General features: G+C 42.4%; 6 protein-coding genes, 1 long non-coding RNA gene and 1 pseudogene across 18 annotated transcripts in view; 4 read left to right on the plus strand and 4 right to left on the minus strand.

Moving 5' to 3' along the window:
* Positions 1-1,410: 1,410 nt before the first annotated feature.
* On the minus strand, positions 1,411-3,283 carry hddc3 (HD domain containing 3). Its single transcript, XM_090239090.1, has 4 exons — positions 3,028-3,283; positions 2,847-2,902; positions 2,155-2,395; positions 1,411-1,928 (listed from the first exon to the last, which is right to left on the minus strand). Exons 1-4 carry the CDS (start codon positions 3,137-3,139, stop codon positions 1,798-1,800), a joined length of 540 nt encoding a protein of 179 aa, XP_090095216.1. The 5' UTR covers positions 3,140-3,283; the 3' UTR covers positions 1,411-1,797.
* An 8,147-nt stretch (positions 3,284-11,430) lies between these two features.
* LOC118965047 (snaclec stejaggregin-B subunit beta-1-like) lies at positions 11,431-11,754 on the plus strand. The gene has a single exon (XM_036981788.2). It carries the CDS (start codon positions 11,431-11,433, stop codon positions 11,752-11,754), a length of 324 nt encoding a protein of 107 aa, XP_036837683.2.
* Positions 11,755-24,079: 12,325 nt separating this feature from the next.
* Positions 24,080-25,594, minus strand: LOC149983127 (macrophage mannose receptor 1-like). Its single transcript, XM_090239091.1, has one exon. The coding sequence runs from the start codon at positions 25,592-25,594 to the stop codon at positions 24,842-24,844; it is 753 nt and encodes a 250-aa protein (XP_090095217.1). The 3' UTR covers positions 24,080-24,841.
* A 1,330-nt stretch (positions 25,595-26,924) lies between these two features.
* Positions 26,925-30,900, minus strand: LOC110526673 (guanosine-3',5'-bis(diphosphate) 3'-pyrophosphohydrolase MESH1). Its single transcript, XM_021607813.3, has 4 exons — positions 30,688-30,900; positions 29,962-30,017; positions 29,507-29,747; positions 26,925-27,878 (listed from the first exon to the last, which is right to left on the minus strand). Exons 1-4 carry the CDS (start codon positions 30,797-30,799, stop codon positions 27,748-27,750), a joined length of 540 nt encoding a protein of 179 aa, XP_021463488.2. The 5' UTR covers positions 30,800-30,900; the 3' UTR covers positions 26,925-27,747.
* Positions 30,901-39,198: 8,298 nt separating this feature from the next.
* On the plus strand, positions 39,199-39,906 carry LOC149983128 (uncharacterized; annotated as a pseudogene).
* Positions 39,907-40,638: 732 nt separating this feature from the next.
* Positions 40,639-42,019, minus strand: LOC118944434 (uncharacterized). Its single transcript, XR_005039697.2, has 2 exons — positions 41,882-42,019; positions 40,639-41,608 (listed from the first exon to the last, which is right to left on the minus strand). It is a non-coding gene; the product is annotated as an uncharacterized LOC118944434 (long non-coding RNA).
* Positions 42,020-42,056: 37 nt separating this feature from the next.
* LOC110526664 (vacuolar protein sorting-associated protein 33B) lies at positions 42,057-52,713 on the plus strand. Of its 8 annotated transcripts, none has more exons than XM_090239093.1 (24): positions 42,057-42,150; positions 43,123-43,267; positions 43,586-43,666; positions 43,796-43,857; positions 44,529-44,578; positions 45,203-45,270; positions 45,366-45,411; positions 45,498-45,592; positions 45,817-45,921; positions 46,262-46,352; positions 46,548-46,625; positions 46,843-46,916; positions 47,019-47,105; positions 47,354-47,444; positions 48,023-48,097; positions 48,210-48,274; positions 48,683-48,737; positions 48,843-48,889; positions 49,287-49,419; positions 50,323-50,396; positions 51,419-51,520; positions 51,623-51,698; positions 51,826-51,948; positions 52,336-52,713. In XM_090239093.1, exons 2-24 carry the CDS (start codon positions 43,172-43,174, stop codon positions 52,413-52,415), a joined length of 1,854 nt encoding a protein of 617 aa, XP_090095219.1. In that variant the 5' UTR covers positions 42,057-42,150; positions 43,123-43,171; the 3' UTR covers positions 52,416-52,713. The 8 variants fall into 8 exon arrangements, with proteins under 8 accessions (XP_090095219.1, XP_090095221.1, XP_090095223.1 ...); XM_090239095.1 differs by having other exon boundaries at positions 42,097-42,150; positions 51,829-51,948; XM_090239094.1 differs by having other exon boundaries at positions 42,120-42,238.
* An 849-nt stretch (positions 52,714-53,562) lies between these two features.
* Positions 53,563-61,868, plus strand: part of LOC110526676 (protein regulator of cytokinesis 1) — an 11,092-nt gene continuing 2,786 nt past the window's right edge. For 3 of the 5 annotated variants that reach the window (XM_036981156.2, XM_036981157.2, XM_036981160.2), the window contains exons 1-11: positions 53,563-53,730; positions 54,046-54,168; positions 54,715-54,948; positions 55,430-55,600; positions 55,955-56,104; positions 56,555-56,702; positions 56,949-57,085; positions 59,570-59,665; positions 59,850-59,996; positions 60,260-60,370; positions 60,623-60,736. In XM_036981156.2, coding sequence (XP_036837051.2) covers positions 53,578-53,730; positions 54,046-54,168; positions 54,715-54,948; positions 55,430-55,600; positions 55,955-56,104; positions 56,555-56,702; positions 56,949-57,085; positions 59,570-59,665; positions 59,850-59,996; positions 60,260-60,370; positions 60,623-60,736 — 1,584 coding nt within the window. In that variant the 5' untranslated portion in view covers positions 53,563-53,577. The remainder of the gene's footprint in view (positions 53,731-54,045; positions 54,169-54,714; positions 54,949-55,429; positions 55,601-55,954; positions 56,105-56,554; positions 56,703-56,948; positions 57,086-59,569; positions 59,666-59,849; positions 59,997-60,259; positions 60,371-60,622; positions 60,737-61,868) is intronic. The other 2 variants (XM_036981159.2, XM_036981161.2) reach the window with 1 other exon arrangement.

A 61,868-nucleotide genomic window follows, 5' to 3' on the forward strand; every position in this document is an offset into this window, starting at 1 on the left:
CAATGCCCTTGCTGATGGAAGGAGGTTTTCACTCAAAATCTCACAATACATGGCCCCATTCATTCTTTCCTTTACACGGATCAGTCGTCCTGGTCCCTTTGCAGAAAAACAGCCCCAAAGCATGTTTCCACCCCCATGCTTCACAGTAGGTATGGTGTTCTTTGGATGCAACTCATCATTCTTTGTCCTCCAAACACGACGAGTTGAGTTTTTACCAAAAGGTTATATTTCGGTTTCATCTGACCATATGACATTCTCCCAATCTTCTTCTGGATCATCCAAATGCTCTCTAGCAAACTTCAGACGGGCCTGGACATGTACTGGCTTAAGCAGGGGGACACGTCTGGCACTGCAGGATTTGAGTCCCTGGCGGCGTAGTGTTACTGATGGTAGGCTTTGTTACTTTGGTCCCAGCTCTCTGCAGGTCATTCGCTAGGTCCCCCCGTGTGGTTCTGGGATTTTTGCTCACCGTTCTTGTGATCATTTTGACCCCACGGGGTGAGATCTTGCATGGAGCCCCAGATCGAGTGACATTATCAGTGGTCTTGTATGTCTTCCATTTCCTAATAATTGCTCCCACAGTTGATTTCTTCAAACCAAGCTGCTAACCTATTGCAGATTCAGTCTTCCCAGCCTGGTGCAGGTCTACAATTTTGTTTCTGGTGTCCTTTGACAGCTCTTTGGTCTTGGCCATAGTGGAGTTTGGAGTGTGACTGTTTGAGGTTGTGGACAGGTGTCTTTTATACTGATAACAAGTTCAAACAGGTGCCATTAATACAGGTAACGAGTGGAGGACAGAGGAGCCTCTTAAAGAAGAAGTTACAGGTCTGTGAGAGCCAGAAATCTTGCTCGTTTGTAGGTGACCAAATACTTATTTTCCACCATAATTTGCAAATAAATTCATTAAAAATCCTACAATGTGATTTTCTGGATTTTTTACATTTTGTCTGTCATAGTTGAAGTGTACCTATGATGAAAATTACAGGCCTCTCTCATCTTTTTAAGTGGGAGAACTTGCACAATTGGTGGCTGACTAAATACTTTTTTGTCCCACTGTATAAGTAGATGATAGCACATCTCACAGTGTGACAAAAAAAAAGACCTTCACATGCAAGAGGCATTTCTCACTCGATACAAAACGCGTATTTTACTCTTTCTGAGTATATTCTGGTTTTTGGAGAAGCACCTGCAACTGAACACAGACATTAAGGTACACATGTCTTCCCGAATCGAGAACAAAGAAAGTAGAAGCATGAACAGGTTAGTGGAAAAATAGCTTCCAACCCATTCTACTAGCAAAATGTATAATGGCTACTATGGAATAATTTACATATCACCATTTTAATGTATAGCTAATTGTATCCCTACATTTATATACTTACAAAAATAAATCACACACACACAAAAAAAAAAAATCTATACAAAAATATATTTGAGTTCAGTGTGACATGACAGAGTAGTTACAGGTTCTGCATCACCATATAATTGAACAATGTTCACCATTACGAGTGCATAGCATTCCTTCAGTCAATACAGCTAGAACTCAAGGTGACATTGTTGGTTTTCCTATAGGAACACACAATGTATACAAATCACTGTACTTCAAATGAAGAATCAAATCATCCATAAAAATAAATCCAAAGTAAGTGGGCTTTTTCCTTGTGAGAGCTAAGAGTATATAAAAGTATATTCCATGGAGAAGCTAACAAAGACAATTCGCTTAAAGTCTTACTCTTTACAAAAGTGTGCATCAAGAGTTGCTCTGTTGTGCCACCCTGTATCAGAAGTAGAGAGGTGTCAAAGCTCAACCCCCCTCTGCTTGAAGAGCTCCTCTAGTTGTCTCTCCAGTGCTGGGTTGGTCCCCCTCAGTCCTCTCACTACCTGGGCTGCCCACACAAAGTACTCCTGAACACGCTCTGTCGACCAACCTGGCAACCACAATACAGAATAAATATAAGATATGGGTAAAGAGAGGGACAGTCAGACAACCAGAGGGAAGCAAGTGAAGACAAGCAACGAAACAGAGAGAGAGAGAGAGAACGAGAAGTATCCTGATAGGGTATCAGTTTATTGTGTCTAGCCTACGACATTTGCCTAGTCAGTTGGTTGCATCAAGAGGCTGAAAACAGACAGACAGACAGAGCGCACAATCACCTGTTGGCGTGCTGCGGTTGATGTCCCTCAGGTTGTATAGTTTGTCAGCCAGTTTGACCAGTTTGGCCTGGTGGCTGGCATGAGGTGCATACTCCACCTGCTTACGCTTTGTCTCCTCCTTGGACAGTGCTTTGTCGTCTGTCACTTCCTGGACCAGCCGCGCCACCGTTTGCCCAAAGACGATCTGTAGCTCTCCTATGCTGGTGTCAGTGTCCTCCACTGTGTCATGGAGCAAAGCTGCCTGAGGACAGTTGGAAAAGACAAAAATATCAGTGAAATACCAGTCATTCCTGTTAACAAACTCTGGCTAACACAAACTCAATAAATGTTGAACGTTTTAATGAGCTTAACATTGCCCATTGACTGATGTATCATTACAAAGTAATAAACCCCACCTGAATATAAAATGTATCTTCAAACCTTAACCAAACAGCTAACACTTACCTGAAACATTTATTTTTCATTTTTATATATTGTAATGAAACAGCAGGGGGCAGGTCTCGAACCCTTGACCTTCGAGCCCGAGGTCCGGCGGCGCTATTGAGTGTGCGGCAAAAGCATGCTCGTGCGGCAGGGTCGATTTCCGCGCTTATAAACCAAGGGTCGTTACAATATGGACAATTTTGACTTCGTGGATGTGCGATTTTGTGGAAAGCAGCATTTTAAGTCTGTCTGAAACACAAAACACTTACTTGCAAAACTTCAATGTCTGTGATCCCACCTTCATGGCTTAGGATCCTTGCCACTCCTGCAAAATGATAAACACAGCAAATGTAAATGCAGATATTCACACAATGAAGTCCGAGTAGAGAGATAGGTCCTTAGCAATAACTATCTAGCTGGATAGCCGTTAGATTGTTGTCATAACTGTACCTATTGGGTGGGTGATATATGGTGTTTGTTCAGCATCTTTACGTCGTTGATTGCGGTGCTTTTCAGCAGCGAAGTTAACCGTCTCCAACAAAATGACAGAATCTGAACTCATGCTGTAAAAGTAGTTATTGACACACAATACAGACAGTATATTAACGTTTGATCACCATTTATCAAATTGGCACATCTCAGTGATGTCAGCGTCTCTGCCTTCTCTTTAAGGGCGCGTTCCTCCAGGGAGAGGCTATACGGACACGCCTGTTGCCCAAAATGATGACGTATATCGCCAGCCTGGTCTCATACACTAGACGTAACATAGTAATAGTAAATCTGGTACGCCATACTAGTATGATATGTTATGATTTGTATGACTACATAAGATAGACGGTTAATGTTAGCTAGCAGGTCAACAGAAGCCAAGGCTAGGGCCCTACTAAATCTGCAATATGGAGAATTTAATATTTTACTTTCAGTTTTGTACACCAGCTTCAAACAGCTGAAAATACAACATTTGTGGTTATGGAAAATATAGCGGTTTAGATGGCACAATGACTCTCTACAATCTACTTGCTTGTTTTGTAAACTGAAATTAGGTGAACTATTAGAATGTTAGCAACCATGAAATGGAGGAGCATTTCTGCATAGTGCATCTTTAAGTATCAAAAGTAAAAGTATAAATAATTTCATATTCCTTATATTAAGCAAACCAGAAGGCACAATTTTCGTGTTTTTTTTATTTATAGAAAGCTAGGGGCACTCTCCAAGACTCATCATTTACAAACGAAGCATTTGCTTTAGTGAGTCCGCCAGATCAGAAGCAGTAGGGATGACCAAGGATGTTCTCTTGATAAGTGCATGAATTGGACAATATCCTGCTAAGCATTTGATATTTAGACCTTTTGGGTGTCAGGGAAACTTTAGGGAGTAAAAAGTACTTTCTATGTAATGGAGTAAAAGTAAAAGTTGTCAAAAATATAAATAGTAAAGTACAAATAACCCCAAAAACTACTTAAGTAGTACTCCAAAGTATTTTTACTCAAGTAATTTACATCACTGATCACATGTGCCCTACAGAAAATACTGCTAAACAACAGCCTCTTGATAGCTGCACACTAGAAAAATAAAAGGTAACTACACCCCCCAAAAGATTCTCAAACATTTCCCCTACTTTACATTTTTTTAACATTATTATTATTTTTTTATTTCACCTTTATTTAACCAGGTAGGCCAGTTGAGAAAAAGTTCTAATTTACAACAGCGATAAAGCAAAGCAGTGCGACACAAAAAACAACACAGAGTTACACATGGAACAAACAAGCGTACATTCAATAACACAATAGAAAAAAATAAAGTCTATATACAGTGTGTGCAAATGGTGTGAGAAGGTAAGGCAATACATAGGCCATAGTAGGAAAGTATTTACATTTTAGCAAATTAACACTGGAGTGATAGATGAGCAGATGATGATGTGCAAGTAGAAAGAAATACTGGTGTGCAAAAGAGCAGAAAAGTAAATAAAAACAATATGGGGATGAGGTAGGTAGATTGGGTGGGCTATTTACAGATGGGCTATGTACAGCTGCAGCGATGGGTTAGCTGCTCAGATAGCTAATGTTTAAAGTTAGTGAGGGAAATATAAGTCTCCAGCTTCAGCGATTTTTGCAATTCGTTCCAGTCATTGGCAGCAGAGAACTGGAAGGAAAGGCCAAATGAGGTGTTGGCTTTGGGGATGACTAGTGAGATATACCTGCTGGAGCGCGTGCTACGGGTGGGCGCTGTTATCGTGACCAGTGAGCTGAGATAAGGCGGAGCTTTACCTAGCATAGACTTATAGATGACCTGGAGCCAGTGGGTCTGGCGACGAATATGTAGGGAGGGCCAGCTGACTAGAGTATACAGGTCGCAGTGGTGGGTGGTATAAGGGGCTTTGGTGACAAAACAGATGGCACTGTGATAGACTGCATCCAGTTTGCAGAGTAGAGTATTGGAAGCTGTTTTGTAAATGACATCGCCAAGTCGAGGATCGGTAGGATAGTCAGTTTTACGAGGGTATTTTTGGCAGCGTGAGTGAAGGAGGCTTTGTTGCGAAATAGGAAGCCGATTCTAGATTTCATTTTGGATTGGAGATGTTTAATATGAGTCTGAAAGGAGAGTTTACAGTCTAGCCAGACACCTAGGTATTTGTAGTTGTCCACATAATCTAAGTCAGAACCGTCCAGAGTGGTGATGCTAGTCGGTCGGGCGGGTGCAGGCTGCGAACGTTTGAAAGCATTTGGTTTTCCTAGCATTTAAGAGCAGTTGGTTGCCACGGAATGAGTGTTGTATGGCATTGAAGCTCGTTTGGAGGTTAGTTAACACAGTGTCCAAAGAGGGGCCAGATGTATACAGAATGGTGTCGTCTGCGTAGAGGTGGATCAGAGAATCACCCGCAGCAAAGCAACATCGTTGATACAGTGGGGAGAACAAGTATTTGATACACTGCCGATCTTGCAGGTTTTCCTACTTATAAAGCATGTAGAGGTCTGTCATTTTTATCATAGGTACACTTCAACTGTGAGAGACAGAATCTAAAACAAAAATCCAGAAAGTCACATTGTATGATTTATAATTAATTAATTTGCATTTTATTGCATGACATAAGTATTTGATCACCTACCAACCAGTAAGAATTCCAGCTCTCACAGACCTGTTAGTTTTTCTTTAAGAAGCCCTCCTGTTCTCCACTCATTACCTGTATTAACTGCACCTGTGTGAACTCGTTACCTGTATAAAGACACCTGTCCACACACTCAATCAAACAGACTCCAACCTCTGCACAATGGCCAAGACCAGAGAGCTGTGTAAGGACATCAGGGAAAAAAATTGTAGACCTGCACAAGGCTGGGATGGGCTACAGGACAATAGGCAAGCAGCTTGGTGAGAAGGCAACAACGATACGAAAGAGAGGTTGAACAGACTGGTAACAGGGGTTGCAACAATGGCGGCAGATCATTTTAGAAAGAGAGAGTCCAGATTGTCTAGCCCAGCTGATTTTTACATCTGCTATCTGGATTTGGGTGAAGGAGAAGCTGGGGAGGCTTGGGCAAGTAGCTGCGGGGAGTGCGGAGCTGTTGGCCGGGGTTGGGGTAGCCAGGAGGAAAGTATGGCCAGCCGTAGAGAAATGCTTATTGAAATTCTTGATTATCGTGGATTTTTCGGTGTTGACAGTGCCTCAGTGCCTAGCCTCAGTGAAGTGGGCAGCTGGGAGGAGGTGCTCTTATTCTCCATGGACTTTACAGTGTCCCAAAACGTTTTGGAGTTAGAGCTACAGGATGACAAATTTCTGTTTGTAAAAGCTAGTCTTTGATTTTTTGACTGACTGCGTGTATTGGTTCCTGACTTCCCTGAAAAGTTGCATATCGCGTGGACTATTTGATGCTAGTGCAGTCCGCCACAGGATGTTTTTGTGCTGGTCGAGGGCATTCAGGTCTGGAGTGAACCAAGGGCTATTTCTGTTCTTAGTTCTACATTTTTTTAAAGGGGCATGCTTATTTAAAATGGTGAGGAAATTGCTTTTAAAGAACGGCCAGGCATCCTTGACTGACGGGATGAGGTCAAAATCCTTCCAGTATACCCGGGCCAGGTCGATTCAAAAGGCCTGCTCGAAGAAATGTTTTAGGGAGCATTTGACAGTGATGAGGGGTGGTCGTTTGACCGCGGACCCATAGCGGATGCAAGCAATGAGGCAGTGATTGCTGAGATCCTGATTGAAAACCGCAGAGGTGTATTTGGAGGGCAAGTTGGTCAGGATAATATCTATGAGGGTGCCCATGTTTACGGACTAAGGGTTGTACCTGGTGTGTTCCTTGATAATTGATTTGTGTGAGATTGAGGGCATCGATCTTAGATTGTAGGACTGCCAGGGTGTTAAGCATGTCCCAGTTTAGGTCACCTAACAACACAAACTTTGATGATAGATGGGGGCAATCAATTCACATATGCTGTCCAGGGCACAGCTGGTAACTGAGGGTGGTCTATAACAGGCAGCAACAGTGAGAGACTTATTTCTGGAGAGATACATTTTTAAAATTAGAAGCTCGAACTGTTTGGGCATAGACCTGGAAAGTATGACAGAACTTTGCAGGCTATCTCTGGAGTAGATTGCAACTCCTCCGCCTTTGGCAGTTCTATCTTGACGGAAAATGTTGTAGTTGGGTATGGAAATCTCAGAATTTTTGATGTTCTTCCTAAGCCAGGATTCAGACACGGCAAGCACATCAGAGTTGGCGGAGTGTGCTAAAGCAGTAAGTAAAACAAACTTAGGGAGGAGACTTCTGATGTAAACACGCGTGAAACCAAGGCTTTTTCGGTTACAGAAGTCAACAAATGAGAGTGCCTGGGGACACGCAGGGCCTGGGTTAACCTCCACATCACCCGAGGAACAGAGGAGGAGTAGGATGAGGGTACGGCTAAAGGCTATCAAAACTGGTTGTCTAGTGCGTTGGGAACAGAGAATAAAAGGAGCAGATTTCTGGGCATTGTAGAATAGATTCAGTCATCTCTTGATGTGGTTTAGGCATTGTTGTGGACTTAACATCAAACTTAGTTGTTTTCTATTTTTAAAATGTGTGATTTGTAGAGTGAAAATCAGAAAAAAAAAAAACAGGGAACACGGAAACCTGGAAAAACAAAACAAAGAAAACATCATTTTGGAAAATTACTCAACGGAATCTGGCTAAAAATGTAAACAGATTTTATAGGGCCCAACATGGCCCAGTAACTCACTGGCCCGGGCCGTGGAGTTGGAAGCGCAAAACTATTTTACCACACCAGGCAAATACTGGGAAAAATCCCAAATGGAAATTCGACATTGGTCTGGACCCAAATCAGGGTATGTCCGCCAAGGCCATGGCCCAGTTAGTCTTTTGGGCCAGGTCTTGGAGATGGAAACACAAAAGGTAGCATTGGTCGGCTAAACACTGGAGTCAAATGTGACAATGGAAATGTGCCAATATGAGCCCCTAAACACAACTTTGCAATTCTTAATCACTTTTGTTAGCCCATTTGTGTGGTAGTTGGGGCATAAGAACTGAGCAGTGTCAGGGTTAAATACCAGAACAGATATAAGTACTGGTTCAGGAAAGCACAGGTGATAGCTGGGAACTGTTTACCTGAATCACATTTCCTTATGTTTGTTCTGGTATTTAACCCTGAAGCTGCTCCCTCCTAATGTCCCATCTGCTAAACAGAGAATTTCTGGGACAATGCAAGGATAACTTTAGAAAAGGGTCAAGTCTAGAAAAAGAAATGCGCTCTGTTTGTATTGAGATCAGATGATTCATTTCGGAGAAATGTAGCAGAATGTCCGCAAAATTTAATCTTGTTCCATCTTCTCCCTCTGCGTTGCCACTGCACTTCCTCTCATCATCACATTTGGTAGAATGGAAGCCCTTAATGGACTTCTCAGGTTTTTATCCAATATAGGTTTCCCCTTCACCTGTTGCCAGGCTGAGGGGAAGTGGGACTCTTCAGGCTTCAATGGCTTACATGGCACCTTCCACTTAACACTTCACAAAGCAACTGTTCTGATTATGTAGAGGTTGTTGACACTTCTCTTTCTAAGTCCTAAGAATCACCCTGGGTGATGCAAACACAATTACCAAAAATATAACTAGTGCTTAAAATAAAAACTGGAGTGCAGTGCTGCTTTGGAAAAACCCTAGGCCTAACAAAGTGAATTTCAAAGACACGTGAAGTGACATTGCAGAAAAAACACATACCGTGTCTGAAATGCATTGTCACGATGATGGAGGAGTCATTAGAATTCACATGATAATGCATGGTAAAGTGATGATAATGGCAGGATATACTACACTATGATTTGTATCAGGAGTAGGCTGCCAGCACAGAAGACATAAAGTATACACCCATGACCTGAAAGACTGCATTCTTGGCAGTTGAAACAAATCAGCCTATAAATATTTGCTCTCAAGTTTCGGAAAAGGGGTTGTGAAGGAGTGGCCTTCACTAGAGAGACATTCATTTTAAAGCATTTATTCCAAGCATTTATAGAGCAAGTTGTGTTTGTGTAGGTCATTATTTAATCCAGTCATTTGCCAAACTCCCCACCCACTGGGCACACCAGGCAATTTCAACGTGGACAATTGGGTAATATTTGTTTGAGACATTGATCAATGAGATTAAAACTATATTCACCCAGTCAAAAAGACAGACAAAAGTTAGTTTAATATTCAATGTTTTATCACTATACGTTCAAACATCTAAAAGCACAACCAAATTCCACTAGAATTTATTTGGGGGGTTTAGTTTTCACCCGAATTGTCTATCACTGCACTTTCAACCATTCAAAAGCACAGTGACGTTCAAATGGGGAATACAATGCCAGGTATTTTGTTTATTTATACAACAGATGAATGTGTTATCACTGTGACTTATCTAATAGCAGAAACTCATTTATTTGAGTTATTTAACCAGGCAAGTCAGTTTAGAAAAAGTTCTTATTTACAATGACGACCTACCCCGGACAAACCCTAACCCGGACGATGCTAGGCCAATTGTGCGCCGCCCTATGGGACTCCCAATCACGGCCGGTTGTGATACAGCCTGGAATTAAACCAAGGTCTGTAGTGACGCCTTTAGCACTGAGATGCAGTGCCTTAGACGGCTGCGCCACCTGGATTGCAGTTGAGATTATATTAAAAGTACATGGTGCAAGTGATCAATGCCGTTCGAGATTCTGCACAGATTATTGCAGCGATCTCCACAGACCTGCAATGATCTATGCATGCTATCTTCAACATGAACACTTTATATGATTATATAAGAAGAAATAGTTACATTAACCTCAACATTTGTCCATGGATGTGATACTCATTTTAAGGTTGAATGTTACATCAGTTTGTAAAATAGCCTTAATGATGGTGTTGGAGTTGTGCACTGCCACTAAGTCGTGGGTAAACAGGGAGTACAGGAGGGGACTGAGAACGCACCCCTAAGAGGCCCCTGTGTTGAGGGTTAGCATGGCAGATGTGTTGTTGTCTCATAGCTCAATAACTCAGCATCAATAACCCAACAACCCAACTAAGTGACCCAAATGGCTGGGTCAGAATAACTGAACTTGTATTCTGTCCAATACTTATCCAAGTTGGATTGTTTAACCCAACATTTTTAGAGTGTAGCCAGGCAAGAATAGGCCTACCAGTCCCAGAGACCCTGTAATGCTGATTGTAACCCTAAACCCCTACATTCGTATACAAAAAAATAGATGACACATACACACAATAAATCAAATGTATTTTTCACTCAGTGTGTCATTATAGAGTAGTTACCGGTTCCGCATCACCATTAAATGCATATAGTAACCATTTTCATCTTTACAAATGCATGGCATTGCTTTATTCAATACAGTGAGATAACTCAATGTGACATATTCATGGTTTGCCAGTTCTACAAACAAAATGTATACAAAGTACTGTAGAATAAAGTAATAAGCGAATCACCTATTAAAATACATCTTATTAAGTGGGCCTTTTCCTTGTGAGAGTTAAGAGTATAGAAAGTTTATTCCACAGAGAAGCCATCTAACATAAATACATCTAAATCTTCAAATTAACTCTTTACAAAAGTGTGCGTCAACAGTTGCTCTGTTGTGTCACCCTGTGTTAAAAGAAGAGAAGTATCAAACCTCTGATGGAAGAGCTCATCCAGGTCTCCCTCTAGTGCTGGGTTGGTCCCCCTCGGTCCTCTCATCACCTGCACTGCCCACACAAAGTACTCCTGAACATGCTCTGCCATCCAAACTGGCAACCACAATACAGAATAAATATAAGATATGGGGGGGTAGATAAAGATATGGACAGTCAGACAACCAGAGAGGGAAGCAAGCAAGTGAAGAGAAGCAAAGAGCCAGATAGAGAGAGAGATAAAGTAAGAGATGTCAGTTTATTGTGTAGTATGACATTCTATGCCATTTGACTGCAGTTCAGTTGGTTGGATCAAGATGGCTGAATAAAGACAGAGACAGACACATAAAGATAGACAAACAGATGAAGAGCACGCGAGGGAGAGGGAGAGAAACAAGAGAGAGAGAGAGAAAGAGAGAAACAATCAGGGTGTCTCCCCACGTGGCCAATGGCCCACCTCTTGGCCGCAGCCATCCTATTTCCCAAGTAAAAATACCCTTTGAATGACCAAAACATCACCCATAATATTTTTACACTATTAAAATGCTCAGAATTGGTCAGGAAAGGAGAACTCTGCATTTAGGATTTGTGCAGCAGATCAGCCAAATGATGGCCTCAATGAGAACTGTGTCATTGTATGGCAAGACAAATGGTATGATAAGGCGTGGAGTGATAAAAACATATATTCTGCTACAAGGAGAAGCTGATCCTGGTTCAGGAGATGAAGACGTGGGAGGAGGCTCTGGAGTACTGCAGGGATCACTACACCGACCTCCCCAGTCTGCTCTCTGAAACTGAACATCTCCAGGCCCAGAGCAAGATAGAGGGTGCCCAGACCGACCATGTGTGGACGGGTCTGATCTTCCTGGCCAGAGAATGGCTGTGGGTGAACGGGGACCACCTGGAGTACCAGGCCTGGTCTGGCGGGGAGCTGCCCCACTGCCCCGCTCAATACCTCCACTGTGGGACCCTGACCAGAGATGGAGAGCAGTGGGGAACCAGGAACTGTGAGGAGAGGAGGAACTTCCTCTGCTACAGAGCGTGAGCCCCAGAGGAGAGAGATATTACTGTAGTAGATATGATTATCTATGGATGTTCTCTACTTATTACTAGTTAACACTGTGATTGATTATTCACTCTATTTACTTGTTGGAGAATATTAACCTATTGGGTGTGTGTTTTCTACAATAGTCTATTATTACTGTATCTATAGATGCTGTGGTTATAATAGTGTGTGACTTGTGAGTTTTGATTTACATTTAATTGAGTTGGGAATTAAAATAGTTTTTTTAAACATGTCATTCGATTTAGGTGGAGTAACAAAATAAACAAGAAATCACAAAATTCCTTCAGGTTGATGACTTTTTGCAAATCCAATCAGTTTTCCACTTAATCATGTTCTGAATGAAAAACATAGATTATTATTATAGTTTTTTTATTACATGGAAACAAAATTGAATCAACCAGTTTGTGTACAGTGGGAAGTCACCTAGCTCACATGATGTTTCATAATTATATAACATGATAAAAGAGTAAGAATGCTAAGATGCTGCTGTATGCTAGTTACTAGCATCTTGTTGGTACATGTAAACTCCACGTTAAAGCCTTCTTCAGCCTGTAGGCCTAAGTCTGTGTATCATTACTATTAGTTTAGACAGTAATAGTAGATCTGAACGTACATATCATGTATTGTATATCATGTCATGAAACTGACTGTTTGTATGAAATAAACAATTGACATAGACAATATTCCTTCTCATTTGTATTGGTGCACCTACAGTGCCTTCTGGAAGTATTCATACCCCTTGACTTTTTCCAAATGTTGTTGTGTTGCAGCCTGAAATTAAAATGGATGAAGATAAGATTTTTTGTCACCGGCCTACACACAATACAATACCCGATAATGTCAAAGTGGAATAATGTTTTTTACATTTTTACTAATTCATAAAAACTAAAAGCTGAAATGTCTTGAGTCAATAAGTATACAAGCCCCTTGTTATAGCAAGCCTAAATAAGTTCAGGAGTATGTACACTACCGTTCAAAAGTTTAGGATTACTTAGAAATGTCCTTGTTTTTGAAAGAAATGCACATTTTTTTGTCCATTAAAATAACATCAAATTGATCAGACATACAGTGTAGACATTGTTAATGTTGTAAATGACTATTGTAGCTGGAAACGGCTGATTTTTAATGGAATATCTACATGGGCGTACAGAGGCCCATTATCAGCAACCATCACTCCTGTGTTCCAATGGCACGTTGTGTTAGCTAATCCAAGTTTATCATTTAAAAAGGCTAATTGATCATTAGAAAACCTTTTTGCAATTATTTTAGCACAGCTGAAAACTGTTGTTCTGATTAAAGGAGCAATAAAACTGGCCTTCTTTAGACTAGTTGAGTATCTGGAGCATCAGCATTTGTGGGTTCGATTACAGGCTCAAAATGGCCAGAAACAAAGACCTTTCTTCTGAAACTCGTCAGTCGATTCTTGTTCTGAGAAATTAAGGCTATTCCATGCGAGAAATTGCCAAGAAACTGAAGATCTCATTCAACGCTGTTTACTACTCCCTTCACAGAACAGCGAAAACTGGCTCTAACCAGAATAGAAAGAAGAGTGGGGGGGGGGCCCGGTGCACAACTGAGCAAGAGGAAAAGTACATTAGAGTGTCTAGTTTGAGAAACAGACGCCTCACAGGTCCTCAACTGGCAGATTTATTAAATAGTACCCTCAAAACACCAGTCTCAACATCAACAGCGAAGAGGCGACTCCGGGATGCTGGCCTTCTGTGCTTAACAAGTAACATAATAAGTTGCATGGACTCACTATGTGTACAATAATAGTGTTTAACATGGTTTTTGACTATCTCAACTCTGTACCTCACACATACAATTATCTGTAAGGTCCCATCATGTTATGGGAATGCTTGTAATTGTTAAGGACTGGGGAGTTTCTCCAGGATAAAAAAAAATAAACAGAATGCAGCTAACCACAGGCAAAATTCTAGAGGAAAACCTGGTTCAGTCTGCTTTCCACATGACACTGGGAGATGAATTCACCTTTCAACAGGACAATAACCTACAACACAAAGCCAAATCTACACTGGAGTTGCTTACCAAGAAGACAGTGAATATTCCTCAGTGGCCGATCTACAGTTTTTACTTAAATCTACTTGAAAATCTACGGCAAGTCCTGAAAATGTTTGTCTAGCAATGATCAACAACCAATTTGAAAGAGCTTAAAGAATTTTTAAAAGAATAATGGGAAAATGTTGCACAATCCAGGTGTGGAAAGCTCTTAGAGATTTACCCAGAAAGACTCACAACTGTAATCGCTTCCAAAGGGGATTCTGACATGTACTGACTCATGTAAATTAGATATTTCTGTATTTCATTTTTAATACATTTAAAAAAAATTATTCTAAAAACATAATTTCACTTTGTCATTATGGGGTATTGTGTGTAGATGGGTGAGGAAAAAAATGATTTAAAACATTTAGAATTTAGGCTGTAATACGTGAAAATGTGGAACAAGTCTAGGGGGATGAATACTTTCTGAAGGCATCGTTGGGCTTTACCAGCTCCCTACTGTGAATCACAACGTTGGACAAAATACATCACATAATACATGAAAATTGGTGTATAGTAATGACCAACAACCAGAGCGTGAAACATTTAAAAAATAATAATGGGCAAATGTTGCACAATCCAGGTGTGGAAAGCTATCAGAGACTTACCCATGCAGAAAGACTCACAGCTGTATTCACTGCCAAAAGTGCTTCTACAAAGTATTGACTCAGGGGTGTGAATACTAAACTGGCAAACGTTTTCAATTTGTCATTATAGGGTATTATGTGTAGATGGGTGAGACAAACTATTGAATCCCTTTTGAGTTCAGGCTGTAGCATAACAAAATGTGGAATAAGTCAAGGGGTATGAATACTTTCTGGCACAGTAGCAACAGATATGTCAAGGAAATAAATGGCAGAACATTTCGTTGAGAGAGCACACATTCTCGCTGATAACCTGTCATGTGCCATGAAATACGATATGCCTGAAATAATTAAAATAGTTACTACATATTTACACGGTTTATGGTTACAAAAAGATGTCATCCAAAATCCACCTGAAGGAAACATAGAACTGACAATAACTGAACATCTTTTACAATTAGTAGTGAACCTGTGATGATATTATTAGACCACTGTTGAATTGATAGGACATTAACATATACAACAATATTTTACATCATTCTGATGATTCCAATTGAATTGAACTAATTTCTAACCTAGAATACTCATATATCAATTTTTTTTTGTAATGAAGTGTTAACATCTGTGTCTGTGATTCTTGGCATATTTTTCTTTATTGGATGTACTGATATAGAGAGGAATGAAAGTTTAAAGGTGCAGGGTGAGTTTTGAAACCCCGCCAAGTTGGGCAATGTGTGGTCCGACATCGGCAGCACTACCACATGAGCAGACTCTGGCACAAATATCAATGCTTTTACTGTGCCCCTATCCAGGGAATAGCAGTCGTGGAAAAAGTACCCAATTGTCATGCTTGAGTAAATGTAAAGATACCATAATAGAAAATGACCCAGTAGTCACCCAGTAAAATAATACTTGAGAAAAAGTCTAAAAGTATTTGGTTTTAAATATACTTAAGTATCAAAAGTAAATGCAATTGCAAAAATGTACTTCAGTATCAAAAGTATAAATAATTTCAAATTCCTTATATTAAGCAAACCAGATGGCACAGTTGTTCATGTTCTTAAAACGTTGTATGTGTATGGGGAAATGTATGGAGTAAAACGTATATTACTTCCTTAAGGAATCTAGTAAAGTAAAAGTAGTCAAAAATATAAATTGTAAAGTACAGATGCCCCAAAAACGACTTTAGTAGGGGTCTTTTTGCCCTCAGAACAGCCTCAATTTGTCAGGGCATGGACTCTACAAGGTGTCAAAAGCGTTCCACATGGATGCTGGCCCATGTTGGCTCCAATACTTACCACAGTTGTGTCAAGTTGGCTGGATGTCCTTTGGGTGGTGGACAATGTTCCCTCTACAGGGGCGCAGATGCATATCTCTTCCAGGACTGTCGTGCAGAAGAAATGCCAGGCTGTGCAGAGACACAAGATTGAAAGTTCTCCCCATTAGTTTGCACTATAAACAGTGTCGATTTTAGCATATAAATCTTGGTGGGGCAACCGCAAAAAAAAAAGATGTTTGATGCATGCCAGCAAAGCCACAACACTAAACAATACATTAATTGCACTATAACGGCGACAAGAGGTGCCCAAAAACATTCAGAGCCTACATAAAGCTGTCCCAACAGCAGAGTCATTGGCCACAGAAATGACGTCAAATCATGTTATATGTACAGCAGCTTTGATTGGACTGATCATATCAACATCTTACTTCATGAATCAAGTCTACTGGAAAATCATTTTTAGTCCTTGTCATAGGAAGAGATATAATGAAGAGAAAATATAGATAAAACTTATCAGTGCTCATCGGCCATTGGACATAAACATTACACAAGCTGGAAATCGCAAAATCAACAATGAGTTGTTTGGAAGGAATTGGTGACAGTGGCTAACTGCAAGCATTGCAACTGGGAAGTCAGCACAATGGAGTGAATCCTTACCACCGCTACACTTGGCTATCAGCGGAGCCTTGTCTGGCAGCAAAACAATTCATTCAGCCTCATTTACTGCCTTTTTAAAAACATACCTGATATGGCTGACCATATCTCCCTGGCATATTACATCATTTATGCAGCAGCATATAAGACATTTTTGGACTCACCTTGTTGTGCGCGGCGGTCCTTCTTTGGCAAATGTTGTCATCAAAGAAAAAGATTTACAATTCCAAGTTGGATGACCGTTCAAAACGTATGTTCCCAGTCTGACTTCCCAGTTGGATGACCGTTCAAAACGTATTTTCCCAGTCGGACTTCCCAGTTGGATGACCGTTCAAAACGTATGTTCCCAGTCTGACTTCCCAGTTGGATGACCGTTCAAAACGTATTTTCCCAGTCGGACTTCCCAGTTGGATGACCGTTCAAAACGTATTTTCCCAGTCGGACTTCCCAGTTGGATGACCGTTCAAAACGTATGTTCCCAGTCTGACTTCCCAGTTGGATGACCGTTCAAAACGTATGTTCCCAGTCGGACTTCCCAGTTGGATGACCGTTCAAAACGTATGTTCCCAGTCTGACTTCCCAGTTGGATGACCGTTCAAAACGTATTTTCCCAGTCGGACTTCCCAGTTGGATGACCGTTCAAATCGTATTTTCCCAGTCGGACTTCCCAGTTGGATGACCGTTCAAAACGTATTTTCCCAGTCTGACTTCCCAGTTGGATGACCGTTCAAAACGTATTTTCCCAGTCGGACTCCCCAGTTGGATGACCGTTCAAAACGTATTTTCCCAGTCGGACTCCCCAGTTGGATGACCGTTCAAAACGTATGTTCCCAGTCGGACTTCCCAGTTGCAATGCTTGCGGTTATCCACTGTCACGGATTCCTTCCAAACAACTCATTGTTGAATTTGAATTTCCAACTTGTTGTGTAATGTTTATGTCCAATGGCCGATGAGCACCGATACGTTTTATCTATATTTTTTCTTCATTATTTTGCGATCGGAGGCCGAGCAGTTGCCATACCAGGCAGTGATGCAACCAGTCACGATGCTCTCGATTGAGCAGCTATGGAACCTTTTGAGGATCTGAAGACCCATGTCAAATCTTTTCAGTCTCCTGAGGGGGAATAGGTTTTGTCGTGCCCTCTTCACGACTGTCTTGGAGTGCTTGGACCATGTTAGTTTGTTGGTAATGTGGACATCAAGGTACTTGAAAATCTCAACCTGCTCCACCGCAGCCCCGTCGATGGGAATGGGGGAGTGCTCGGTCCTCTTTATCCTGTAGTCCACACAATCATCTCCTTTGTCTTCATCACTTTGAGGGAGACGTTGTTGTCCTGGCACCACATGGCCAGGTCTCTGACCTCCTCCCTATAGGCTGTCTCGTCGCTGTCTGTGATCAGGCCTACCGCTGTTGTGCCACCGGCAAAATTAATGATGGTGTTGGAGTCATGCCTGGCAGTACAGTTATGAGTGAACAGGAACTACAGGAGAGGACTGAGCACGCACCCCTGAGGGGCCCCAGTATTGAGGCGCAGCGTTGCAGATTTGTTGTTACCTACCCTTACCACCTGGGGGCGGACCATCAGGAAGTCCAGAATCCAGTTGCAAAGGGAGGTGTTTAGTCTCAGGGTCCTTAGCTTATTGATGAGCTTTGAGGACACTATGGTGTTGAACCTAGTGAATGAATAGCATTCTCACATAGGTGTTCCTTTTGTCCAGGTGGGAAAGGGCAGTGTGGAGTGCAATAGAGATTGCATCATCTGTGGATCTGTTGGGGTGTTATGCAAATCGGAGTGGGTCGAAGTGTCTGGGATAATGGTGTTGATGTGAGCCATGAACACCCTTTCAAAGCACTTCATGGCTACAGACGTGAGTGCTACAGGTCACTAGTCATTTAGGCAGGTTACCTTATTGTTCTTGGGCACAGGCACTATGGTGGTCTGCTTAAAACATGTTGGTATTACAGACTCGGACAGAGAGAGGTTGAAAATGTCAGTGAGGACACTTGCCATTTGGTCAGCGCATGCTCGCAGTACACGTCTTGGTAATCCGTCTGGCCCCGCGGCCTTGTGAATGTTCAAAGATCTTACTCACATCGGCTGTGGAGAGCGTGATCACACAGTCTTCCTGAACAGCTGGTGCTCTCATACATGTTTGAGTGTTATTTGCCTTGAAGCGAGCATCGAAGTAGGTTAGCTCGTCTGGTAGGCTCGTGTTACTGGGCAGCTCTCGGCTGTGCTTCCCTTTGTAGTCTGTAATGGTTTGCAAGCCCTGCCACATTCGACGAGCTTCAGAGCCGGTGTAGTACGATTCAATCTTTGTTCTGTATTGATGCTTTGCCGGTTTGATGGTTCATCGGAGGGCATAGAGGGATTTCTTATAAGCTTCCGGGTTAGAGTCCTGCTCCTTGAAAGCGGCAACTCTAGCCTTTAGCTCAGTGCGGATGTTGCCTGTAATCCATGGCTTCGGATTGGGGTATGTACGTACTGTCACTGTGGGGAAGACGTCATCAATGCACTCATTGATGAAGCCAATGAATGATGTGGTGTACTCCTCAATGCCATCGGAGGAATCTCAGAACATATTCTAGTCTGTGATAGCAAAACAGTCATGTAGCTTAGCATCTGCTTCATCTGACCACTTTTTTTAATGATCTAGTTACTGGTGCTTCCTGCTTTCACTTGAGCTTGTAAGCAGGAATCAGGAGGATAGAATTATGGTCAGATTTGCCAAATGGAGGGCGAGGGAGAGCTTTGTATGTGTCTCTGTGTGTGGAGTAATGGTGGTCCAGAGTGTTTTCCCCTCTGGTAGCACATTTAACATGCTGATTGAAATTTGGTAAAACAGACTTAAGTTTCCCTGCATTAAAGTTCCCGGCTACTAGGAGCGCCTCCTCTGGGTGAACGTTTTCTTGTTTGCTTATGGCGGAATACAGCTCATTCAATGCTGTCTTAGTGCCAGCAGCATCATACAACATAATACAATGCAATTTACAGTCACCGACTTGGCCCATGGTGTTACAGACCAAGTAAAAAAGTTTGAATTCATGTTAAGCCCTTCATAATGTAAAAACGTTTTTAGAAGTCTCATGCAATGTAGGCCTGTATTGAACACCACATACAGACAGACTACTGTAGGCAATATCATAGAAATCAAATGCCATTTCCATGTGAAAATGTGATGGGATTTGCTCCATTGGTTTTGTTGGTAGGCCTACATTATACTGAAATACAGTGTATTTAGAACGTATTCAAACCCTCATCTACACACAATACCCCATAATGGCAAAGCAAAAACAGGTTTTTAAACATTTGAGCAAATGTATAATTCTTTACAAATTTAAATATCAAATTTACATAAGAATTTAGACCCTTTACTCAGTACTTTGTTGAAGCTCCATTACCAGCGATTACAGGCTCGAGACTTCTTGGGTATGACGCTATAAGCTTGGCAGACCTGTGTTTGGGGAGTTTCTCCAATTTTTCTCTGCAGATCCTCTCAAGCTCTGTCAGGTTGGATGGGGAGCGTCACTGCACAGCTATTTTCAGGTCTCTCCAGAGATGTTCAATCTTGTTCAAGTCCGGGCTCTCGCTGGGCCACTCAAGGACCTTCAGAGACTTGTCCCAAAGCCACTCCTGCGTTGTCTTGGCTGTGTGCTTAGGGTCATTGTCCTGTTGGAAGGTGAACCTTCATCCCACTCTGAGGTCCTGAATGATCTGGAGCAGGTTTTCATCAAGGGTCTCTTTCTGTACTTTGCTCCATTCACCTTTCCCTCGATGCTGACTAATCTCCCAGTCCCTGCCACTGACAAACATCCCCACAGCATGATGCTGCCACCACCATGCTTCAACGTAGGGATGGTGCCAGGTTTCCTACAGACGTGACGCTTGGCATTCAGTCCAAAGAGTTCAATCTTAGTTTCATCAGACCAGAGAATCTTGCTTCTCATGGTCAGAGAGTCTTTTAGGTGCTTTTGGTAACCAAGCAGGCTGTCATGTGCCTTTTACTGAGGAGTGGCTTCCGTCTAGCCACTCTACCATAATTACCTGATTGGTGGAGTGCTGCAGAGATGGTTGTCCTGCTGGAAGGTTCTCTCATCTCCACAGAGTAACTCTGGAGCTCTGTCAGAGTGACCATCGAGTTCTTGGTCACCTCCTTGACCAAGGGCCTTCTCCCACGATTGCTCAGTTTGGCCGGGCAGCTAGCTCTAGGAATAGTCTTGGTGGTTCCAAACTTCTTCCATTTAAGAATGATGGAGGCCACTGTGTTCTTGGGGACCTTCAATGCTGCAGGAATGTTTTGGTACCCTTCCCCAGATCTGTGCCTTGACCCAATCCTGTCTCGGAGCTCAACGGACAATTCTTTCGATCTCATGTCTTGGTTTTTACTCTGACATGCACTGTCAACTGTGGGACCTTATATGGACAGGTGTGTGTCTTTCCAAATCATGTCCAATCAATTGAATTTACCACAGGTGGACTCCAATCAAGTTGGAGAAATATCTCAAGGATGACCTATGGAATACTTATGTAAATCAATTAGTTCTGTTTTTACATTTGTTATAAATTAGAAAAACCTGTTTTCGCATTGTCATTATGGGGTATTGCGTGTAGATTGTTTAGGGGGAAAAACATTTTTAAAATCGGTTTTAAATTAAGGCTGTAACATAACAAAATGTGGAAAAAGTCAAGGGGTCTGAATACTTTCCTCTCACAGGTTCAGAAGTCCAGCACTGCACTTATTTTCTGCTTCTTTAACTACATTTGTTTTAGTCTTCATCCTGAAATTCAAGAGCACTGTTTGATTGACATGGGTGTTTGTGGTGGAGGGGAAAAATATACTGTTTGTAAATGTAGAATTACAACCTATGGAATTTAGTAGATGAATGCCCGGTTTAGGGGACAATGTACACCATTGGTTTCGTGTTAAGAATATAATCTTTGGTCCAGCCCGTTATTTTACACAGATTACATTCCACGGTGCTTGTGGTTGTTACAATGACTATTACTGGACACAACTGTCAGATGAAACCGATTCATTTACTATTATTATTATTATTACGTTTATTTGATGGCCCCGAGGCTGGAATCAGATATATTGTATCAGATATAGTTAGCTAAGTTCATTTGGAGTATGTCAGTAACCAAACTACAACAACAACAAAGCGATACACAAGGACACTTCCCAGACAACAGGTTTCCCAGATCACCGTCTGTCTCGCCGTCCCCATCCTTCCGTACCTTCCTCCCCCCTCTGTCTCTCTCCCTCCTTCCGTACCTTCCTCCCCCCTCTGTCTCTCTCCCTCCTTCCGTACCTTTCTCCCCCCTCTGTCTCTCTCCCTCCTTCCGTACCTTCCTCCCCCCTCTGTCTCTCTCCCTCCTTCCGTACCTTCCTCCCCCCTCTGTCTCTCACCCTCCTTCCGTACCTTCCTCCCACCTCTGTCTCTCTCCCTCCTTCCGTACCTTCCTCCCCCCTCTGTCTCTCTCCCTCCTTCCGTACCTTCCTCCCCCCTCGGTCTCTCTCCCTCCTTCCGTACCTTCCTCCCCCCTCTGTCTCTCTCCCTCCTTCTGTACCTTCCTCCCCCCTCTGTCTCTCTCCCTCCTTCCGTATCTTCCTCCCCCCTCTGTCTCTCTCCCTCCTTCTGTACCTTCCTCCGCCCTGTGTCTCTCTCCCTCCTTCCGTACCTTCCTCCCCCTTCTGTCTCTCTCCCTCCTTCCGTACCTTCCTCCCCCCTCTGTCTCTCTCCCTCCTTCCATACCTTCCTCCCCCCTCTGTCTCTCTCCCTCCTTCCGTACCTTCCTCCCCCCTGTCTCTCTCCCTCCTTCCATACCTTCCTCCCCCCTCTGTCTGTCTCTCCCTCCTTCCTTACCTTCCTCCAGCTCTGTCTGTCTCTCCCTCCTTCCTCCCCCCTCTGTCTCTATCTCCCTCCTTCCTTACCTTCCTCCCCTCTGTCTGTCTCCCCCTCCTTCCTTACCTCCCCCCCCCTGTCTCTCCCTCCTTCCTCCCCCCTCTGTCTCTCTCTCCCTCCTTCCTTACCTTCCTCCCCTCTGTCTGTCTCCCCCTCCTTCCTTACCTTCCTCCCCCCTCTGTCTCTCTCTCCCTCCTTCCTTACCTTCCTCCCCTCTGTCTCTCTCTCCCTCCTTCCTTACCTTCCTCCCCTCTGTCTGTCTCCCCCTCCTTCCTTACCTTCCTCCCCCCTCTGTCTCTCTCTCCCTCCTTCCTTACCTTCCTCCCCTCTGTCTCTCTCCCTCCTTCCTTACCTTCCTCCCCTCTGTCTCTCTCCCTCCTTCCTTACCTTCCTCCCCTCTATCTGTCTCTCCCTCCTTCCTTACCTTCCTCCCCTCTGTCTGTCTCTCCCTCCTTCCTTACCTTCCTCCCCTCTGTCTGTCTCTCCCTCCTTCCATACCTTCCTCCCCCCTCTGTCTGTCTCTCCCTCATTCCTCCCCCCTCTGTCTCTCTCTTCCTCCCCCCTCTGTCTCTCTCTCCCTCCTTCCTTAACTTCCTCCCCTCTGTCTCTCTCCCTCCTTCCATACCTTCCTCCCCCCTCTGTCTCTCCCTCCTTCCTCCCCCTCTGTCTGTCTCTCCCTCCTTCCATACCTTCCTCCCCCCTCTGTCTCCCTCTCCCTCCTTCCTCCCCCCTCTGTCTCTCTCTTCCTCCTTCCTCCCCCTCTGTCTGTCTCTCCCTCCTTCCTTACCTTCCTCCCCTCTGTCTGTCTCTCCCTCCTTCCTTACCTTCCTCCAATCTGTCTCTCTCCCTCCTTCCTTACCTTCCTCCCCTCTGTCTCTCTCCCTCCTTCCTTACCTTCCTCCCCCCTCTGTCTCTCTCCCTCCTTCCTTACCTTCCTCCCCTCTGTCTGTTTGTCTCTCCCTCCTTCCTTACCTTCCTCCCCTCTGTCTGTCTGTCTCTCCCTCCTTCCTTACCTTCATCCCCTCTGTCTGTCTCTCTCTTCCTCCTTCCTCCCCCCTTCTGTCTGTCTCTCCCTCCTTCCTTACCTTCCTCCCCTCTGTCTGTCTCCGTCCCTCCTTCCTTACCTTCCTCCCCTCTGTCTGTCTCTCCCTCCTTCCTTACCTTCCTCCCCTCTGTCTGTCTCTCCCTCCTTCCTTACCTTCCTCCCCCCTGTCTCTCTCCCTCCTTCCTTACCTTCCTCCCCTCTGTCTGTCTGTCTCTCCCTCCTTCCTTACCTTCCTCCCCTCTGTCTGTCTGTCTCTCCCTCCTTCCTTACCTTCCTCCCCTCTGTCTGTCTCTCTCTTCCTCCTTCCTCCCCCCTCTGTCTGTCTCTCCCTCCTTCCTTACCTTCCTCCCCTCTGTCTGTCTCCCTCCCTCCTTCCTTACCTTCCTCCCCTCTGTCTCTCTCCCTCCTTCCTTACCTTCCTCCCCTCTGTCTGTCTCTCTCCCTCCTTCCTTACCTTCCTCCCCCCTCTGTCTCTCCCTCCTTCCTCCCCCCTCTGTCTCTCCCTCCTTACTCCCCCCTCTGTTTCTCTCCCCCTCTCTCCCCCACTTTGTGATTTGATTTGCAGTTATTGTCAATTCTGTTTCCTTCAAGTGCATTTTGGATTACATCCTTTTGTAACCATAAACCGTGTAAATAGTTAATATTTTCACTATTTCAGACACATATTTCATGGTACATGACAGGTTATCAATGAGAAGTTGTGATCTCTCAATTAGATGTTCTGCTATCTATTATTATTTCTAGGTGCACCAATAAAAATGAGAAGGAAGGTCTTATCTTTGTCTAAGTTATTTATTTATTTCATACCAACAGTTGGTTTCCTTACATGATATTCAATACATGATGTGTACGTTCATATCTACTGTTACTGTTTCTCATTCTGATGGGGATGAATCAAAGAGGAAAACTGATTGGATTTGCAGAGTCATCAACCTGAAGGAATGCCGTGATTTCTTGTATATATTTTTTCTACCCTACCTAAATCGAATGACATGGTAAAAAAAATAAGTTAATTACCAACTCAATTAAATGTTATCAAAACTGGACATTGAACTGACATCTGTGCCCAGTGTTATCTGTGCCCAGTGTTATGGTCTTTGTACACACAAAGCACCCACTATCATAACCACGGTATCTACAGGAAGAAAAATAGTAGACTATTGTAGAAAACACACACAAAAATATATGTTTTATTGTCACATAGACCAGAAAGGTGCAGGAATTGTGTTGTTTTACAGGGTCAGCCATTGTAGTACGGCGTCGCTGGAGCACAGTAGGGTTCAGTGTCCTGCTAAAGGGCACATCAACAGATTTTTCACCTTTTCGGCTCAGATATTCAAACCAGCAATCTTTTGGTTACTGGCCCAACGCTCTAATCGCTAGGCTACCTGCCGCCCCGTGGGTTAAACCCAATAGGTTTATATGCATCAACAAGTAAATAGGGTGAATAACCAATCACAGCGTTAACTTGTAATAAGTAGAGAGCATCCATAGATAATCATATCTACTACAGTAATATCTCTCTCCTCTGGGGCTCACGCTCTGTAGCAGAGGAAGTTCCTCCTCTCCTCACAGTTCCTGGTTCCCCAGTGCTCTCCATCTCTGGTCAGGGTCCCACAGTGGAGGTATTGAGCGGGGCAGTGGGGCAGCTTCCCGCCAGACCAGGCCTGGTACTCCAGGTGGTCCCCGTTCACCCAGAGCCATTCTCTGGCCAGGAAGATCAGACCCGTCCACACATGGTCGGTCTGGGCACCCTCTATCTTGCTCTGGGCCTGGAGATGTTCAGTCTTAGAGAGTAGGCTGGGGAGGTCGGTGTAGTGACCCCTGCAGTACTCCAGAGCCTCCTCCCACGTCTTCATCTCCTGAACCAGGATCAGCTTCTCCTTGTAGCATAAGAAGGGGAGTGTCCGGGAGCAAAGCGAATCCATCCATCTCATATCCCACTGTACCATGACACAGTCCTCAATGCCACCAGCATTGTTTGGCTCTCCTGACTTCCAAAACCTAAATGCTGAGTTCTCTCCTCCTGACCATGTCCATCCTGTTGGGTCGTTAGCATCTCTGTGCAAACCAATCCAGGTCCAATCACCCCTTGAAATGGGAAGGAGCTGATATACTTCTTCCTGGTTGCTGATGAAGGCCAGGTCAGTGTAGTGCTCCTGACAGTACTGCTGAGCCTCTGACCAGGTCTTCTCTTCAGACACATAGTGATATTCTCTGAGTTTACCAGAGGCCACTGCACACAGAGCAGTGATGAGGAGACCAGTGAAGCTACTCTTCCTCTGCATGATGCCCCAGTGCTCAGTAGGTGTGGAGCGGAGCTGACCCCACTGCTGCTGCTGATATTATGAACCTGCTGCTACTCTACTGGCCCCCTCTCATGTGTCCACACAGCCCACCAATCAGAGTGCCTCCTTAATCTAGCCAACCAATCCATGGCTCTTCCTCATAGGTTTTCTGATTGGCCACATCCTCTTTCCTCGCCTTCTCTAAATGAATTGAAGGACAGCGTCAGAGGGGAGAGACTTTGAAAGTGGATGTGAAGATTCAGGGTAAGAAAATAGAGTAAGGGCCCTGTACACACATTGCCTAAAAAGGAACACCGCAGTCAAATAATGGCTGCATCTTTTAAGCAAATTCTACCCAGGAGCTTCAGAAAATCTCACGGTCCAAAGAACACGAATAAACTTGAACCAAAGTTGACATGTAAATCCCTCCAACAGAGAATCAGTAGTGAGTTTAGAGAACTCAATATTCTTGACCATATTTGATGCTACATATTTAACCAGGGCTGTAGTGGTGCCTGGAGAAGTGGGTATACTCTCATTTTGCCAAAGGGCTCGTCCGGCGAAGGAAAGGCGCCCTGTGTGGAAATATATGAGAAACAGTGACATACACTATGAATTACCTAAAATGTTGAATCCCATATTGGTCTTTCACAGTCAGACCAACCCATGCTGTACTGTGCAGTAGGCTAATAGTAGGCCTACTACTGAAACAGATAAATGAGGCTGCCAACTGAGTCACAAATTCACAGGTTTCAGATTTTTCCCCATTTCTGTAAGGTTTTCGTTCTGTTACACTTTTTCTTACAGAAAACAACGTAATTGTATTATCTAAGTCCATAACAATGCTTAAACCACATCAGGAGACCACTTTTGAGGTTTGAGTGTCAACTGTAAGTGCTGTTATTGTGAAGTGGAAATGTCTAAGAGCAACAACGGCTCAGCCGCGAAGTGGTAGGCCACAAGGCTCACAGAATAGGACCACCGAGTGCTGAAGGTATGGATAGTGCTAACTGTAAAGTTTTGTCAAGGAGGAATAATGGGGATATTTTTCATGGCTCGGCCAAGGCCCCTTGGTTCCAGTGAAGGGAAATCTTAACGGTACAGCATACAAAGAAATTCTATATGGTTCTGTGCCCCCCCCCCAAAGGATTTTCATTAACTTACACTAGACTTTTCCCCCCTTACTAGCTCTGACCTTATCTATGAAAAATCGACTTACTGTGACATGTAGTTCTCCCACCTAGCTATAGTATCTTAAGACGAATGCAATAACTAAGTCACTCTGGATAAGAGGGTCTGCTAAATGACTCAAATGTAAAATAAAATAAAATGGTGTAATTCATTTTTTTTATTGAGGGGATAAATATTACATGTATTTTCTACCCCATCTTTGATTGTCAGTATTAATGATACAAAAGGCAACAGATGCAATGTAGGTGATAAAACACATATCAGAATTCAGATGAGTCCTGCAAACTATGATTTACAAAAGTAACTGTGCTGGAAATGTTTAACGTTTGTGCTTTTCTAAGAACAAAAGTTCTCAGTTTCAAGGTCTCGGCTTAGAGAGAAGAAGCCTTGAGGTATTGGTCTGTCACATGTTATGAACCAGTACTGGTTGGTCACATGTATGAAACAAAACAGTAATGATGAATGAATTATGCAAATATAACATGTCTGTGTATAGCCATATAGAAGACAACAGTTGGGACTGCCCCAGCAGAGCTCCTGATTGACATGTTCTATAGTGCATTGAGTTGGAACCTCTCCAGCGCGCTGATAATAAAGGATCATTCATTTAAGATTGACTTAAGTGTCCCTGGTGGTCATTTCCATGACATGGTGGTGAATTTCCACAACAGCCTTTCATCTTCACAAAATTATGCATATCTTTGCTTTATTCAATACGAGAAAACTCAAGGTGACATTGATGGTTTGCCAGTTCTACAGACAATGTATGCAAATTACTGTAGAATGAATGAATAATAAATTAGCCATAAAAAATAAATTCTTATGAGAGCTAAGAGTTTATTCAATGGAGAAGGCTCCTATTATGAAGACAATATGCTCAAATCTTTTCACATGAACTCTTTACAAAAGTGTGCAACAAGAGTTGCTGTGTTGTGCCACCCTGTATCAGAAGTAGAGAGGTGTCAAAGCTCAACCCCCCTCTGCTTGAAGAGCTCCTCTAGTTGTCTCTCCAGTGCTGGGTTGGTCCCCCTCAGTCCTCTCACTACCTGGGCTGCCCACACAAAGTACTCCTGAACACGCTCTGCCGGCCAACCTGGCAACCACAACACAGATTTAAATATAAGATATGGGACAGGGGTAAAGAGAGGGACAGTCAGACAACGAGAGGGAAGTAAAGAGAAGCAATGAGCCAGAGATATAATTAGAAAATAAAGATCAGTTTCCCCAGTTCAGAGAAATTGGTCATGGAGGTTGTTAGGTTTATGTCCCATCCTGCATCCTGATTCACCAGCTTCTAACCACTAGATGGTGCTGCTCTTGCTTTTTTTTTTAAAGAATCAGTCACTCACATTTGTGGCACAAATCCAATGCAAGTCAAGGGTACCTATATTAGCATTTTCACACAGTAACATTGAGTTATTTTTTTATAGATACTTTAGGATTTGGACATGACGTGTGAAAATGCTAATAAAGAAACCATTCGCATGCATTGGATGTGCCAAAAATGCTAGAAAGTTAGCATTTGAAATGGTGGATAACAAAACCAAAGCATGGATTGTTGTCATACCTTGTCCATCGACTGCTTAGTCATTTAAGTTAACTTCTGACAACATTTACCATCCCGCAGTAGCGGCCATGATTTAGCAGCAGATGCATATAGCAGACATGATTTGAGAAGATAGATGACTAGATCAACAGAAAAGTGAGCCTGTCAGGTAATGATCTCCTACACTAGATCAACAGAAAAGTGAGCCTGTCAGGTAATGATCTCCTACACTAGATCAACAGAAAAGTGAGCCTGTCAGGTAATGATCTCCTACACTAGATCAACAGAAAAGTGAGCCTGTCAGGTAATTATCTCCTACACTAGATCAACAGAAAAGTGAGCCTGTCAGGTAATGATCTCCTACACTAGATCAACAGAAAAGTGAGCCTGTCAGGTAATGATCTCCTACACTAGATCAACAGAAAAGTGAGCCTGTCAGGTAATGATCTCCTACACTAGATCAACAGAAAAGTGAGCCTGTCAGGTAATTATCTCCTACACTAGATCAACAGAAAAGTGAGCCTGTCAGGTAATGATCTCCTACACTAGATCAACAGAAAAGTGAGCCTGTCAGGTAATGATCTCCTACACTAGATCAACAGAAAAGTGAGCCTGTCAGGTAATGATCTCCTACACTAGATCAACAGAAAAGTGAGCCTGTCAGGTAATTATCTCCTACACTAGATCAACAGAAAAGTGAGCCTGTCAGGTAATGATCTCCTACACTAGATCAACAGAAAAGTGAGCCTGTCAGGTAATGATCTCCTACACTAGATCAACAGAAAAGTGAGCCTGTCAGGTAATGATCTCCTACACTAGATCAACAGAAAAGTGAGCCTGTCAGGTAATTATCTCCTACACTAGATCAACAGAAAAGTGAGCCTGTCAGGTAATGATCTCCTACACAGCTTCTAGCCTAGTTAACGCAACGCTGTGCAGTTTTCCTTATTTTGACCACTTTCTCTCTCTGGCCTCCATTGACTTAGTCACACATTTTGGCCAACCTACAAGGGTAAAAACTCCAATAACCTTTGAACGGTGAAATGGGGTTTATATGATAGTGAAATGGGGTTTGGACCATTGGTTCTCTCATAGGATAACCAACACAATTAACATATTTTACACAGAGGGTCCAAAAATATGCTTTTTTGATTGGACACCCTACAATCAATCACCTGTAGGTGTGCAGCGGTTCAGGTCCCTCAGGTTGTACAGTTTGTCAGCCAGTTTGACCAGTTTGGCCTGGTGGCTGGCGTGAGGTGCATGCTCCACCTGCTGACGTTTCCTCTCATGCTTGGGTAGCGCCTTATCATCTGTCACTTCCTGAACAATTCGAGACACCGTTTGCCCAAAGATGGCCTGTAGTTCTCCTATGCTGGTGTCAGTGTCCTCCACTGTGTCATGGAGCAAAGCTGCCTGAGGACAGTTGGAAAACACAAATATCAGTCATGACCTTCCTGTTAATAACACAAACTCGTAACACAAATGTTTAATGTTTTCATGAGCTTAACATTGCCCATTGACTCGTCTATACTTAATAATATAATTTCATTACGATTTAAAATATTGCCCTCCAGGAACAAGTATGCAAGAAAGTATTTTGAGTTTGTCTGATACATAAAACACTTACTTGCAAAACTTCAATGTCTGTGATCCCACCTTCAAGGCTTAGGATCCTTGCCACACCTGCAAAATGATGAACACAGCAAATGTAAATGCAGATATCCATACACTGAAGTCCGAGCAGTGAGAGAGTTATTGCTAAGGACCTCTCTCAATAATGGACTAGAGGCTAACGTTACTCCTTATCGTCCAAGGACCTTGCATGTTTAGAGGCAAATTGGCCCTTGCAGCCAAAACCGCTAAATACTCAATCTAAACATGAATCAATTCTCAATTACAGTACATTTCTAGAAAAACTTTTATATCAAAAATAATTTTCCAAATACAAAACACACACTTTTGTGCACTGTTAACAGATTAACAGATGCAGCTGACAGAATCTTTCAGTGACAACAGATGCAGACAGCTAATTAGCACATGAACGCCTGTCTTCAGTAAACAAGCGCTGTACCATGGAGATGAGACCGTGGGAACACTTACCCTAAACAAAAGTGTGTAGTGCTTTTACCTTTTGTGTTAATAATTTTTAAAAAACGTCTAGCTAATATGAAATATATGTTCCTTGTGTTTCCAAAACCGTACCGCAAAATATGTTTTAACGTTCAGAACAAGCCCCGGTCAGAAGATTCTAGCTATCATCAATAGGCGCTAATGGTAGCTAGTTAAGTCCTTATGCCATTCATAGACGTTAACTAGCTAGCATCTGTTAAGATTGTTTTTATAACAACTGTACCTATTGGGTGGTTGATATATGGCGTTTGTTCAGCGTCTTTACGTCGTTGATTGCGGTGCTTTTCAGCAGCGAAGTTGACAGTCTCCAACAGAATGACCGCTTCTGAACTCATGCTGTAAAAATAGTTTCTCACACTACAGACGGCACATTATTACCAACGTTTGGTCGCAGATCTCACCCGTCATTTGTGCGTCAGTGCCTTCTCTTTAAATGTCCGTAGTCAGACAAAGTCTCGCAACATTCCATCCGCTTCCACTGAAGCAAGGATAACATATTGCATTGGGATAAATTGTGTGCCTCCTTGCGAAACAATATAAATACGAATGAGCCTTACCTTTATATATATATTTTAGCAGTATTCCTTTCTAGGGAGGTTTTCCAAGCCACCGTGCCTCTACACCTGCATTGCTTGCTGTTTGTGGTTTTAGGCTGTGTTTCTGTACTTTGAGATATCAGCTGATGTAAGAAGAGCTTTATAAATAGATTTGATTTGATTCATAATAGAGCGTAAATCAATACTTAGTCCTAATGTTCATGTGTTCATTAGAGACAAGAACGTTTTTGCATAAAGTCCCCATTATGAGCAGGGGTTTGTTTGAATGTCATGATCAGGGGCTGGATTTGTCTAGGAAGCAGAGACTTGTGGACATGTGGATGAACGGGTAGGCTACCCCCAGTAGTACATACCAGGCCTGGACCTCCCCCGCCCAGCGACCCTGATCAGAGAGGTAGAGCACTGGCGAACAAGGGACTGTCAGGAGGGAAGGAACTTTATCTGCTGCGTAAAGTGATTTGGTAAGTCATCATTTGAGACCCAATCATTGATCCAAATCAGGAAAAATCTATGCCAAAATGTTGTAATAGGGTTATGATTATAGGGGGGGGATTATTGTCAGAAAGAAGTTGCAAAAATGTAAAAGTTTGCCAAAAACAAGGATCAACTTGATCAGTGTTTTGCCATCAAAACATGTATTTTAGACATCTTTTTTTAATGTGTGTTTTCCTATGTAAGGAGGACATCTAAATTGTTTTTAGTAGTATTTTGTTTGACCTTTCTGACTACATTTGAAAAGATAACCAAATACTTCCTTTACCTACCCTGCCTTTCTAAGGTCTTCGAAAGCCAAGTTAACTAACAGATTACCGACCATTTCGAATTCCACTGTACTTTCTCCGCTATGCAATCTGGTTTCAGAGCTGGTCATGGGTGCACCTCAGCCACGCTCAAGGTCCTAAACGATATCATAACCGCCATCGATAAGAGACATTACTGTGCAGCCGTATTCATCGACCTGGCTAAGGCTTTCGACTCTGTCAATCACAACATTCTCATTAGCAGGCTCAACAGCCTTGGTTTCTCAAATGATTGCCTCGCCTGGTTCACCAACTACTTCTCTGATAGAGTTCAGTATGTCAAATCGGTGGGCCTGTTGTCCGGACCTCTGGCAGTCTCTATGGGGTGCCATAGGGTTCAATTCTCAGGCCGACTCTCTTCTCTGTATACATCAATGATGTCGCTCTTGCTGCTGGTGATTCTTTGATCCACCTCTACGCAGACGACACCATTCTGTATACCTCTGGCCCTTCTTTGGACACTGTGTTAATTAACCTCCAAATGAGCTTTAATGCCATACAACTCTCCTTCCGTGGCCTCCAACTGCTCTTAAATGCAAGTAAAACTAAATGCATGTTCTTCAACCGATCGCTGCCTGTGTAACAGTATAGACGTTACGCCCGTCCCCTCGCCCCAACCTGGGCGCGAACCAGGGACGCTCTGCACACGTCAACAGTCACCCTCGAAGCATCGTTACCAATTGCTCCACAAAAGCCGCGGTCCTTGCAGAGCGAGGGGAACCACTACTTCAAGGTCTGAGCAAGTGACGTCACCGATTGAAACGCCACTAGCGCGCACCACCGCTAACTAGCTAGCCATTCCACATCGGCTACACTTGCACCTGCCCGCCCGTCCAGCATCACTACTCTGGACGGTTCTGACTTAGAATATGTGGACAACTACAAATACCTAGGTGTCTGGTTAGGCTGTAAACTCTCCTTCCAGACTCACATTAAACATCTCCAATCCAAAATGAAATCTAGAATCGGCTTCCTATTTCGCAACAAAACATCCTTCACTCATGCTGCCAAACATACCCTCGTACAACTGACCATCCTACCGATCCTCGACTTCGGCGATGTCATTTACAAAATAGCCTCCAACACTCTACTCAACAAATTGGATGCAGTCTACAACAGTCCCATCCGTTTTGTCACCAAAGCCCCATATACTACCCACCACTGCGACCTGTATGCTCTCGTTGGCTGGCCCTCGCTTCATACTCGTCACCAAACCCACTGGCTCCAGGTCATCTACATGTTTTTGCTAGGTAAAGCCTCGTCTTATCTCAGTTCACTGGTCACCATAGCAGCACCCACCTGTAGCACGCACTCCAGCAGGTATATCTCACTGGTCACCCCCAAAGCCAATTCTTCCTTCGGCCGCCTCTCCTTCCAGTTCTCTGCTGCCAATGACTGGAACGAACTGCAAAAATCACTGAACCTGGAGACTCTTACCTCCCTCACTAGCTTTAAGCACCAGCTGTCAGAGCAGCTCACAGATCACTGCACCTGTACATAGCTCATCTGTAAATAGCCCATCCAATCTACCTCATCCCCATACTGTATTTATTTATTTATCTTGCTCCTTTGCACCCCAGTATCTCTACTTGCACATTCATCTTCTGCACATTCTACCATTCCAGTGTTTAATTGACATATTGTAATTACTTCGCCACCAAGGCCTATTTATTGCCTTACCTCTCTTATCCTACCTCATTTGCACATGCTGTATATATATTTTCTACTGTATTATTGATTGTATGTTTGTTTATTCCACGTGTAACTCTGTATTGTTGTATGTGTCGAACTGCTTTGCTTTATCTTGGCCAGGTCACAGTTGCATATGAGAACTTGTTCTCAAGTAGCCTACCTGGTAAAATAAAGGTGAAATAAATAAATATCTTCTCACAGGTTCTATCAAAAGTCCAGCACTGCACCAGCAAAACACTCCAACACTAGCACAGACTGGAATATGTTCCGGGATTCATCCAATGGCATTGTGGAGTACACCACTTCAGTCATCTGCTTCATCAATAAGTGCATCGACGACGACGTCGTCCCCACAGTGACCGTACGTACAGGGCCTTGCAAAAGTAATCATCTCCCTTGGTGTTTTTCCTATTTTGTTGCATTACAACCTGTAATTTAAATAGATTTTTATTTGGATTTCATGTAACGGACATGCACAAAATAGTCCAAATTGGGGTAGTGAAATTTAAAAAATAACTTGTTTAAAACAATTCTAAAAAATGTCAAACGTAAAAGTGGTGCATGCATATGTATTCACCCCCTTTGATATACCTGTATTAACTGCACCTGTTTGAACTCGTTACCTGTATAAAAGACATCTGTCCACACACTAAATCAAACAGACTCCAACCTCTCCACAATGGCCAAGACCAGAGAGCTGTGTAAGGACATCAGGGATAAAATTGTAGACCTGCACAAGGCTGGGATGGGCTACAGGACAATAGACAAGCAGCTAGGTGAGCAGGCAATAACTGTGGGCAAAATTATTAGAAAATGGAAGAAGTTCAAGATGAAGGTCAATCACCCTCGGTCTGGGGCTCCATGCAAGATCTCACCTCGTGGGGCATCAATGATCATGAGGAAGGTAAGGGATCAGCCCAGAACTACACGGCAGGACCTGGTCAATGACCTGAAGAGAGCTGGGATCATAGTCTCAAAGAAAACCATTAGTAACACACTACGCCATCATGGATTAAAATCCTGCAGCGCACGCAAGGTCCCCCTGCTCAAGCCAGCGCATGTCCAGGCCCGTCTGAAGTTTGCCAATGACCATCTGGATGATCCAGAGGAGGAATGGGAGAAGGTCATGTGGTCTGATGAGACAAAAACAGAGCTTTTTGGTCTGAACTCCACTCGCCGTGTTTGGAGGAAGAAGAAGGATGAGTACAACCCCAAGAACACCATCCAAACCGTGAAGCATGGAGGTGGAAACATCATTCTTTGGGGGTGCTTTTCTGCAAAGGGGACAGGACGACTGCACCGTATTGAGGGGAGGATGGATGGGGCCATGTATCGCGAGATCTTGGCCAACAACCTCCTTCCCTCAGTAAGAGCATTGAAGATGGGTCGTGGCTGGGTCTTCCAGCATGACAACGACCCAAAACACACAGCCAGGGCAACTAAGGAGTGGCTCCGTAAGAGGCATCTCAAGGTCCTGGAGTGGCCTAGCCAGTCTCCAGACCTGAACCCAATAGAAAATCTTTGAAGGGAGCTGAAAGTTCGTATTGCCCAGCGACAGCCCCGAAACCTGAAGGATCTGGAGAAGGTCTGTATGGAGGAGTGGGCCAAAATCCCTGCTGCAGTGTGTGCAAACCTGGTCAAGAACTACAGGAAATGTATGATCTCTGTAATTGCAAACAAAGGTTTCTGTACCAAATATTAAGTTCTGCTTTTCTGATGTATAAAATACTTATGTCATGCAATAAAATGAAAATTAATTACTTAAAAATCATACAATGTGATTTTCTGGATTTTTGTTTTAGATTCCGTTTCTCATAGTTGAAGTGTACCTATGATAAAAAATGACAGACCTCTACATGCTTTGTAAGTAGGAAAACCTGCAAAATCGGCAGTGTATCAAATACTTGTTCTCCCCACTGTATATATTTACGCTCAGTGTGTCGTCTTGATCGCTGTTGAAAAGTTTGTTTCTTTTGTAGAATTGTCCGTCTCTCTCTCTCTGCCGTGGTCAGAATGGATACTTCAGAGTAACATTCAGCGATGTTGTTATAGAATAGATGTTTCGGCAGGTGTCGGTCTTGCCCTTCAATGATACCGAATTCCTAGCTGCAGACTAGTAATTAATATCAAAGACTTGTTCTTATTCTGTGGGTATCGATAGTCTAAGAGTTTAACCACGTGGGATGGTTAAAAGATTCAGCAGTCTGGTCTCAACCTTGGCCCTCTCGTTATTGAGGTAAGCTGGTCTGCAACCTTTGTCCTCTAGTAATTGAGAGAAACATGGTCTGTTCAGAAATTCTCAAAGTGGGGGTTTTATTCGGGAGTTGCAGAAAAGGCTGTCTCATGACGCAAGGTCCGAACTGGGCTCATGGGCGGTCCTCTGATTTAGTTAAACTCAAAAGGGAATTGGAGTTTCCTTCATTAAACAGTCCAAAATCACATTACACAATTTTACAAACAGTATCATTATCACTCATTCATCTTATACAACAATTAGATGTAAACCTCATATCTGAGGCTATTATATAAACAACGTTATGGTAATGTGGCTGTATTGTCTCCCATGAGCCCCACAAAATTGCACCAGCTGGATTCTTCACTGATCTTTTATACCTTCTCCGGAACATAAATGTTGTTCGGACCTCAAGTTCTGTGAGGTGGAAGAAATTCCTTTGTTCTCTTCTATGAAAACTCTACTCTGTCTCTATACTGTGGCCTTGAGGAGATCATCTCCTCCAGGAATTTACGACCTCTCTGACCACAGCAGCCTAGTTGTAGGAGACAGAGAGGGGGATGGTGCTCGCTGTACCCAAAGAGGGCAACGTCATGACAGCGTTAACTAGTAATAAGTAGAGAACATACATAGATGATCATATCTACTACAGTAATATCTCTCTCCTCTGGGGCTCACGCTCTGTAGCAGAGGAAGTTCCTCCTCTCCTCACAGTTCCTGGTTCCCCATTGCTCTTCATCTCTGGTCAGGGTCCCACCATGGAGGTATTAGGTGGGGCGCCGGTCCAGACCTGGTACTCCAGGTGGTCCCCGTTCACCAACAGCCATTCTCTGGCCAGGAAGATCAGACCCGTCCACACATGGTCGGTCTGGGCACCCTCCATCTTGCACTGGGCCTGGAGATGTTCAGTCTTAGAGAGCAGGCTGGGGAGGTCGGTGTAGTGATCCCTGCAGTACTCCAGAGCCTCCTCCCATCTCTTCATCTCAGGGTCACGGAGGAGAGAGGGTGCAGGACGTACTTTTGTCCAAATGAGAAAAGGCCCCACCACACCATCAGAGTGCCTTGTTACATCACCTGTACTCTCAGGTTACCAATTAGACTGCTTATATTTTTTCTACTGGGCTCTTTCTTAATTGTCTGTCCTTGATTCCTCACATTCTCTTACCTCGTATCCTTCTCAAAACCCCCTGCGGACAACCTTGGATCTTCTCCTCCAATGGTTTTGAGCAGAAGGAGAAGAAAAGGGATGTGAGGATTCAGGGAAAGACAATATAGTAAGGGCCCTGTTCACACACTACCTAAAAACGAACACCGCAGTCAAATAACTCCTGCAGTTTCTAAGCAAACTACCCAGGAGCTTCGGAAAATCTCACGGTCCAAAGAACCAGAATAAACTTTAACCAAAGCTGACATGTAAATCCCTCCAACAGAGAATCAGTAGAGAAAGAGTTCATCTTCTTGACCATATGCCCTTACACATTTTTAACCTCAAATGTCGGTGTGGAATATAGTAACATACGTGTAATATAGCATATGATGTCATCATAAATGTTTTGCAAGTTCTACCTGCATGTATGATTAACTTGTCAAAATAGGACAAAACTTTAGATTGATATACACGTTTAACGTCTTCCTACAATAACAAAACTGAAATAGAATGCCCTGTCTATGTTAATATAAGTGACTTGTATAGAGTGAGTTGTGATGAACTATGTCGGTGAAGCAATAAGATAAATAATACATTTCTTTCATTACACTCTTAGATAAAAAGGTGCTATCAAGAACCTAAAACAGTTCTTTGGCTGTCCCCATAGGAGAACCCTTTGAAGAACCCTTTTTTGGTTCCATGTAGAACCCTTTCCACAGAGGAAAGGATTCATTAACCTTCACCCTCCCCCACCCACATCACAGCCAATGTTAAGTCCTTCGGCACAGAAAAGCTCTCATGCACATTTAATGAGGCTCTGGGATGTGGACTAATACTTTTGAGATTTTTATTTGGAACCCAAAAAGCTTCAACCTGGAGTAAAAAAGGGTTCTCCTATTGGGACAGCCAAAGAACCCTTTGATTTTCAGTATTGATGATTCAAAAGGAAACTGATGCAATGTATGTGATACAAGATAAATATCTGAATTTAGATTGATCCTGCAAACTAATAGGACTTACAAATGTCCTCCAGCACTTAGCAGTTTTACTGCTATATTACAAAAATATATAAAGAGCAGGACAATGATAGTAACAAGTTTACTAATACTAATTACATTGACTTGACCCGTAGTTTTACATAGACACACAGAGCACACGGTGGTAATAATATATGTTGTACAGACTTTTAGTTAGTGTATTAGATAGCCTCTACATTTCTCTCTCCCCCCTAGGACTCACTCTTGTTTTTTTAACCTTTATTTAACTAGGCAGGTCAGTTAAGAACACATTCTTATTTTCAATGACGGCCTAGGAACAGTGGGTTAACTGCCTTGTTCAGGGGCAGAACGACAGATTTGTACCTTGTCAGCTCAGGGATTCGATCTTGCAACCTTCCGGTGACTAGAATTATTATTTTATTTTGTATTCTTGTTTGTTAAAGCTAGCTATTGTTAGTAAGGTTTACCTGTGCCAAAATGTAGCTATTTATCATCCTACAGCCCATCTACTTTTGATTTTTTTTAAATGGTTAGCCAACATGTTGTGAGCACTTTTACATCCAAAACCTATGTTCTCACGGCGTTCTCTTGTCCAGCAGTGTGGTTGGAACGCCTAATGGCAATCAAATTGCAGTATTGAATCAGAATACATATAGAATTGTGATACGTATAGAATCACACTGCATATCGTATTAGCACCTAAGTACCATGATATATCGTATCGTGAGGTCTCTGGCAATTTCCAGCCCTACCAATTAGATGCCTAGTATGCCCTCACCTGTACACAAGTGGACCAGGACCACCTGTCAGAGAACTTTCCTTACTCAACATGTGCACACGCACAATACCAACTACACACTACTCTTACCTAAACAGGAAGACTGCAGTCAAATCACTTGTGTATCTTCTAAGTAAACTCTACCCAAAAAGATGGAAAATGTCAGGTGGAGAAGGACAGTAACCAAAGCTTGCATGTAAATATTTATTTGGGCTTATCCAAGAAACCTTAATTTCAGCTTAAAAATAGAAATAAACTCAGCAAAAAAAGAAACATCCCTTTTTCAGGACCCTGTCTTTCAAAGATAATTTGTAAAAATCCAAATAACTTCACAGATCTTCATTTTAAAGGGTTTAAACACTGTATCCCATGCTTGTTCAATGAACCATAAACAATTAATGAACATGCACCAGTGGAACGGCCGTTAAGACACTAACAGCTTACAGATGGTATGCAATTACGGTCACAGTTAAGAAAACTTAGGACACTAAAGGCCTTTATACTGACTCTGAAAAACACCAAAATAAAGATGCCCAGGGTCCCTGCTCATCTGCGTGAACGTGCCTTAGGCATGCTGCAAGGAGGCATGAGGACTGCAGATGTTGCCAGGGCAATAAATGGCAAAGTCTGTACTGTGAGACACTTAAGACAGCGCTACAGGGAGACAGGACAGACAGCTGCTCGTCCTCGCAGTGGCAGACCACGTGTAACAACACCTGCACATGATCGGTACATCTGAACATCATACCTGCGGGACAGGTACAGGATGGCATCAACAACTGCCCGAGTTACACCAGGAATGCACAATCCCTCCATCAGTGCCCAGACTGTCCACAATAGGCTGAGAGAGGCTGGACTGAGGGCTTGTAGGCCTGTTGTAAGACAGGACCTCACCAGACATCACCGGCAACAACGTCGCCTATGGGCACAAATCCACCATCACTGGACCAGACAGGACTGCCAAAAAGTCCTCTTCACTGATAAGTCGCGGTTTTGTATCACTGGGGGTGATGGTCAGATTTGCGTTATCATCGAAGGAATGATTGTTACACCGAGGCCTGTACTCTGGAGCGTGATCGATTTGGAGGTGGAGGGTCCGTCGTGGTCTGGGGTGGTGTGTCACAGCATCATCAGACTGAGCTTGTTGTCATTGCAGGCAATCTCAACGCTGTGCGTTACAGGGAAGATATTCTCCTCCCTCCTGTGGTACCCTTCCTGCAGACTCATCCTGACATAACCCTCCAGCATGACAATACCACCAGCCACACTGCTCATTCTGTGCGTGGTTTCCTGCAAGACAGGAATGTCAGTGTTCTGCAATGGCCAGAGAAGAGCCCAGATCTCAATCCCATTGAGCACGTCTGGGACCTGTTGGATCGGAGGGTGAGGGCTAGGGCTAGGGCTAGGGCCATTCCCCCCAGAAATGAGGAAGAGATGCACTGCAGTACTTAATGCAGCTGGTGGCCACACCAGATACTGACTGTTACTTTTGATTTTGACCCCCCCCCCCCCCCCCCTTTGTTCAGGGACACATTATTCCATTTCTGTTAGTCACATGTCTGTGGAACTTGTTTAGTTTATGTCTCAGTTGTTGAATCTTGTTATGTTCATACAAATATATACACATGTTAAGTTTGCTGAAAATAAACGCAGTTGACAGTGAAAGGACGTTTATTTTTTTGCTGAGTTTAGCACATTTTTTGCTCATCAATTTTGACATTGCCATTTGCGTTCTCTGGTTTTCTAGGAACAGACATGTCCGCAGTGGTTTAACAGTACCCAATTGTCAAACTTGAGTAAAAGTAAAGATACCTTAAAAGATAATGTCTCAAGTAAAAGTGAAAGTCACCCAGTAAAATACTACTTGAATAAAAGTCTAAAAGTATTTGGTTTTGAATATACTTAGGAAACAAAAGTAAAAATATAAATCATTTTAAATTCCTTATAATAATCAGCTGAGACGGCACAATGTTTTTTTATATTTTTTATACGGAAAGCCAGAGGCACACTTCAACAGTCAGACATAATTTACAAACTAAGCATTTGTGTTTAGTGAGTCTGCCAGATCAGAGGCAGTAGGGATGACCAGGGATGTTCTCTTGATAAGTGTGTGAATTAGACAATTTTCCTGTCCTGCTAAGCATTCAACGAGTACTTTTGGGTGTCAGGGAAATGTATTGGAGTAAAAGTCTTCAAAAATATAAATAATAAAGTTAAGTACAGATACCCCAAAAACGACTTAAGTAGTACTTTAAAGTATTTTTACTAAAGTACTTTACACCACTGGACATACATAAGGTTTACATCCTACAAAAAAGGTCTGTGTGTAAATGAGTGTGACCACTTCGGATATGAATTGATGCTGGTCTTTCTATGCTGTATCTGTTACAAGCCTCAGAAAGGATGTCTGAGTCGGCCTGCTGTGTGGCAGTTCAAGCGCATTCTTTATTCCTTTCCCAAATATTGTCTTGTTCAATCATGTCCCAATTCAATTACATATTTCTCATTCAACTTCAATACATCAGCTAGAATAATTATTCACAGTAAACATCATAACATTCATTCATTGACATTTGACCTTCTCTTCTGTGATGCTGTAAGAAGCTCTCTGTATAGATGAGAGTTATTTTCAAGCTTGTGTTGCTTTCTCAGGTGGGCTGGCAGTCTTTTGACAAATTCATGACAGCCTGTCATGGGGCAAGGCCTGGAGTGATGGTTGTTTTTAGCCTTGCTGCTGCTGTCACCATGTCTGCTTGGTGCTCCGAGACCAAATGTGTTGACTGCAGACTGGGCCTCCTCTCTGCCCCACTCATGGACCTGCCGCAGGTGACGAGGTAGGTGAATGACGGTGACTTGACAGCCATCCACCGGACACCTCTTTCGTCCTCTCCTTTGTGTTTTGTGTTTGTTTTCCTTTCTTTTGAGTCTTTGGTCCACACCTGTAAACATATTTAACAACAAAGAAGAGAACATGGTTATGATGGAGACGGGTGATGATGTTGGAATTAATATGAGGAAGGTTTGCTCTGCTAGGGACCTGGTGCATCTAAATGGTCAAAAGAGGATCTTCAGGATAAAGGAAAGAAACATGGTGAGTGCTGGATGCTGCCAACTTGGTATTTGCTTTAAAAAATCCACTTTTCCACCACATTAGTACCAATGATTTTTATATAGCTACATCATTGATAGGTAATAGGGAGAGGCTACGGTACCTATTGGATAGTTGGTTTCTTTGGGCTCTTTAATCCGTTGATCTTGGTGGTTTTCAGCAGAAAATGTCACCGTCTGCAACAATATAACCGAATCTGAACTCATAGTAGCAAGTTGCATACTGTAAACAGCAAAGTGCATTGACTAGGTACAGTTCTCCAAACAGTTGTTCTCTCCAGTCATGTCTTGAGATACGGTGCCCTCTATTTACTTGTTCGTAGTGAAACAAAGATTCGCAACATCCCATCCGCACATCCGGAAACAAACCAAGGTAATGTTCATAGCTAGCTAAAATTGATAGAGCATTTTTTGTATATTTTACATTTTTAAATCGTCAAAATCGTCCAATAACCTATAAGGTAACGGTATATACATTTGGTTTTAATGACTGTCGTCGTCCTTATTGCCATTTACAGTTAATCATGGTGTGACTACTAAATCAGCTGATAACTACAGTATGCTAACGTTAGCTCTCGAAAACTCTTCTCTGTATGTTGGTTTTCAGGGTTTCAGGTGTTAAACCCGCATTTGTCTCAATGTAAACAAAAATTCGACGCTCTGTTTTAACGTTTAGAAAAGTAAATAATAATCGCGTTCAACCCGGTTTTCGAAACGTATATTTCATTTCAGTGAGAAATAATTTGTTCAAATAAAAAATATACACTATACTGTAGCTGGCCCTGTTCCACGATTAGCCAAAAGGATTAGCCCCCTCATTTGAAACTTGTGCCCCTTCAGTTTTTGTTGTAATGTCTCTATATAAAAATATTTTAAAATTATTGAGTGACAGGTTGGCACAAAATCTGTATCTATGCTGCATTGTCAGCACAATAGACAGAGCCCACTGCTGTGTGTGTGTGTGTAGGGGCACCTGGTCTCAGATAATTTCTTATTATTTTGTATTTAAATCCGAGACATTCCATTTAGTTATATTAGTTATATTTCGTATGGTATGCATTCATTTGTGGATGTCCATCAACCATTTCGTATGATATTTGACAAATTATAATTCATATTATATTTTAGGAATTTGCAAAACATATAATATATTACTAGCGAATTCTAGCTAGGTGGCTAACGTTAGCTAGCTCGTTGTCATTGTGAAGCTACCCACTCTGCAAATAAGTCAATTCAATGTATATTCCACATTGGTTCAATTTAATTGAAATGACGTGGAAACAGTGTTAATTGAATTAGAGTGTGCCCAGTGGGTAGCCCATCACAGCTGGATTGTATTTTCCAGGGAGGTGAATGGTTGGGCAGGTGTGTCACTCTGTTCCACCTCAGGCCCCATGGCTCACAGTGTCAGGAGAGATGCCCCTGAGCTCCCTGACTTCTCTCTGCTCAAGAGGCTGGCCAGGGACCAGCTCATTTACCTACTGGAACAGGTAGGACTACTCCACTCATCTTCCCCCCACTCAGGTTATCAATTGTCTTGTGTCTCAGTATCCACAAGTACTCACACAAGTCATGGATCCTATTAAAGGTGTAAAGCCTGGGTCAGTTTCCCAGACAGTCCTGGTCCTGGACTAAAAATCTGTTTCAATTGAGATTCTATAGGCTTAATCTGTGCCTGGGAAAGCATCCCTCTATGTTTCTGTAATGTATATTAGTCTCTACTGCTGGTAGCAATCCTAAATTCCTCTTCTGGGGATTGATTAGGTATATTCATCATCATACTGCATTTTTACTCCGCTGGTTTAAAGCTACCTGGGAGGAAGGACCTGTTCATTGAGGCAGATTTGATGAGCCCCCTAGACCGCATTGCTAATGTCACAACACTAAAGGTACATGTCATTGTTATGTTTCTGAATATTGCTGTATACCATATTGATTGCCTGTCCTTACATATATCAGTTTACCAGGTTACAATGAGGTTCAGTCCTATACAATCTTTGTCACCCTTCTCCTTGTAGCAACATGATGTGGACAAGCTTTACAAAGTGGAACACAAACCCATTGTCAGCACCTCAGATCAGTAAGTAGCAAATCCGATTGTAGTTCCATAGATCTGCTTCTCTTTTATTGTCTTGGAGGAACAAGTATCACCACCATAACAATGTTGTAACACCGCCATAACAATGTTGTAACACAGCCGTAACAATGTTGTAACACAGCCGTAACAATGTTGTAACACAGCCATAACAATGTTGTAACACAGCCATAACAATGTTGTAACACAGCCATAACAATGTTGTAACACAGCCATAACAATGTTGTAACACAGCCATAACAATGTTGTAACACCGCCATAACAATGTTGTAACACCGCCATAACAATGTTGTAACACCGCCATAACAATGTTGTAACACCGCCATAACAATGTTGTAACACAGCCATAACAATGTTGTAACACAGCCATAACAATGTTGTAACACAGCCATAACAATGTTGTAACACAGCCATAACAATGTTGTAACACCGCCATAACAATGTTGTAACACAGCCATAACAATGTTGTAACACCGCCATAACAATGTTGTAACACAGCCATAACAATGTTGTAACACAGCCATAACAATGTTGTAACACCGCCATAACAATGTTGTAACACAGCCATAACAATGTTGTAACACCGCCATAACAATGTTGTAACACAGCCATAACAATGTTGTAACACCGCCATCACAATGTGCCTTCCTTGACAGACTATGCTTCCTGATCCGCCCAAGAATAAAAACTGTCAAGTGGATATGTGGTAAGTAGAATGGTGGCACCCTGATTCATATTGTATGTCATTAAAGTGTAATTCTTGGGATGCCAATGCAGTGAAAGATTAAGTTAGCAACGCTAGTCCCTTCCAGAGAAATGAATGACTGTATTACTGTCGTCCCAGACTTTGAAATGCCTTGTCTTTTCTGGATCAGTGGTATTATCGACAGTGTTTCTGGAGTACGTTGTGTTACTGTGCAAACAAAGGCTTCTGATTTAATGTCCTTGATCGGGAAGACAATGAGGGAAATCACTCTGTTATGAGTTTGATTTATTCTTGCTCACAGATCAACTGAAAAAATGCAAAATTTACATGACTAATAATTGCAAAACACTCATTTAAATACATAACACATAATACATTACATAAATAGAATACAGAACACTTGAAACATTACAGGACATTTTTTAGAATGGAAATTGAAATATTAAAATGTGATTGTAAAACAACAAAAAAATTGAGGGGGGAAATCATTAAAGAGGTAGAGTTATTATACAGTCTGACAGCAGTGAGTAGAGTGCCGTTTCCCAGGTGGTTTGTACGGGCAGTTATACAGGACGGTTCGTGGCTGTTTCTTATATCCACTGACAAATTGGTTTCTTTTTCCAGATGTGGTCAATGCAGACAAAGCATTTGGGAGATTCAGAAGATACAAGATCATATTTAGCCCTCAGAAGGTGATTATTATGTAGTTATTGTATACTCTCTGCAATAAAACAATTATATTTGTTTTCTTTGCTCATTCTTCTCTCGCTTTCCGTGTCTCTTACAGTTTTATGCATGCAAGAACCTTTTGGAGGAGCAGGGAATCTTTGGTGGTAGGTGTATTTTGATATTTCATATTCATATTTTGGTATTCCAGATGTTTGAATGTTAACAGACACTTTTTCACTCCCTTGTGAAGATGTGACTACTGACGAGTGGTCATTCTACCTCCTGCCCCTGGACGATGACATCATTAGCTTGGAGCTTCCGGAATTCTTCAGAGACTACTTCTTGGTAATGATAGACAGTAGTGCTGATGGGAGCTGTATTTAGGAATATCAGTCCCACTTTATGATGCAAAAATTATGGATTTACATGTAGTTACATAAGCAGGTACAGTGTAATAACAAATTAGTAACACATTTTGGCATATAACTAACAACCTAGTACTGGGACTAGCGTGGTTATATTCATAGTGCTAATTATTTTGCTAACAAGCATGACCTGTGTGTCCACAGGAGGGAGACCAGCGCTGGGTGAGAACAGCGGGTAGTGCCCTGCATCTCCTACACTCTGTCTACGGCCCCTTCTCTAAGGTGTATGGGATCGGACGATGCTCCAAGGTAAGATCAGCTCAGTACATCAACACTCTTTAATGTACTTTTGTATACCGCAATTCAGCGTTTAGCTGCCTTGTATACTGAATTAAAACAAAGCTAAAATACATCTGGGATTATGATTCTAGATGGTACTGAATGAATGATTTATTATGGGTGCCAGTCTGTTTATGTTTCAGCCAACCAGTCTTTGTCGTGTTCATCAAGGTAGAGCTGTATGTTGTTGAATGCAGACACAGTCAGAAATCAGCACCGGTACAGATGATTTAGATTTTCAAACACCATGATTTAGACGAGATTCATAGAGTATGTGTTAACAGTATGTCTGGTCTCTTGCCCGGTTCAGATGGCGTATGAATCGTGGAGGGAGCAGGTGGAGGAGGGGGAACAGAGAGCGCGTCAAGCGGAGATCGGAAATGTGTTTCTCATTGACAGAGGTAGATCTTTCTTGAACTGTGAATCACGGCAGTTGTGACGTTTGTCTTATTTGTTGCTCTCATTTTTTTACATTTTAAATCAGACTAACGTATGAAAATGTGGATTTGGAATGGAATTCTCCTTTAAGTATAACAATAGGGTGATACTTGTCATAATAATAGCTGATATCATACTAATGTTTTCTCTCTTTGCAGATGTGGACCTTGTGACTCCTCTGTGTTCCCAGGTTGTCTATGAAGGACTTGTCGATGATATTTTCAGAATTAAATGTGGTAAGCAATGATATTTGCTCTGATTACAGTCCCTACTTTGAAATAGCTATACTGCAAATAATGTGGTCTTTATATATTGTGTCCTAGTCAAGGACCACACACACTGAAGCCTCTTATTGCTGTATACCATTACAGTTACAATGCATAAAATGGCATTAAGATCTTATTGCATGTCCTTTGTCTGTATGGAATTCAAATCCATCTCTTTGTCCTATAGGATGTGTGGAGTTTTGTCCAGATGTCACCTCCTCTGACAAGAGTATAAAAGTGATGCTAAACTCTCAAGATAAGGTTGGCCTTTTAGAAGTATAACACGGTTGAATTGATATCATTTCCCCATCACTGGTTTAAGGATGACAGTCTCACTGGAATTTGTGCGTGCTTCTATCTCAGGTTTTTAACGAGATCAGGAACGAGCATTTCTCCCAGGTGTTTGGCTTCCTAAGTCAAAAGGCCCGAAACCTCCAGACTGCATATGATGTGAGTGTTTCATTCTGACCATATTTGGGCCGTTGTGCTTCCAATTTATTTGTTTACCTTTATTTGCTAGGTATGGTAAGCTGATTGACAGCACATTTATAATTTCCAACAATTCCCCCCTGTTGAAGTGTTGCCCTGCGTGGATGTATAATATTTGTCTTAAATGTCCTCTTAGAGCTTTCTTTACATCAAAGAGTAGAAGTTCATGTTTGACGATTATTCATCTCTCTCCGTCTTTGTCATTACAGAAGCGTAGTGGAATGGACATTAAACAGATGAAGACGTTTGTGTCGGAGGAGCTGAAAGGGTTAAAACAGGAGCATCGGCTCCTCAGTCTGCGTGAGTATTGAGTCTCTACTTCCCCAGAGTCAAATGAATTGGTTGAGACCATTTTTATGTCTGCGTGCATTTTGAAGGAAGTTGTTAACTGGTGTTAGCGCAATTTATTTGTTGTTTTTATTTAACTTGGCAAGTCAGTTAAGAACAAATTCTTATTTACAATAACGGGCTACCCCGGCCAAACCCTCCCCTAACCCGGACGACGCTGGGCCAATTGTGTGCCGCCCTATGGGACTCCTGGTTACGGCCGGTTGTGATACAGCATGGGATCGAACCCGGGTCTGTAGTGATGCCTCTAGCACTGCGATGCAGCCTTAGACCGCTGCACCACACAAGATCCTAGGAATGAATGGAAGTCTATGGTAACTGCTAGTATGCTATTAGATACCAAAGACTTTCAGTCATTGCGCTAACACTAGTTAACATTGGCTTGAGAAACTACCTCTTAACTTCCTTCATACTGGATGTAGAGACATACAATTGGTATCCATGAGTTCATCAGACTGTGAGGAAGTAGATAAAGGGCTTCATTGCAAAAATCCTGAAGTATCCCTTTAAAAAGACATGTCTCTCTTCAGATATTGGTGCCAGTGAGTCGATGATGAAGAAGAAAACGAAGCAGGACTTCCAAGAGCTGTTGAAGACAGAGCACTGTAATATTACATTACATAGGCTATACTGTACTTTGAGGCATATGTTTTTTCCCCATATGAATCCCATTTCCTGCATTGCATAATAACTGATACTTATTTCCCCACCCGACAGCCTTACTGGAGGGGTTTGAAATCCGTGAATGTATTTCCTACATAGAGGAGCATATCAATAGACAGGTGAGATTGTTTGGAAGATAATGGTACCATAGAAATATAATGAATAGAAAGGGCGTCTCCATTCAAGTCAATGATGTCATAATGGGTGGACTGGTAGCCATTCTGAGTGTACCCATGAGTTTACCAGTCAAATTGCCAGGGGTAGAGACTCCAAACCCGTTCTATTCATTATATTTCTATGAATGCTACATGCATAGAGGTAATCATAGTGATAAGTCGGCCCAATAAGATTTATATTGCAGGTTGTGTTCATCAATCATCCTGGCACATAATTGTTCTCTCCAACCACATCAAACTGTAAACCTTGTTACCAGGTACCACACTGGAGGAAGCTATCGTCCACCTTATTGTGTTATCATCCACCTTATTGTGTTATCATCCACCTTATTGTGTTATCATCCACCTTAGGTCTCTATGGTGGAAAGTATGAGACTCCTTTGTCTGCTGTCTCTCACAGAAAACGGTGAGACTTCACAGAGATGTTTTTTAACCAAACACATTAAAATATAATTTATCTCATGATAAGATTCTTATTCCTTTTAAATCAGCTGTTTATATTTTCCTTCAGGCCTCCTTCCCAAAGATTATCGGTCATTAAAAGCCCAGTTTCTACAGGTGGGTTCTGGTATCATAGGTATTGTTTTAAATTATATCTAGCACTGGTTGGGAAAAACTGGTTGCAATGATATCAGGCTGACATCTTTTGTGATGTCATGGTCATGTTGTGTACTAGTTGGAAGAAAAAACATTTTAGTGACCAGAAATAATGACCTCTCCCAGTCCCAGATATCTTGACGTTGTCAGGAAAAAAGACGTCTATACAACCAACCATTTTACAACCACAAAATGATGACATCCCAGACCAAATTTTGCCCGCTAGTGTGTTACTGTGTAACATTGTCAGTGTAATGTGCATTTAGACTGGATTCCTTCTGTATCTTTGTATTTCCATTGTTATTTTGTTGGAGCCTTTTCCTTGTTACATAGTTCTGTGTCCTATTTCCTCTCTCAGAGTTATGGCATTGAACACCTACTGACGTTTTCCAACCTGAAGCAGCTAGGCCTGCTGGTGGAGCAGCAGCCTGGAGAGACCCTCACTGTCATGGAGAGCAGAGTGGGCAAACTGGTCAACGACAAAACCGCAGGTCAGATACAGGCTGGTCCCAATACCGTTACTGTATTTAATACAGGCTGGGTCCCAATGCCGTTACTGTATTTAATACAGGCTGGGTCCCAATACTGTTACTGTTTTTAATACAGGCTGGGTCCCAATACCGTTACTGTATTTAATACAGGCCGGGTCCCAATACTGTTACTGTATTTAATACAGGCTGGGTCCCAATACTGTTACTATATTTAATACAGGCTGGGTCCCAATACTGTTACTATATTTAATACAGGCCGGGTCCCAATACTGTTACTGTATTTAATACAGGCCGGGTCCCAATACTGTTACTGTTTTTAATACAGGCTGGGTCCCAATACTGTTACTGTATTTAATACAGGCTGATTCCCAATACTGTTACTGTATTTAATACAGGCTGGGTCCCAATACTGTTACTGTATTTAATACAGGCTGGGTCCCAATACGGTTACAAATTTAATACAGGCTGGGTCCCAATACTGTTACTATATTTAATACAGGCTGGGTCCCAATACCGTTACTGTATTTAATACAGGCTGGGTCCCAATACCGTTACTGTATTTAATACAGGCTGGGTCCTAATACTGTTACTGTATATAACTACTTTGTTTTTCTCCTCGTTTCCTTTCCTGAGTGACCACCACTAATTGATGAAGTGTCTGAATAGGTTTCTTTAACCTGTCAAGTCATTGTAATAAGGAATTGGGATAAGGAAATTAAGCTAATTAAGAATAGTGAGAGACTGACTGATCTGAACCAAGTGAGGGTACAGTGATTTACATTTTTGAGACTACTACTAGCCACAAAATATACATCATAGATATACTGTACTTTAGAGTCCTGACAATGACAAGATGCTCTGCAAAATATCAGCACTTGAACCTTTCAACATGTTCTATTTTAGGAAAGCTGACTGATGCCTTCTCCTCCCTGGCCAAGAAGAGCAATTTCCGTGCCTTGGGCAGGAGGCTCAATCTGGTATGTAGTCTTTTAATTTAATTAACAAAGCAATTACCATATTAAAAACATACCCATGTATTGAGTTACTTTAACTTCATGAAATTTCACTAAACATTATAGGGCGGATTCGTGTACACAGATTAAGCCTAATCCTGGATTCTCCATGAAATTTAGTTTTTAGTTCAGGACTAGGCTGGGAAATGGACAGGAAACTGTGTTTTTAGTTCAGGACTAGGCTGGGAAATGGCCAGGAAACTGTGTTTTTAGTTCAGCACTAGGCTGGGAAATGGCCAGGAAACTGTGTTTTTAGTTCAGCACTAGGCTAGGAAATGGCCAGGAAACTGTGTTTTTAGTTCAGCACTAGGCTGGGAAATGGCCAGGAAACTGTGTTTTTAGTTCAGGACTAGGCTGGGAAATGGCCAGGAAACAGGGTCCCAAACGATTTTGGCTGCGACCCGTTTTTGACATAAATAAAAAGTTGACCCCACCATGTCAAAAAACGAATGTTATCAACGGCAAATGTTTACATTTTGGCTATGACAGTCTATTATAAATCAGTCTGAAATACTGACAAAAGTACAGTCAATCTGAAGGAAATCTGGTTTGAAGTGACTAAAATGCACCAGGAAAGGTATAAGTTCAGAAGATCATCAGACAATAATGTTGTCTGATCTTCAGTTTGATTTAGTGCCTGGTCTTGTCCAGTCTGTTTTAATGAGTCCTGCGTGGCTTGTGGGCATTGTGGAGGGAAACAGAAGATACATACGTGTTCCTGAGAGTCTAATCTTACAGTAATGGGGTCATAATATTTTGTATCTTGAACCATTTAAAAGATTGAGGCACATTTGTAGGAAGAAAACAGAAACCTATGTTTATTACAACGGTATCTAGTGGCTACCGGAGGTTTCTGACAAAACCCTGGTTCTAAGAACCAAGAGCGATTTTCTTTATATATAGTTTGGGAAACACTGCCCTAAATTAACTCCATAACCAAACAGTATTGCAATGAAACCGGATGTCCTTACTATATCTATATCAAGGTGCCCAAGTCAGATGAAGAGTATGACCTCCGTGTCCCTCGAGACATGGCCTATATCTTCAGTGGAGCCTACATTCCTTTGAGCTGCAAACTCATCGAACAGGTATGTGGACTCCAATATGAATGAACTCATGGATACTAAGACAGAAGTGTGGTTTCAATTAGTGATATAATAAAAAGTATTCCTCTTGTGCTACGTCTGCAGGTATTGGAGCGTGATGGCTGGACAGGGCTCGAGGAAGTCACCCGCATGCTCAACGGACATGAATTTGCAGTCACAGGTAAGACAAGTGGGCTTGACATTCACACTGAAATGTATGTAAAAGGCACTTTTGAATGGAAAGTCCATTGAGGAAAGGGGAACACGCAGAGCATTCCAGTTCTTTATTTTCTCCCCCCCCCTCTCAGCAGGGAGTAACGGATCAGACGCAAGGGTGAAGACCGATTCCCAGCGTATCATCCTAGTCATGTTCCTGGGTGGGTGCACCTTCTCAGAGATCTCAGCACTACGCTTCCTGGGCAGAGAGAAAGGTAAGGAAGGCTTTATATTGGGATTCTGGAAGGTGGTGGTACTAGAAATTTAGCAGTGTGCCAATGTAGGGAACAGCAGAAGTCTTGAGAGGTGGGCCAGTAACCAGAGGGTTGCCGGTTCGAATCCCAATGCTGACAGGGAAAATGTAGAGGGTGTGAGCTAAGGAAATATATATTCATGCCCCTATTTCTACCTCTATTTCTCCTAGGTTATACATTTATTGTGGTGGCTACATAGTTTACAATACATGTTTTATATAGGTCAAGCGGGTTCTACATAATTACTTTGTACCGTTGAAAAAGAGACCTTGGCTCTCAATTGGGATTCTCGGTATAAATACAAGTTGAATAAAAGTGGATAATGTGTTCTCTCTATGGTGTTTCTAGGTCTTAAATTCATTGTGGTGACCACAGCTATCACAAACAGTGCCAGACTTCTGGAGTCTATGTTGGACAACCATGCATGAGTCCTGGGGTCTTTCTATCATTGCCAATGGAAGCATCCAGCTTGTGGTCCAAGACATCATGTGGACACATACAGATGACTTTTTGGACAATTTGCATCAACAATATGACAACAAGCTACATGCTTGCACCTGTTATTCAGAGTCTTGTATTGGAAGCAGTCACTGTCTAGGATAGATCTGATTCATAAAAAAATGGATTGACGTTGGAATATATTCCATCATAGTGCTATACCAACTGCAAAAGGTGTACAAAGAATGTTGTTTTCTGTCCACAGTACAAAATAAATATTATGTTTTATTTGTTGTCTGTGATTTATAATAAATTATATTTATTTACCTGTAGGTAAATAACCTGTAGGTAAATAAACAATGACGTCTGTGTACGGTGACATTTGAAAGCATGTCTGTCACTTTACCGGTAACAACTGTTCGTTTTCTTAAATCCACGCCCTTGCGCATGCGCACATTGTACCACCATGTCTAGACTATGACATAATGGCCGTCCTCAACCAATGAGAAACAAGACCGCAATTTGATGCATATTTTTGAATCGGACAGAAACGGCTTGACTTGAGAGAGACTTAACACAGGCAAAGCTGAAGGACAGAGATCTGAGAATTTATGAGAAGTTTTGCTGCAAGCTTCAACACAACTGACTTAATTACTGGGACATCACGATGAGGAAGAGGCAAGTGAATTGTATTTGTAAAAAATATTGCATTTGGCATGCAGAATTGAAATGTCAAGCTAGCTGTTAGCTAATTTAACAGCAGCAGTGTTTTGTGACTAACGTTATACCTAGCTACCTATATAGAAATTGCAAGGTTACTGAAGATTATGAGTTTGCTAACTAAATCAACATTTTAGCAAACGTTAGATGTCAATTTGCCAGGAATGACTGACGTTAGGCAAGGCAGTCATTCACAGACTAGGCTGCGAGCACGTTAGCTAACGTTACTGTCTGTAATACCACAGATATAACATATTTGATTGTACTATACTGTAACATTAACAGTTAACGACTGGGTGTGTCTGCAAAGCTGAATGAAGGATGGACTGCTGTGTGTTATCAATTCAAAGACTGATAAATTACAATAGCAGGACGACATTGACAATAACGTTAATGCTGCCATGCTAGTCCAAAAATTAAACATGTTTATATATGTCCCCGGCCCATTCCAGTGAGGTGCTCGCAGCCGAGTCTGTGGCTTGCCTGAATAAAGCTCTCTGCCACTTGAAGGACATCTGGGAAGAGATAGGAATACCAGAAGACCAAAGACTACAGAGAACCAATGTGGTCAAGAATCACATCAAGGTGAGTCAGAACAAATTGACACTCAAGCATAGAGTGTAATTATTCTCCAATAAACAACATTCTCAAAGCCGTGACACCTGTCTGTGCACCTGCTGTAGCTAGTTAACTAGCTATTTCTGCTCCAGGGCGTCTGGTGAAGAGCTAGAACAGTAGCTAGCTAACCTACTTTTGAGGGGTGTGTTGCTAGGCTACATCACACTAATGCCCTATCTATTTAGTCTGCTAAATGTGAGATTTCTATATGTAGCTAATTCACAAGTATGTATTCCTTCCTATATGTGGACTGACTAGTCATTTCTGCACATCTCTCATCAGGGTTTGTTAGACATGATGATAACAGAGGAGGAGTCTCTTAGGACCAGACTGTTGAGCAGCATCGAAGCCTGTCGCAAACAACTGGATACCCTGTGCTTGGAACTGCAGTTACCCCCATTTGAGGTAAGCATCCTAACAGTTTCTAACAGGGTCTGCAAAGTTTGACTAGTATGCAAATGACATAACACATAGAAATATAATGACTGGTGGATAGGGATTCAAATCAATGTCTCACTCAAATTGCCATGGTCTGATTGGCTTTGTCCTTTCTAGTAATTATATTTCTAGGATAAAGCATGTACGGCTTACTATGATGATTTATGGACTTATTGCTGTCCATTTCGTGAAGATGAGTGGATGGAGAAAAAAAGGCTCTTATGGAAAAGAAGGGAATGAGGCCATTCCAGTTTAGATAAGTCCATTTTCAAATTTGAAGATTTCTTTGGATAAGTCTTCCAGGGTTGGGGCCAATTCAGGATGTAAACTGAAATTCTCTTTTCAGTTTACTTCCTGAATACTCAAAATGTAAATAGCATTAAGCCCAACCCTGGTGCCTTCCCTGGGTACAGATCTGGGATCATTTTCCCCTCCTCAATACTCACCTTAACCATTAGTGGGGGAAATACAGTGTCTAGGGGCAATTTCACCCAATACCTTTTCTCTCACCAGGAGGAGCGGGGCGTCACCATGCTGCAGCAGGAGAAGGAGATCCGGACCCAGGTGGAGATGTTGGTGAAGGAGCGGACCCAGAGGATGCAGCAGCTGAAGGCCTTGATGGAGCGCGACCAGGACCTATCTGACACTCTGTGTTCGGACCCCTACGCCCTCGACCCTAACGCCGTGCCCTCCCTGGAGCAGCTGGACGGCTTCCGCCAGCACATCGTCAGCCAGACCACAGAGAAGGTGGATAGGGATTTGTAATAAAAGCAGACCCTGGATTCACATACCAGTAGTATTTGTTTAAAAAAACATAATGTAGCTGCACTTGATTGCGTTTACCTGGCGCAATGGAACTAATGGGATAGTCCCAAAGGAGCAAACCCCAAACCACATCATGCAGGCTCAATCAAATACTCAAAGGATTTGAAAGAAAACATGTTATTTGAACGTAGATGTGAATGATGGTGCATACTTCCTGCTCCTGGAGAGCTGCTGTTTGTTCTGCCATTTTGTTTCAGCCCGGCACTTATTTGCTGATTCAACTACTCTCCGTCTTTAATCTAGATTCATGATTAGTTGAATTGTTTGTAGTAAAGACAAAAAAGGTTGGCCGTTGATTCTGCGCCTCACTTAGAGAAAATAATATTGGGGGGAAAACACTGATGTAAACTAATATACACATTTGAGGAGATCCCTAACAGCATATCTCTCTGTCTGTGGCCAGGAGCGGCGGCATGCTGAGTTTGTGGGCATCAAGAGGCAGATCATCCTGTGCATGGACGACCTGGACCAGCTGCCAGAGACCAGCTTCGAGAAGGACATCATCTGTGAGGACCAGGAGGCCTTCTGCCTGTCCAAAGACAACATTGCCTCACTCAAACTCCTTCTCGGCCAAGTGAGAATGGAACTAATCCAATATGTTTGAGATGATGGTTTGAGCGATACTTTGCCATGTCTGTGCAGAATGAACAAAGTTGATCTGCTCACCATCACAATACAGTAGAAAACCAGTCGACCTACACGCATTACATTTCTACATTTCAACAATACTGTATCAGTTCATTATCACTTCACTATAGATCATGTAAATATCTTCATTTGCATTTTGTTGCTAATATCTGTCATTGGCCGTGTTCCAGGTCTTTATTGCAGTCGCGCCCCATGTAAAGACAATACAGATGTCCTAGAACGTGCCCATTTCCATAGTGCTCCTTTACTGACCGTCCCGTGTCTATGTTGTTCTGTCTAGCTAGAGGAGAGGAAGGCAGAGAACCAGGCGGTGTGTGAGGCTCACAGGGAGAAGATCCAGGAGCTGTGGCACAGACTGCAGGTGCCCCAGGAGGAGAGAGAGCTCTTCTCAGAGCACATGGTCGTCTCCAAGAAGAAGAACCTGGATGCTGTCAGTGAACACACTTAGCTTATGTCTCAAATGGCACCCTAATCCCTTTCTAGTGCACTTATTTTGATCAAAGCCCAATGAACAAATGTTGACCATGTCCCTTACTTTCCTAAATATTCTGAAATAACTGTTTTTATTTCTTTTTGAAAGATAAGCTTGAAATGGGCTTGGTCTAATTGACTCAATAACTTAAAACACATATCTAAGTTTAGCTTTCTTAATGAACCAGAAAGTCAGTAGATGTTTATGATGTTAAAACAAAAAAAGGTTATCTAATTGATCCTGCTTTGTAGTATGTATACCCCTCTGGTTTGTACCCTGGCTAGTCACCATTGTCTCCAGTACTCTATCTGCCATTCTAAAGCTGTTTCTAAACAAGGTCTGTCTATTAATCAAGAAAATGTTAGAATCAAAGAACCAAATTGTTCTCTCTTCTTTTACGCACCTCAGTTGGAGGCAGAGGGCAGGCGACTGATGGAGCTCAAACAACTGAACATGCGAAACGTTACTGAAGCCATCCGCTCAGAGATCGCAGTGCTCTGGGAGAAATGCTTCTTCAGCAGGGATCAGCAACAGGCCTTTGTGCCCTATTATAGCAGTAAGTTGGGTTTTAGGGTTTTGATTACAGGTTAAACACAAGCTTTGGTAGACCAATCAATGAATGAAGACTCAGATAAGTCTTTCTAGTGAACAATGTGTTTTATGATTGTTAACTTATTAATCACATACCCGGTGCATCACATACCCAGGCATTTAGTTTTCCCTTTTGAAAAGGCAAAAGAAAAATCGATGTGACTTACTGATTTTAATAGTACATTTAATTATTTGTTTTTCCCTCCTTCAGATGATTTTACAGAGCAGCTGTTGGGGCTGCACGAAGCTGAGATCCTGAGGCTGAAGCAGCACTATGAAGAACACAAGGAGCTGTTTGAGGGGGTTCAACGCTGGGAGGAGAGCTGGAGACTCTTCCTGGAACTAGAGGTTAGCAGTGGAGAAGCACCGTGGAAACATTTTAGTCATTCAGCAGACGCTCTTATCCAGAGAGACTTGCAGTTAGTGCATTCATCTTAAAATAGCTAGGTGAGACAACCACATATCACAGTTGTAGTTCGTACATTTTTCTCAATAAAGACATTATCAGCAAAGTTGGTTCTAGGAGGAAAAGACAAGTGCAATCATCTTCTTTTTTTTATGGGCTTTAAAGGGATAGTTAACTTTAAGAAAATGTTTATTGCTTATTTTTGAATTACCTAGGCTGTTTTATCCAAACAATTTTGAAGTTAAATAACATAACATTTTCATTTTGAATTATAAAAAAATATTTGTACAAATGACTTGATTATTTTTTGGGGAGCCTTACCGTTATTAGCCCATACAAACGCATTAAATAACAAATTCACTACATAGAACAACAGCTAGTACCCCCATAAAATCTAAAATAGGTTGTTCTGAAGTGTCTAAGAGATATAAGAAAGGTCAGCAAACATTTGTTGTTGTTATTATTATTATTATATATATTTTCTTACGTGTTTGTATACCTATGGAGTAACACATATGGAATTGTGTAGTAACCAAAATACTGTTAAACAAAAATATATTGCAGATTCTTCCAAGTAGCCACCCTTTGCCTTGATGACAGCTTTGCACACTCTTGGCATTCTCTCAACCAGCTTCATGAGGAATGCTTTTCCAACAGTCTTGAAGGAGTTCCCAGATATGCTGAGCACATGTTGGCTGCTTTTCCTTCACTTCACGGTCCAACTCATCCCAAACCATCTCAATTGGGTTGAGGTCGGGTGATTGTGGAGGCCAGGTTATCTGATGCAGCACTCCATCACTCTCCTTGGTCAAATAGCCCTCACAATCTGGAGGTGTGTTGGGTCATTGTCCAGTTGAAAAACAAATGATAGTCCCACTAAGCGTATACCAGATGGGATGGCGTATCGCTGCAGAATGCTGTGGTAGCCATGATGGTTAAGTGTTTCTTGAATTCTAAATAAATTACTGACAACGTCACCAGCAAAGCACCATCACACCACCTCCATGCTTCACGGTTGGAACCACACATGTGGAGATCATCCGTTCACCTACTCTGCGTCTCACGAAGATGCAGCGGTTGGAACCAAAAATCTTACATTTGGACTCATCAGACCAAAGGACAGATTTCCACTGGTCTAATGTCCATTGCTTGTGTTTCTTGGCCCAATAAAGTATCTTCTTCTTATTGGTGTCCTTTAGTAGTGTTTTCTTTGCAGCAATTTGACCATGAAGGCCTGATTCACGCAGTCCTGTGAACAGTTGATGTTGAGATGTGTCTGTTACTTGAACTCTGTGAAGCATTTATTTGGGCTGCAATCTGAGGTGCAGTTAACTCTAATGAACTTAACTCTGGGTCTTCCTTTCCTGTGGAAGTCCTCATTAGAGCCAGTTTCATCATAGCGCTTGATGGTTGTTGCGACAGCACTTGAAGAAACTTTAAAAGTTCTTGAAATTTTCCGCATTGACTGACCTCCATGTCTTTAATGATGGACAGTTGTTTTACTTTGCTTATTTTAGCTATTCTGGCCATAATATGGACTTGGTCTTTTACCAAATAGGGCTATCTTGTGTATAACACCCCTACCTTGTCGCAACACAACTGATTGGCTCAAAGTCATGAACTTTTAACAAGGCACACCTGTTAATTGAAATGCATTCCAGGTGACTACCTCATGAAGCTGGTTGAGAGAATGCCAAGAGTGTGCAAAGCTGTCATCAAGGCAAAGGGTGGCTACTTTGAAGAATCTCAAATGTCAAATGCATTTGACACTTTTCTGGTTACTACATGATTCCATGTGTTATTTCATAGTTTTGATAGCTTCACTATTATTCTACAATGTAGAAAATAGTAAAAATAATGAGTAGGTGTGTCAACTTTTGACTGGTACTCTACTTTAATTAAAAAAATTGTCACCCGGTACCGAGGGACATTCAGATGAGGCCTGTGGGTGTCCTAGAGCAACACGACCAATGTACTTTATACAGGGCTACTAGTGTGTAGCCCAAACTGTTCGGCCAGTATAGACAGAAGTTGGCAGATCGTCTGTACCGACTTCAGATGAGTCCCAAGATGCTTGTGGGGGTCGTGGAGCAAAAATGTTTCCAAAGAGGGGTCATGATAGTTTGTAGGCAAAACCGTTTGGACGCTACAGACGATTTTGTGCAAAGACCCATTTTCGGTATGTCTCATGGTCTGACAAACACCGCTCTGTCACCTTTCACCCCAAATGCAAGAAGTGTTACTTAGGCGGATGCAGTGGATTGAGACACATCCAATGCACAAAAAAACATCTCTAGCTTAAATTGACCAACACATTTTTTTTGTGTGTGTGGATTTTTGTAGTATGCTAATTTAGATTTCCAAGGAGGCACAGTCATCAACCTTAGGGGGGTTTAACCCCTGGCATGACCTTTTTATCCCCACAGAAAAAAGCCACAGACCCCTCCAGGTTCACCAACAGAGGAGGGAATCTGCTGAAAGAGGAGAAACAGAAAGCCGAGCTCCACAAAAGCCTGCCCAAGGTAAATCCTTTTGAAAAAGACAGGAGTCTGTATTATTCCCTTGTTAGGAGGGTAGCTACTGTACATACAAACATGACAAGGCTCTGTTTTTTTTACCAGCCGTACATAAAGCTATGCTATATAAACGCATACTATACTGTAAAACACTTGGCTATATCCCTATATTTTTGTTTTGTTTGTCCAGCTGGAGAAGAAGCTGAAGGCTCAGATTGATGTGTGGGAGCAGGAGCAGGCCAGGGAGTTCCTGGTGAATGGACAGAAGTTCCTGCAGTTTGTAGAGGAGCAGTGGGAGCTGCACCGCATCGAGAAAGAGAATGAGAAGCTGGAGAGGGTAAAGACATGGCTACTCATTTGAGGGCAGAATCCTAACTTGAGAGATACAGTATTGGTCCTCTTTCCTGGACCCAGATCAAACCTAGTCCTGGACTAAGAAGCATGACCAAAGAAGTGTTTTTCAGTCCAGGATTAGGTTTCATTTGTATCTGGGAAACCAGACCTATCATTTGTTACACACTTGTCTCAAGTTAGGGTTAGGTCTGTGCAGCTAAAAGCTTACTTTGTTACAATACTTTGATCTATATTTTATTGTAACAGCAACTGAAAAAGAGCAAGCAGATTGAGGTGGATATGCTGTATGGGACAGCTGTCCGGACGCCTACCAAAAGGAGATTCCTTGGCACAACTACCCCCAGCAAAGCACGAAAGGTACCACTCCAGTGACTTTGCTGCTGCTCTTTCTAGCCTTCATACTCATGGAACAATTGCGTGGCCCAATCTTAGCCTGGGTATCCAGTCTGTTTCTGGACTGCCTATGTTTGTATGACAAAGGTGGCTAAAGCAGAAACAAGACTGGACACCCAGGCTAACACAATCACTGGCTTGTGTTTTAAATAGTTGCGCATTAATAACGTGAGCTTTTGGCATCACTAACTAACTCTGTCTGTGTGTTCTCTCCAGTTCAATGGCACCACCTCCAGCCTCTCTAGTGCCAACTCTAACAGCACCATGCGCTCAGCCTATGGCGGAACTGTCTGCCACTCACCCTCCCGCCCCCCTCTGTCAGTCAACAAGGTCAATGAAGCATGTTTGTACAACAACTAACTACACTGAAAAAATATCTATAATCTATAATATCTATATATCTGCAACAATTTCAAGGATTTTACAGAGTTACAGTTCAAATAAGGAAATCAGTCAATTGAAATAAATTAATTAGGCAGTAGTCTATAGATTTCACATGACTGGCAATACAGATATGCATCTGTTGGTCACAGACACCCTAGAAAAACAGTCAGTATCAGGTGTGACCACCATTTTCCTCATGCAATGCAACACATTTATTTCGCATAGAGTTGATCAGGCTGTTGATTGTGGAATGTTATCCCACTCCTCTTCAATGGCTGTGTGAAGTTGCTGGATATTGGCGGGAGCTGGAACACTCTGTTGTACATGTCAATCCAGAGCATCCCAAACATGCTCAATGGGTGACATGTTTGTTAAGTATGCAGTCCGTGGAAGAACTGGGATATTTTCAGCTTTCATGAATTGTGTACCGACTCTTGCAACATTCTCTTGCTGAATGGCACGCCAATCATCACGGTATCTCTGCATTCAAATTGCCATCGATAAAATGAAATTGTGTTCGTTGTCTATAGCTTATGCCTACTATTACCATAACCCCACCTCCACCATGGGGCACTCTGATCACAACATTGACATCAGCAATCCGCTCGCCAACACAACGCCATACACACACACACTGCCTGCCATCTGCCCGGTACAGTTGAAACCGGGATTCATACGTGAAGAGCACACTTCTCCAATGTGCCAGTGGCCATAGAAGGTGAGCATTTGTCCAATGAAGTCAGTTTCGATGCCGAACTGCAGTCCGGTCAAGACCCTAGTCCTGGGCTGGCGTGGTTACACATGGTCTGTGGTTGTGAGGCCGGTTGGACGTACTGCCAAATTCTCTAAAACGACGTTGGAGGCAGTTTATGGTAGAGAAATTAACATTAAATTCTCAGGTAACAGCTCTGGTTGACATTCCTGCAGTCACCGTTCCAATTGCACACTCCCTCAACATGAGACATCTGTGGCATTGTGTTGTGACTATTTTTTGAGAGAAATAAGCTTTTTGTGCATATGGACAATTTCTGCAATCTTTTATTTCAGCTCATGAAACATGGGACCTACACTTTACATG

Source organism: Oncorhynchus mykiss, chromosome 6 (assembly GCF_057628025.1).
Source record: "Oncorhynchus mykiss isolate SJ-2025 chromosome 6, ASM5762802v1, whole genome shotgun sequence".
Taxonomy (NCBI): Eukaryota; Metazoa; Chordata; class Actinopteri; order Salmoniformes; family Salmonidae; genus Oncorhynchus; species Oncorhynchus mykiss.

Coding starts and splice junctions, on each gene's coding strand:
- hddc3 (XM_090239090.1), bottom strand. CDS start 3,139: ATGAGTTCAGATTCTGTCATTTTGTTGGAGACGGTTAACTTCGCTGCT. Junction 2,903..3,027: donor ATATATCACCCACCCAATAG/GTACAGTTATGA, acceptor ATCATTTTGCAG/GAGTGGCAAGGATCCTAAGC. Junction 1,929..2,154: donor CAACCGCAGCACGCCAACAG/GTGATTGTGCGC, acceptor TGTGGTTGCCAG/GTTGGTCGACAGAGCGTGTT.
- LOC118965047 (XM_036981788.2), top strand. CDS start 11,431: ATGAAGACGTGGGAGGAGGCTCTGGAGTACTGCAGGGATCACTACACC.
- LOC149983127 (XM_090239091.1), bottom strand. CDS start 25,594: ATGCAGAGGAAGAGTAGCTTCACTGGTCTCCTCATCACTGCTCTGTGT.
- LOC110526673 (XM_021607813.3), bottom strand. CDS start 30,799: ATGAGTTCAGAAGCGGTCATTCTGTTGGAGACTGTCAACTTCGCTGCT. Junction 30,018..30,687: donor ATATATCAACCACCCAATAG/GTACAGTTGTTA, acceptor ATCATTTTGCAG/GTGTGGCAAGGATCCTAAGC. Junction 29,748..29,961: donor CAGACATTGAAGTTTTGCAA/GTAAGTGTTTTA, acceptor AACTGTCCTCAG/GCAGCTTTGCTCCATGACAC.
- LOC110526664 (XM_090239093.1), top strand. CDS start 43,172: ATGGCTCACAGTGTCAGGAGAGATGCCCCTGAGCTCCCTGACTTCTCT. Junction 43,268..43,585: donor TCATTTACCTACTGGAACAG/GTAGGACTACTC, acceptor GCTGGTTTAAAG/CTACCTGGGAGGAAGGACCT. Junction 46,353..46,547: donor TGTGTTTCTCATTGACAGAG/GTAGATCTTTCT, acceptor CTCTCTTTGCAG/ATGTGGACCTTGTGACTCCT.